The sequence below is a fragment of the Tachyglossus aculeatus genome, chromosome 21 (assembly GCF_015852505.1).
Source record: "Tachyglossus aculeatus isolate mTacAcu1 chromosome 21, mTacAcu1.pri, whole genome shotgun sequence".
Taxonomy (NCBI): Eukaryota; Metazoa; Chordata; class Mammalia; order Monotremata; family Tachyglossidae; genus Tachyglossus; species Tachyglossus aculeatus.
The window spans coordinates 350,708-421,980 of NC_052086.1; the positions used below are offsets into that span (position 1 = coordinate 350,708).

At 53.5% G+C, this 71,273-nt stretch overlaps 1 protein-coding gene across 2 annotated transcripts; it reads right to left on the reverse strand.

Moving 5' to 3' along the window:
* Positions 1-3,048: 3,048 nt before the first annotated feature.
* Positions 3,049-28,548, reverse strand: PRODH (proline dehydrogenase 1). Of its 2 annotated transcripts, XM_038763686.1 has the most exons (14): positions 28,384-28,548; positions 20,686-20,894; positions 13,170-13,204; positions 12,605-12,754; positions 11,973-12,037; positions 11,501-11,617; positions 10,940-11,019; positions 9,334-9,415; positions 8,365-8,457; positions 7,078-7,224; positions 6,037-6,212; positions 5,282-5,380; positions 4,564-4,652; positions 3,049-4,185 (listed from the first exon to the last, which is right to left on the reverse strand). In XM_038763686.1, exons 2-14 carry the CDS (start codon positions 20,889-20,891, stop codon positions 3,995-3,997), a joined length of 1,530 nt encoding a protein of 509 aa, XP_038619614.1. In that variant the 5' UTR covers positions 20,892-20,894; positions 28,384-28,548; the 3' UTR covers positions 3,049-3,994. The 2 variants fall into 2 exon arrangements, with proteins under 2 accessions (XP_038619614.1, XP_038619613.1); XM_038763685.1 differs by lacking the exons at positions 11,973-12,037; positions 28,384-28,548 and having other exon boundaries at positions 20,686-20,743.
* Between the last annotated feature and the right edge of the window lie 42,725 nt (positions 28,549-71,273).

Consider the following 71,273-nt stretch of genomic DNA (forward strand, 5'->3'; position numbering starts at 1 on the left):
CCTGTTCCACAATGGGCTCGCAGCCTAAGAGGGAGTACAGACATTGAATCTCCATTATGCAGGGGATGAAACTGAGGCATGGAGACCCTAAGTGAGTAGCTCAAGGACCCACGGCAGGCAGGTGGCCAAGTCAACACTAGAATCCAGGTCCTCTGAATCCTCTTTCCACAAGATCACTCAGACACTTGGGAACCTACAACAGAAAGGTGAGAATCGCTTCCCGCCTTTGTGGAGCTTACCTTCTCACAGTGGTTGGCCAATAGAAAAATATTTTAAAATGAGGTCATCAGAATAAATCAACTGTCTGTAAAATTGAGTATATACATATATGTACACATACACATATATACATCTATGTGTGTGCATATATAGTATGTGTATATTATATATATATATATACACTCAATTGTATATAATAATAATAATTGTGGTATTTGTTAAGCGTTTCTATGTGCCAGGCACTGATTGGGGTATTGGGGTACTAAGCATTGGGGTAGAGACAAGCAAATTGGGTTGGAAAGAGGCTCACAATCTTAATCCTGATGCACAAAGAAGTGAAATGACTTGCCCAAGGTCATACGGCAGACAAGTGGTGGAGCTAGTATTAGAACCCAGGTCCCTCTCACTCCCAGGCCTGGGCTCTATCCACTAGACCATGCTAATTAATAATAAAAATGTTGGTATTTGTTAAGTGCTTACTATGTGCCAAGTACTATTCTAAGCCCTGGGGGAGATACGAGGTAATCAAGGTTGTCCCGCATGGGGCTCACAGTCTTAATTCCCACTTTACAGATGAGGTAACTGAGGCCCAGAGTAGTTAAATGATTTGCCCAAAGTTACACAGATGACAAGTGGCGGACTCGGTATTAGAAGCCCGGGCTCTTTCCACTGAGCCACAATGCTTCTGGCAAGGGGGTGGGAGGTGAGGCATAAATCTATAAGTCAGCGGTAGATGTGGCTAGTGATGATGATGATGATGATGGTTAATGTGATGGAGGTTGGGAGCTCATGGGGAAGTCTGGGTGGAGGCAGTAGGATTCTAGGAGGGATGAGAAGGTGGGGAGAGCTGGGGTGGAAGGGAACTCCCGGCCAGGGCGGGAGAGGCCAGAGTGCGGGAAGGCTACTTTGGCTTGGGAGAGAAGGGATCTGATGTGGAAGTGAGCACCTGTCTGGTTGTTGACACCCGGCCCACATCCCACCTCTGGTCTGGAAGGCCCTCTCTCCTCAAATCCGCCAAATAATCACATTTCCGCCCTTCAAAACTCCACTGAAGACTCACCTCCTCCAAGAGGCCTTCCCAGATTAAGACCCCTTTTCCTCAGATCTCCCTCCCCTCCCCATCGCCCCGACTCGCTCCCTTTGCTCTACTACTACTACTAGTGGCATTTGTTAAGCGCTTACTATGAGCCAAGCACTGTTCTAAGCACTCGAGGGGATACAAGGTAATCAGGTTGTCCCACATGGGGCTCACAGTCTTAACCCCCCTTTTACAGATGAGGTCACTGAGACCCAGAGAAGTGACTTGCCCAAAGTCACCCAGCTAAGTGGAGGAGCAGGATGAGAACCCACGACCTACCTCTTTCCACTGAGCCACTCTGCTTCTCGCTACTCCTCCTCCCACCCCACAGCACCTGTGTGTGTATGTACATATCTTTAATTCTATTTAGATTGGTGCACTTCTCTGGGCCTCAGTGACCTTATCTGTCAAAAGGGGATGGAGACTGTGAGCCCCCCGTGGGCCAGCCTGATCACCTTGTAAACTCCCCAGCGCTTAGGACGGTGCTTTGCACATAGTAAGCGCTTGATATATGGTATCATTATTATTAAGTACCAAACCAGGCCGCTTCCACGTCCTTAATAGGCAGAGTTGAAGGCGCCTGGAGAGTCACGGTCCGGAAGAAAGAAGGGGCAGCGGCCACTGACCCGGTGGAGCCCCCTGGCGGCTCAGAGCCAGGCCTGCAGCCTCTGCTACTCCCACAAGGTTGGCCACCTTGGCCTCCCATCCACTAGCCACCGGGGACCACCTGGCTTGCTGAGTGTCCGGGAGGGCTGGAGAGGAAGAAGGTTGAAGGCTCCCCGCCCCAACCCCCTAACCCAACCCCTGGGATGTCTCTGCTAGCTTAAGGGCTGAGGAAGGGGCCCGAGATGGGAAGGCTGATGGCCGGACAGAGATGGCCGAACGGAGGGTCCTCATCAGGCCACCACCTCCCCCCGGGGGGCCACCCACCACTTCCACTGAGTGTGTGAAAGGCCCAGCTTGAGCTGGTCACAGGGTCAACAGTCCTGGTCTCAAAAAGCAGAGGGGCTCACTGGAAAGAGCCCGGGCTTCCGAGTCAGAGGTCGTGGGTTCAAATTGTCAGCTGTGTGTGACTTTGGGCAAGTCGCTTCACTTCTCTGGGCCTCGGTGACCTCACCTGGAAAATGGGGATGAAGACCGTGAGTCCCCCGTGGGGCAGTCTGATCACCTTGTAACCTCCCCAGAGCTTAGAACAGTGCTTTGCACATAGTAAGCGCTTAACAAATGCCATCGTTATTATAAGGGGCAAGTCACCGGGAGGGGGAGGAGGACGAGGAGATGTGGTCAAGATCATGGCCACCCCCGCTCCCCCTCCTCCCCCCCACCCCCCATCTCCAGAGGCTGGGAGCAATTCAGCTTCAGCCCCTGGGCCTGGGAGGAGTGTTGGGTGTTGGGTGTTGGGGGGGGGAGTGCAGGGGTGGGAACAGGGACTTCCCAAATGCTTAGTACAGTGCTCTGCACACAGTAAGCGCTCAATAAATACGATTGAATGAATCCTCCCCCTTGGTCTCCCATCACGACCCCCACGGCTGCTGAGCTCCACCTGAGTACCATCATTATCCTTGTCGTGAGGAACCCCTGGGGTCCCTTGTTGGCCTTCCCCAGGCTCCACTCTCACCTGCCCGGGTAACAGTACCAGGAGGGGCAGACGTGGCAGTGCGGAGGCAGAAATCGGCGTGAGGCCGTGACTCCCAACGTGGGAATGAGACCCCTGCCCTGCTAGTCAACACAGAGGGGCACGGGAGGGGGGCTTCAGTTCTAAGACCAACTCTTTATTGGGTCTCCTGGACGTAGCTACCTCAGGACCAGTTCTCCTCCCTCCCTCACGTCCCTGTGGTAGGTGGGGGCCCAATTCCCCTATTTCCCTGACAGGGAGGGCCAAGGCACTGAAGCAGCGGCAAAGCAGAGGCGTAGGGCTGACTGGGGTCTCAACAGCAGTGAGAGGAGGGCGTAGACACTTTCACTCCTGTCCCCACTCACCTGCTCAGGCCAGTTCTTCCCAAAGGCCAGCCCTGGGAACTGGACCGCCCCCGGACCTCGGCCTCCCACCCTGAGGTCAGAACCAGGCCTGTCCTTGCCCAGGGCTGGAGAGGCAGGGGCAGGCTAAGCCTATCCTGCGAACCGTCTGCCCGACCCAGGCACCAACGGGTTCTTTGCCAGCCCCCGGGGTAGCGGGGTAGGAGGAGGAGGAAGAAGAGGAGGAGGACAAGATGCAGAAATTAAACTTGGCGGCCTGGGCCGACCCAGGCCTGAAACACCGTGCCAGGCTGAGTCCGGGTCCCGGCCGAAGGGACAAGTGAGGGGCAGGGGCTGGGGGCTAGGGCTAGCTAATCCTGGGCCCCCGGATTAGGGGAGGGGGCACAGGGGGCCTGGGTGATGGGTAGAGGCTGGTAGGGGCTGGAAGCTAGGACTGGGACAGTCTTGGCCCCCAGGATCCAGATATCAGGGGAGGGAGCGTGGTGATGGGCCGGGACCAGGGGCTGGGACCAGGGCAGCCTAGACCCCTGGAAGGGGAGAGTGGATACTGGTCCAGGCTATGTTAGTAGGCTTGGCTAGGCCTGGGCAGCCGCCCTCCCGAACACTGATGTGAGGAGGACGGAGTTAGGGACGGGATCACCACTTTCAGGGAAGATTCAGTGTTAGGAGCCATGGGTTCCCAGTGTCCCCGTGCCCCCTGTCTCGGCAAGGGGGAAGCGCTCAGGGAATAGGGCGGTAAAAGAGTTCTCCGGCCAGCAAGCGCCTCTTGAGCTCCTCCCAGAGCAGGCGGCGTTCCAGCTGGGCCCCCTGCATGATGCCACGGTTCTCCAGCGCGCGCCGGGATAGGTAAGGCAGCACCTCGTTCACGGGGCCGTAGGGAACGTACTTGAATACCGGGAAGCCGGCCTGGCCTGTCGAAAGGACCGGCATCCGTCGCTTAGCTTATGGGGGGGCAGCGGTCGCCACGCTCCCAGCCCCACCTCCCCGCCCCGGGCAGCTCACTTGTGTGACCTCCACGCTGCCCTGGAGAGGGGACGGGGGTGGGGGTGGAGATGGGAAGAGGAAGAAAGGGGGCGAGGATGGGGAGGAGGAAATTGTGCCACCTCCTGCTCCAGGGGCACAAGCAGGGTTGCCAGGCCGACCAGGGTTTGGTGAGGGTGGTCAGACGCCACTAAGCCTTTGCAGACCCCGGAAACTGCTGCCCCTGGGAGGGAGTGGACCTGTCCCAGCGAGGAGTAGCAGTAGTGGCACAGGCTTGTGGCCCGTGGCCAGTTCAGGTAAGGACTCACCCAGCGGGAAGCTGATCTGGTCACACATGCCCAGCAGCTGTCCAAAATAGACCTTCTGCTCCGAGGGGTGCAGCCTGAGCTCCTCCATCCTGTGACCAGAGTCCAGGCCGAGGGCTCAGCCTGTCGGCTTACCCCCTGGCTCCCGGACCCCGGGGAAGGCCCCCACTGATCACCCACCCACTGTTGTGTGGCTGCCAGACCTCAGGGAGGGCCCACGGATCACCCACCCACTGCCTCGTGGCTCCCGGACCCTGGGGAAAGCCCACGCTGACCACCCACCCACTGTCCTGCGGCTCCAAGACCCCAGGGAGGGCCCCCGGACCACTGCCATACTGCCCCATGGCACTCAGACCCTGGGGAGGGCCCACCGACAGCTCAGCCCAACTACCCCGCCTTCCAGATTCCAAGGAGGGTCCGCTGACTGCCCCCGCCGACCCACGGTTCTCAGACCCTGACAAAGGGCCCAACAATGGCTCAGTCTGACTGCCCCATGGCTCCCAGAACCCAGGGAGGCCCCACGGATCACCTCCTGCTGCCCCACAGCTCCCAGACCCCAGGGAGGCCCCGTCGAGCCACTGCCCACTGGGGATGCTCCACCGATGACTCGGTCCACCTCCCCGAAGGCTTCTGGACCCTGGATACGGCCCACTTTACAACCACTGGGGTCAAGGGTCCATGGGGATGAGGACAGAGGGCCCACGGGGGCAGGATCGGTTACCGTTGCAGTGCAAAACGCACGGTGTCCTCATTGTGTGATGCCACCATCACATTGGCCTTCCGGTTCTGCTTGATCTCCTCCAGGACAAAGTCCAGGCACCTGTGTGGGGGCAGCGGGCATAGAAGGGAAGGGAAGGGCGCGGTGGGAATGAGGGACGTGGAGGGGATACAATTAACTTGAATGACAAGTGCGGAGTGCAGAGTCCAGTGATCTGAACACCACTGACCCGAGACCACCAGTACTGACCACCAGTAAATACCACTGATCGATCACTGTCTTCTGAGATGACTCTCTCCTCCCCTCATCCCCGCGACACAGTTGGCTACGTCCCAGGGTAGAGGGCCCAACGGCCTGGCCGAACAAATCCTCACTTCAGCCTCCTCTGGGAGGCCTTCCCCGATGAACTACCCCCTCGAATACGTTCAGTGTGTCCGGATAAACGGGCTTGGGATTTACTCAGGGCCAGTATCCCCCAACCTTCTCGGCTAAACCCACCGCCTGCTGTCACCCCTTCCCAGATATGCTCCCCGCCCTCCCGCCAAGCTCCCATCTGGCCAGCACCACCCCTGTGCTAAGGAATACATGCCACCCCCGTCCATCCTTCCATCACCACTGCCCAGCTCCTTTGGCCGATGGCCACACCCTGTCAGTTCCGTGGCTTCTGACCACTTCTCACCAGAAGCCTCCCTTCTGTTCCCCTTCCCCGACTAGCCCCCCACTCCCAGCCCCGTCTGGGGAGGGTGCATGGGTCCCACCTGTGGTACATGGCATTGGTAGCCTCATAGTTGGGGTTGATGGGGTCCTCGTAGCCCACCTGGGCAGCCCGGGTGCGCTCCTGCTCCATGTAGGCTCCCCGCACCAGCTTGGCCCCAAAGAACCAGCCCTCTCGGCGGGCCAGCTCCACATCCAGGGAGACGTTGTCGTAAGCATCCTGTGGACATCGTGCCCTGTGAGTGCTAGCCGGGGCTGGGGGGCCCATGTTCCCTCAGGACTGGACACCGTCAGTCCCCCTCCCTCCACCTCCCTTGAGAGCTGTCAGGTCCTTGAGGGCAGGGGGCAATCAGCACCCTGAGAGTCAGGGCTGGAGGACCGTCAGTCACCTGAGAGTCAGGGCTGGGGGACCGTCAGTCCCCTAAGAGTCAGGGCTGGGCCTGTTACTGCTACTGTACTCCTCCTTGGAGAACAGTGCTGAGCACACAGCAAGCTCCCACTAAACGGTGCTCAATGCAGGCCGGGCCTCAGCGACTCGAGTGGGCCCTTCAGGGGACAGGCGATGCCAGGCTCCCCTCGGCCACAGACCCTGCTGTCCCCCAAGTGGTCCGTGCCACCCGTAGGACGTGAAGGGGATGGGGTGGCCGGCTGTCACTGTGAATGCAGGGTAAATGGGAGAAAGGAGAGGAAGGCAAGCCAGAAACCCCCGCCACCATTCTGGGCCTGTGCCATTCTGGCGAGGCCCTCTCGGGTGCGATCAGTGGCCTGAGCCAAGCGGGACTGTGGTACCGCGGGGCCAGGGACCTCTCGCCCCCACGGCCCGGGTGGCTGCCGGTTAAAAAGGGGCTGGAAGGCAGTGAGAGAGACGAGGGCCTGTGAGTATGTGCAAGAACCAGCCCCATCTGAGAGAAAGAGCCTCCCCCTCCCAGTCAGCAGGCTCAGTTTGTGATGGGTGGTCCAATAACCCAGGCTGGAGCCCAGGCCAGCAGGATCCAAGGGAGACGGTGGGGACACGGGGCGACATGGATGGATGGATGGATGGACACCCCCCCACCCCTCTCCCCTAGGAGAGGCGGCAGGCCCACCTTGAGGTAGCACTGGAAGGTATTGAAGATGACGGGCTTCTCCGTGTTGAACTTGCGCTGCATTTCTCGGGTCAGCCGGCTTATGGCCGGCTGGAAATACGTCTGCTCGGCGTCTATCATCAGCCGGACACCCACCTCTTCGGCTTTCTGCAAGGAGGGCGGGCAGGAGAGGAACGAGGGGGCAGGGAGGACAAAGGCCAAGGAGGGAAAGGAGGACAGAGGGCGAGGTCACAGATCCAGAGGGGAGAGGTGAAAAGTCACGAAGGGCAGACATCAAAGAGGGTGGAGGACAAGGAGGGAAAGGAGGGCAGAGGCCAAAGGAGGGCAGAGGTTGAGGAGGGTAAGAAGGAAGCAAGTGCAGGATGGAGCGAGGGGATGGGAAAGGGGAAATGAGGCCAAGGAGCAACTGGGCTTCCGACCATGTGAGTTCTGAGCCGGGGGCCCGACCCTTGGATCCCACCAGCCCGGGTCCCAGCCTGGGTGATTGGACCACCCATCACAGACTGAGGCCATGGGGCTCCTTCTTGCCATGTCCCTGCTCCTCCCACTTGTTCCAAGTGGGGTTGGTTTGCTAACAGACACACACCCGGGACAGTACAACCAAGTTGGTAGACAGGATTCTTGCCCACTTAAGAGTCTGTTTCTTCACTCAAGCACTCAGTACGTGTATCATTGATTGACCCCTCCAACATCTTCTGAGGCCCTGTAGTTTATCTACCTATCTAGCATTTATTAAGTGCTTATTGTGTGCAAAGCACTGTTCTAAGCGCTGGGGAGGTTACAAGGTGATCAGGTTGTCCCATGGGGGGCTCACAGTCTTAATCCCAATTTTACAGATGAGGGAACTGAGGCCCAGAGAAGTTAAGTGACTTGACCAAAGTCGCACAGCTGACAAGCAGCGGAGCTGGATTTGAACCCATGACCTCTGACTCCAAAGCCCGTGCTCCTCCCACTGAGCACGCTGCTTCTCTTAGTTCCCACCCCCACCCCTTCTTCCCCTTCCGAGGGCCCTGCCGTTCCCGTGGGCCTCCTCCTAGGGCCCCACCACCCTCACCCGCTTAAGAGAGCTGCAGCCCCCACCCCTGAATGCCACTGGTCTGCTGTGTGACCTTGGGCAAGTTGCTTGCCTTCCCGCATCCGTAAAATGGGGATTAAGCCTGAGAGTCCCATGTGGGACACGGACTCTGTCCAACCCGATTAACTTCTATCTACTCCGGTGCTCAGATCACATAGGGAGCGCTTCACAAATGCCATTAAAAAAGAAAAAAAACAACCGTGCCCCCCAACCTTGGCCAGGGTGTTCATGCGCTGGAGCAGCCTCTTCATCTGCAGGTCCTCCTCCTCAGTGAAGCGAGACAGAAGGGGCTCCAGCTGCCCAGTCTGAAACAGGACCAGCCCTGCTCAGCCCTGCCCGCCCCGCTCAGTGGGTTCCCGGGGGGTGGAGGGTGAGCGGGGAATTGGCGAAATGCCGAGAGGCAGGGGCTGCAGGGACTAGGGGCCGGGGGGGAGCCCAGGGGGAGAGTTCTCTAGCTAGAAAAACCAAGGGGATTTGTTTTAGGGGTCCAGCAGAGGTGGTGGGCCCGTAGCCTGAGGCACCCACTTCGGAGAGTCCAGCCCCCATCTCAGAGTAGGGGACGGAAGTGGAATGGGGAGGCGGGAGGTTGGGGAGGGCAGAGGCGAAACGGAAGGCGGGATGGGAGGGATGGAGGAAGGACGGTGGGGGAGGTCAGATGGAAAGGGCAGAAGCGGGATGACGGAGGGGGTGGAATAATAGTAATAATGATGGCATTTGTTAAGCGCTTACTATGTGCAAAGCACTGTTCTAAGCGCTGGGGAGGATACAAGGTGATCAGGTTGTCCCCTGTGGGGCTCACAGTCTTCATCCCCATTTTATAGATGAGGTAACTGAAGCATGGAGAATAATAATAATAATAATGATGGCATTTGTTAAGTGCTTACTATGTGCAAAGCACTGTTCTAAGCTCTGGGGAGGACACAAGGTGATCAGGTTGTCCCCCGTGGGGCTCACAGTCTTCATCCCCATTTTACAGATGAGGCAACTGAGGCACAGAGCAGTTAAGTGACTTGCCCCAAGTCACACAGCTGACAATTGGAAGTGGGATGAGGGGGTGAAGCGGAGGAGGGACGGGAAGGATGGAGGGGGGAGGGGAAGGACAGAGGTGGGACAGGGAGGATGGAGGCGGGACACTGTGAGGTGGAGGCAGGAGTCCCGGGAGCAACAGGGCCACCTTTCACCTGCTCATTTGGGACCAGCAGCAGTTTGGAGATCTTGGTTCTGCTGTCAATCAGGCTGTTCCAGTCTAGCAGGTCCACTGTGCTAAAAGGGAGAGAAGCCAGTTTGCCCTGAGAGGCTAAATCTTGTTATCGTCTTACAGGTCAAAAAAACCTGAGACCCAGAGGGTAAAGCTAAATCTTGTTACCGTCTTACAGGTAAAAAAACCCTGAGACCCAGAGGGTAAAGGAACCTCCCCAGGGCCGCACGGCAGGCCGGGCCAGAGCGGAGACTCCAACTCGGGGCTGCTGACTCCCAGCCTTGCAAACTGCCAGCAGGCCAAGCCGCCCTATTGGTGGCAGTGGGCGCTTAGTACAGTGCTCCGCACAGAGTAAGCACTCAATAAATACGATTGAGTGAATGATGGGAATGGGAGGGGCCGCCCCACCAACGGGTGGAGGTCCAAGTTCAGCCCATAATGGGTCAGACCTGGCCCCCCTCACTGGGAGTGTGGGGGGCACGGGGGAGAGTTCTCCGGGGGGGACACTGCAGGGAAAGCTAGATGGAGTTGCTTCAGCAGGGGGGCTCTGTGGTGGGGGTGATTCAGGGGGCCCTCGGCAGCGGGGCCTCTACAAGGTACGAATGGGCAGGAGAGACGCTTCGGGCACGAGCTTCTATCAGTCATGTTTTCCCCTCCCGTCCAGTCCCGTCCCACTGCTTAGGATGGGGGGGTGAGCCAGAGACTGAACCCTGGCAAACGAATAGATAGAAACACGGCACTCAGAAGCCCAGGAAGAGCCCAGCCCTGGAGACCGCCAACCCCATCCGCTCCCCTGGGGAGGAGATGGGGCAGGGCCCACCATCATCATCATCATCAATCACATTTATTGAGCGCTTACTGTGTGCAGAGCACTGTACTAAGCACTTGGGAAGTATACGTTGGCAACATATAGAGACAGTCCCTACCCAACAGTGGGCTCACAGTCTAAAAGACTACTAGACTATGAGCTCTGTGGAGGCAGGAACCGTATTTTCTTCTTGGACCCTCCCAATCACCCAGTGGTGCCCAGTTGAGCCGTCTGCCCTCTAGCATTGGCAACCCAATCCCCTCCCACCGGGGCACCCAATCCATCCCCTAGGGGTGCCAGGACACCTAGTCCAGCACTCCACACTCAACGATCCCCTCGAATCCACAAACAGCCTTGGGCTTAGTCTACTTAGTCCTTTCAACTGCACCGGGCCACTGCATCTGCTCCGTCCCTCCCCCAGGAGTCCCTGTCACTGGTAGGGAGGCGGGCCGGGGGAGGGCTTTGGTACCGTAACTGCCGGCTTGCTCCCTCCTCCTGCAGTGCCTCGTGGGGGTACAGACACTGGAGTGGGGGTGCACAGCCTCCGGCCTCATCTCCTGCACTGCAGTACCTTGTGAGGGGATGGACACTGGGGCAGTGCAGGGGGGGCTGTAACCAGCCTGTTCCCGTGCACTGCAGGGCCTTGTAGGGGAGTCCCTAACACTGCTAGGGAGATGGACACCTCAGCGGGAAGGGGATGGTAGTCCCCAGCCTCCTCCCTCCTCCTGCTGGGCTTCACACGAAACTCCCCGGCGCTCGGAGCGGGGACGCCTTCTCTCACCCCGAAACCCCCAGCTGCTCTCCGGTGAACCAGTGCTGGATCTCGGCTTTGGTCGCGCCGCCCATCTCGGCCAGCATTTCCTGTTGGTGAAGGGAGGGGCGGGGGGGGGAATTGGAGGCAGGAGACAGGGATGGAAAGTAGGGGACAACAGTCGGGTGTGGGATGGTCGGTGCTGGGTCACCGGGGGAGATTCAGGGATGGAGAAGGACGAGGCGGGGTGCTGAATGACCACAGAGGTGAGTGTCCAACAGGGCTCCCGGTACACGGTTCCTCCCAGAGTCCTGGGCTGGGAGGGGCGACCGGGGGCAAGCTGACAGTCTCTGCTCTAGGACGGCCGTTGGAGCCCTATCTCCGCCATGCCCACTCCACCCCTGGTTGGGCGCCCGCTGTTGTGCAGACATAACCGAGGACACGGGCCCTGCGGGAAAACTCACCTCTGCGGCGCAGGAGAAACGGGGGCATTTCTTGGACCCCACTGACCCACCCACATTGCCCATCGGGGGGACCGCTCTTGGCCGAGCACCGGGGCTGGCCCCCGCTGGGCAGAGCCCCCCTCCCCACCTGCAGTTTCTTCAGGTCCAGCCTGGTGTCCATGGCCGTCAGTCCGCCCTGGCCCTGCGCAATGGCCATCTGCTGGAAGAACCTTCTCCACCTCATCAGCACCTCAGAGAACTGCAGCTGGGAACCAAAACCAGTTGGGTCTCAGCAGCCAGCCAACCGGATTCAACTGGATCCCACGGTAGCCAACAGAAGTCAGCCCGAGCCAAGCAGAACCAGCTTTTTCCAGCCCAAGTAAGGTTAAATCAAGCAGAGCCAGCCGAAACTAAATGGAATAAACCAGGGCCAGCTGGAGCCAGCAAAAACACCTGCCCGGGGGCTTGGCCACCCCAGCACAGCTCCGCTTCAGGGCTGACAGGCCACAGGCCCATATACTGGGAACTGAGGGGAAGCTGTGGGGACCTGAGAGAGAACAGAGAGGGAGCTGAGAGGGAACAGTAGGGGGTTAGAGAAAGCAGCAGGGACTGCCCCTTACCAGAAACTGGGGTCTCCCCAGAGCAGTCAGCTTAATGGCAGAGAAGCCGTTTTCGGAGCAGTGACCTGCGGATGCCGGGGAGGGAGAGCTTGGATTCAGACAGCTAGGGGCAAGGGTGGGGAGCAGAGGCAGCCTAGACCCGAGGAATGGAGGGAGCACGGGCAATGTGGACAGAGGGATTTATTTATATTGATGCTACTGATGCCCGTCTACTTTTTTTGTTGTCTCTCGCCCCGCTTCTGGACTGTGAGCCCGTTGCTGGGTAGGGATTGTCTCTATTTGTTGCCAAATTGTACTTTCCAAGCTCTTAGTACAGTGCTCTGCACACAGCAAGCGCTCGATAAATACGATCGAATGAATGGCTGAATGAATGATACCGGCAGTCCGGACAGGGGGACGGAAGGGGAACGGGGGGACGAGGGCCATGGAGTTGGTGCAGTGCCAGGCTCTACCCGGGACTCTGCAGCGGGGGTCAGCCAGGACAGGGTCCTCAGACCACCAAGGTCAGGGATGGCGACCTCGGGCTCGGCCTCCCCAATCATTTCACTCTGGAGGCAGCAAGTGGGGGCTCCCGGGGGCTCGGTGCGGGGAGAGGACCCTCCCAAGGTTCGAGCCCGGGCCCCGATCCGTACCAGCTGTCTCGATGCACTGCAGGAAGGTCTCCATGTGCTGGTCGCACTTGGCCTCATTGGCGTAGAAGTAGGTGCGGGCGCTAATGACGCCATCGCGGCGGTCCCCGAAGGCCCGGTGGGCCTGGTACTGCTTCTCCCTCTGGGCCGATCCTGTGGCGACCACAGGCATTCTTGGGAGGGCTGGAGGGGGGAATGGCCCCTGCCCAGCCCATCCCCTGCCCCAATGGGCGTGCCTTCAGCCGAAGCCCATGGACACAAGAAACCAGACCAGTGGCTCCACATTCACACTCCAAAGGGTCGCCAACACTGGCCAGCAGCGGCTCTTCTTTGTGCTCTTCCTGGTTCTGTGGCGGGGAACCTGCTCATCTCACAGCTCATCTCATCCGGCCTCTCCCTGCCCACTCTGACGGCTGACTTCTTGCTCCCCCCAGGGCACCCGATGGGGGTCTCAGGCCTCGTCGGCCTCCCTCCGCTCCTGGTCCCCGGGGCCCGTCCGGTGACTGCTCCCCTCGTATCCTACCCGCGACGGGGCCCTGGCGATGGGCACCCTCCCCCCAGTACTTACCGCTGCCATCCTTCTCGGCTTCAGCGGTACAGGAGCTGTGGAGGGAAGACAGACCTTACGCCTTAGAGAGCTCCCCCCTCATCCCACATCCCTCATCGCCCCCGGCATCCCACAGCCCACTGCGGGGTCTGTGCCTCCCACCTCCGCGAAGCCTGGGAAAAGGAAGTAGGGTGAGGGAGAGGCAGCCCCCTCCCTGTCCCCAAGGAAACCGCCAAGGGGAAGGAAACCTGAGGACACATCCTGTTTCGGGCGAGACCACTTCCATTTTGAGGGGGCCACCGCCTAGCTCAGACCATCCAGTGTGCTGCCAGAAGCAGTCGTGGGACAAAAGGCCCCCTCTGTTCCCAGGGAACCGGTGGAGGTCGAATGTGTCACCTGAAGCTATGCCCACTGCCACCGCTCCCAGCGTAGGGCCTGGCCGGCCCGGGGCACGTCTCACCTCCCTGCCAGGCGGCGAGTGGCCGAGGCCTGGGCGGAATCAGGGAGGCCCTCCTTCCCTCCCCCTCCACGCCGCTCGCCTGGGCCCCTGTCATCCGGGGCCCAGACCTCTGGGAGGTGGGGAGGGGGTAGGGGCAGCAGCAGGGAGCCCCTGGATGACCCCAATGCTCTCCATCATCTCTATCGCCCCTGCCCACTCCCCGGGCCATCGGGCTCTGCCCCAGCCTCCGCAGTAATAATGAGGCCAGGTATAATCATAATAATAGTACTTGTTGAGCACTTACTATATGCCAAGCACTGTTCTAAGCACTGGGATAGATACAAGTTAATCAGGTTGGCCACAGTCCCTGTCCCACGTGGGGCTCACACCCATCCCCATTTTACAGGTGAAGTTACTGAGGCACAGAGAAGTGAAGTGACTTACCCAAGCTCACATGGCAGACGTGTGGCGGAGCCGGGATTAGAATCCAGGTCCTTCTGATTCCCAGGCCCATGTTCTATCCACTAAGCCACGCAACTTCTCATCGTGACGCACTCATTACACGCCCAGCGCCGGGCTGAGCGCGGCGGTATGTTCGGGATAACCAGACTGGATCCAGTCCCTGTCTCGCGTAGTGCTAACAGTCTAAGAGGGACGGGGGAGCAGGGACCTTGTCCTCATCATTCAGACGAGGAAACCGAGGGCCTGAGAATAAGACAGAACTCCTCATCTTCGTCCGAACCCACCCACCCCTTAATTTTCCCGTGTCAACACCACCCCCACAGCCCGGAAGCCAGCTGAGCAGAAGCTGAACTGAGCCCCAAGACCCCTCCTGGGTAGGCCCGCACATCCGGTCTACCAACAGATCCTGTTGTTTTTTTCTTGATCGGCCCTTCCCGCTCCCCCCAAACGGCCTCTACCAGCCCGGTCTGAATGCTGGTCGTATCACGGCTGGATTTTTACGTCGGCCTCCAAATTGGTCTCCCTGTCTCCAGCCTCTTCCACTGTGGGGGAGGTGTTCCTGGATACCCTCTGCTGGTCCTGCAGCCCCAGGCCAGGAGCCAGGGGAATTCCCACCCTGTAAAGGCGGAATGGCCGTGGGTGGGGGGCCACAGGAAGGGGCACCCATGCCCACCTCTGTGCACCTCTTTGGGGGCTCGACCTCAGCGACGGGCTCTCGGCCCGGACCACTGATCTTGGGCCGGGGAAGGGTGGGAAAGGAGCGTACTGGAGCCGCCGGGTCCGGCCATTCCTTCGGGTGACCGCTGCCCTGTTGGGGAAGACCCGCCCTGGCCCAGTTTGCAGCAGCCCACGTTCGGGGCCGGAGAGGCCCTGGGGACAGGCCCTCGGCCGCTGGGGCCGCGGTGATGGGCTCCTCCTCCGGCAGGACCAATCATCTGCCGGGGGTAGGGCCCCGGGGCCCAATCAGCACACCAGATGTCCGGCTTTCCGGGTAACCGAGGGCCGGATCTCGGCCGGCCGGGACATTCCATCCCCGGGAGCTGGGTCACTAGGGGTCACCGCTGCCGGGCAACGGCCAATCCCGCTCCCGGAGGTCGAGAGCCCCTGCGGGCCGCACAGGGACCATCCACGGGGGCCCTCGGAGCGGCCCCAGGAATGGGGACGGGGGTCAGGGGCCGTGGCTCCGTCCACCTCCACTAGCTCTGCCCGTGGCCCGGCTTTTCCCAGGCTCGAGGTCACCCCTGCCTGTCTCCCCAACGCAGTCAATCAGCCGTATTTATCGAGCGCACACTGCACCTGGTGCTTGGGAGAGTACAACAGTCGATAGGAACATTCTCTACCCACAGCAGGTTTAGAGGGGGAAACAGACACTATAAATAATAATAATAATAATTGTGGTATTAAGTGCTTACTATGCGCCTGGCACTTAGCAGCACGGGGTAATAATAATGGTATTGGTTAAGCGCTTACTATGTGCAGAGCACTGTTGATTCATTCAATCGTATTTATTGAGCACTTACTGTGTGCAGAGCACTGTACTAAGCACTGTTCTAAGCACTGGGGGGATACAAGGTGATTAGGGTGTCCCACATGGGGGTCACAGTCTTCATCCCCATTTTACAGATGAGATAACTGAGGCCCAGAGAAGTTAACTGACTTGCCCAAAGTCACAAAGCTGACAAGTGGCGGAGCGGGGATTTGAACCCATGACCTTTGACTCCAAAGCCGGGGCTCTTTCCACTGAGCCAAGCTGCTTCCCTAATGGATAGAGCACAGGCGTGGGAGTCAGAAGGTCATGGGTTCTAATCCCAGCTCCACCACTTGATTACTGTGTGCTCTCGGGCAAGTCACTTCACTTCTCAGTGTCTCAGTTACCTCATCTGTAAAATGGGGATTGAGTCTGTGAGCTCCACAAGGGATGGCGACTGTGTCCAGCCTGATTTGCTAGTATCCACCCTGGCATTTAGTACAGTGCCTGGCACATAGTAAGCACGTAATTATTATTATTATTTTTATTATTACTAAGTGCTGGGGTAGATGCAAGCAAATCAGGTTGGTCACAGTCCCTGTCCTGTGTGGGGCTCACAGTCTCAATCCCCATTTTACAAACGAGGTAACTGAGGCATAGAAAAGTGAAGCGACTTACCCAAGACCACACAGCAGACAAGTGGCAGAGCCACAATCAGAACCCACGACCTCTGATTCCCAGGCCCGTGCTCTAACCGCTATGGCATAAATAAATTATGGATATGTACCTAAGTGCTGTGGGGCTGGGCGACGGATGAATAACAGGTGAAAATCCAAGTGCAAGGGCGAAGCAGAAGGAAATACGAGAGAAGAGGAAATGAGAGCTTAGTCAGGTAAGGCCTCTTGGAAGAAATGTGCCTTCAGTACGGCTTTGAACGGGGGAGAGTAATTGTCCGCTGGATATGAAGGGGGAGGGCATTTCAGGCTATTTACAGGAGGTCAGCGAGATGGAGGTACCGGGAGAGATTGGAATTAGAGGAATGAAGTTTATGGGTGGGCAAGAACTTAAGACACTGCTCTGCATATAGTAAGTGTTCAATAAATGTGATTGATTGGAGGGAACAAGCTGATTGAATGCTTTAAAGCCAACGGTATGGAGTTTCTGTTTGGTGTGGAGGTAGATGAGCAACCACCAGAAGTTCTTGAGGACTGGGGAAGCGTAAACTCATCCTCTAGACTGTAAGCTCATTTTGGGCAGGGAATTGGCTGTTGATCGTTATAGGATACTCTCCCAAGCCCTTAGTACAGTGCTCTGCACCCAGTAAGCACTCAATAAATATTGTTGAATGAATGAATGGACTGAAAAATGATGGGACGCTCCACGAGGGCAGGAATTCTACCTCTCTTGTACTCTCAAGTGATCGCTACGGTGCTCAGCCCACAGGAAGCGCTCGGTCAATATTATTGCTAGAGCGAGTGACGGAGATCGACGCAGTCGGGAAGGGTCTTAGAACCCAAACGTCACTGGCCCCACACCCAGCACTGCATCCCTCAAAGCTGTACAATCTCCAGAGTGCTCATCCCCACATCTGTGAGGCAGGGGCTACTCTCCCACTCCTACAGATGGGGAAATTGAGGCCAAGAAAAGGCTGCTCAAAGTCCCACAGTGGGCCAGGTCTCCTGACGCCGGCCTTGTGATCTTTTCACGAGGTGCCACTGTGTACGACCCCCATTTTACAGATGAGGAAAATGAGTCCCAGAGAGGGTAAATCATCTGTCCGAGGCCGCACGGCGGGCCCGGGCCAGAGCTGGGACTAGAATTAGCCAGGGTCTCCCAGCTCCTAATCCCAGACTCCTTCCACTAGTCCAAGAACACGTGAAGACTAGCTGGAACCCGTTAGGGCACCACACTAAATGCATAGAAACGACAGACTAACAGGGGGACACGATCCCTGCCCTCAAGAAGCTTCTATTCTAATGGGGGGAGGCCAACATATGTACAGGAGACGTTGTCAAAATCAATGCTTGAGCACACATATGGAATTTGAATATTCCTTCCGCCGGTCTTTTTCAAGAAGGTTTGCCGGACTAAGTTCTCATTTCCCCACCCTATTGGTCTACTCTTTGCGTCATCTGGTCACTTGGGTCATGTATACCTTAGGCACTTTGCTAATCACTCCTTCCCCACCCCAGCAGAAGTTACGCACACTGTACTGTACTCACCCAAGCACTCTGCACACAGTGAGTGCTCAATAAATACCTCTGATCGATTAATGACGACAGTGGAAATAAGTTCCCCGGGGCTGGAGGTGGCTGAAGGGATGACAGTGCTTTGCACACAGTATGCGCTCCGTAAATACAACTGAATGAATGAATGACCTGGCCCAGGGGACTGGGAAATTTACCGGGGAAGGCTTGTTGGAGGAAGTGGGATTTAAGGAGGAATTGAAGGTGGGAAAGGCTGGGGTTTGTCCGAGTTGGGGAGGGAGGGGCTTCCAGGTTGAGGAAACAAGAGTAAGAGGACAGAGACAGGAGAGTCGAGGGCGGAGGGCAAGTAGAAGTTTGGCTTGGAAGAATCCGAGGCAGTGAATTCAAACAATGGATCAATCGATCGATCCAAGGTATTGCCTGAGCACTTACTGTTTACAGAGTACTGTACTAAACGCTTGGGAGAGGACAATACAATAGTGGTGACAGACACAATCCCTACCCCCAAGAAGCTTAAGAGTGCAGCTGAAGAGAGCAGATAGGTAAGGTGGGGCCAGGTAATAATAATAATGATGGCATTTGTTAAGCACTTACTATGTGCAAAGCACTGTTCTAAGTGCTGGGGGAGATATTCATTCATTCATTCAATCGTATTTACTGAGCGCTTACTGTGCGCAGAGCACTGTAATATAAGGTGATCAGGTTGTCCCACATGAGGCTCACAGTCTTAATCCCCATTTTACAGGTGAGGGAACTGAGGCCCAGAGAAGTTAAGGAACTTGCCCAAAGTCACACAGCTGACAAGTGGCGGAGCAGGGATTGGAACCCGTGACCTCTGGCTCCCAAGTCCAGGCTCTTTCCATTGAGCCACGCTGCTTCTCTGTGTCCACAGGTAGTGGACAGCCTCAAAGCCACAGGTGAGAAGCTTTTGTTGGATGAAGAGAGACACGGGAACCTGCTAGAGGACTTGGAGGAGAGGCGAGACGGGACGCCTCAGGAACACGATCCGTGCAGAGTATAGAATGAAACGGGCTGAGGCTGGAGGCAGGGAGACCAGAGTGGAGGCTGATCCAAATGGTCTAGTAGAGACAAGCCCAGAACTCGTTCCAAGGTGGGAGAGGTTTGGATGGAGAGGGAAGGGTGGATCAGGAAAAGCCCGCGGGATCTGGCTGCGGTCCCGATGTGGGAGCTGACTGAGAGGGAAGGTGCTGGCTTCTGGGACGGTGGTGGGGTGGGAACGGCCCGGGGTGCAGAGGGCAGCCAAAGGGGTCCCTCAGCACCAGATGTCCTCACTGGCCAGACCTGACCAGGAGAGGAGACCCGGGCGTTCTAACCCACCCGGGTTGCCCCCAAGAGCACGCTGCCCCTTCCACCCCAGCTCTCTGTGCCCCCACCCCACATAAATAAAGCTTATCCTGTTCCTCATCTGCCCACCCGCCCTCTCTGAGACTCCCCACTTCCTTCCCCCTGCTCCAGAGGGATAGCCCCTGGGGGGACGTCCCGGAGCCGGCCTCTATCCCGCCCGCCTGACCTGGTCACCCGTGGAGATGTCCTGCTCGCCTGGCGAGTTGGGAGAGAGCACAGGGGTTGGGGGAAGAGCGAGACACACACACACACACACACACACACACACACGATTCCCTCCCGCTGTAACTTGTCAGCCCTGTGTCAGCACCCACAGGGCCCCGCCCTGGAGTCCGGCCAAGGGGAGCGATCCGATCCGGCAGTGGGGCCGGCGAAGGGGAGCACAGGGAGCACTGGAAGAGGGGCTGGCCGAGGCGGGCAGAGCTCCCGAGTGGGGGAAGAGAGTGTGGAATGTGGCGGGGGGGAGGAGCTGGGAGCAAAGAGGAAGACAAGGGGAGGCAGAGCCAGGGAGGTGGGATGGGAGCAGGGAGGGGAGGAGGTGCCCAAGTTCCGCCCCAACTCCCCAACTCCCGGGCGGGGGAATGGAAAGAGGGGTCCCAGGTGGCCAGGGGGAAGGGCAGGCTGAGGGCTCACCGGCCAGCCCAGGAGGCAATATTAGTGAACGCCACTCGTCAGCTGTGTGACCTTGGGCGAGTCACTTAACTTCTCTGGGCCTCAATTCCCTCATCTGTAAAATGGGGACTGAGACTGTGAGCCCCACGTGGGACAATCTGATTACCGTGTATTTACCCCAGCACTTACAACAGTGCTTGGCACATAGTAAGCGCTTAACAAATACCATAATTATATCAACTTGTACTTCCCCAGCGCTGAGTCCAGTGCTCTGCACACAGTAAGCGCTCAATAAATACGAATGAATGAATGAACACCACCTGCACCTTGGCTTGTGAAGCGCCGCCACACGCCCAGTCTCCCTTCATCTTCGCCACCTCACGGGAGGCAAGGGGGTCTCAGTCCCATCCTCCTCCCCCCACGGGGGCTCAGCTGACTACTGATTCACGGGCAGGGGGCTGGAACCGGCTGCCCATGGCCGCTGGGGAAGAGAGCCCCGGGGGCTACAAGGGGGCGCGATCTCGAGGGACATGGCGATGCTGAGGACTCCGGCAGGCCCCTCTCCCCAGCCTGGGTCGCTCCCACATGGGGGTCCCCAGCCCAGACAGGGCTGCCGGTAGCCCCCCAGTGAGAGCCCGGCAGCTGCGGACGACAGGCAGAGGAGTTGGGTCCGCAGGCGGGCTGAGGCCCGTGAAGGGCGGGGGGCGGGATTCAGCATCAGAGGCAGCGGGAAAGAGTCCGGGCTTTGGAGTCAGAGGTCTTGAGTTCAAACCCCGGCTCTGCCGATTAGCTATGTGACTTTGGGCAAGTCACTTAACTTCTCTGTGCCTCAGTGACCTCATCTGGAAAATGGGGATTAAGACCGTGAGCCCGCTGTGGGACAGCCTGATCACCTTGTAGCCTCCCCAGCGCTTAGAACGGTGCTGTGCACATAGTAAGAGCTTAATAAATGCCATCATTATTATTATTATTATTATTACTTACTCCATTTCTTGCCTCTCAGCCTGCTCTTGGCTCAGATCCTCCTCCACGCCAAAGTCCAGGACGGAGCCGACGCCGAAGGCCAGGTTGTGCTGGATGAGGGGCAGGATGGACGCCTGGTCCTCCCCGGCCACAAACTGCCCGTAGAACGTCAGCTTCATTAACCGCTCGAACAGCGTCTGCCCCAGGATCCTCCGGCACAGGCGCATCAGCTGCCGGACACAGCAGGTCCGCCCCGGGTCAGCACCGCCTGGTCCCCCGGATGCAGGGGACGGGCTCGGAGGCGACTCGGTGTGTGGGGGTGGGTGGGCGGAGAGGGGAAGGGGGGACATGCCATCCTCAAGGGGAGCAGGGGGCCGGAAGGGGACCAATTGGAGGAGAGAGGACCCATCTGGAAAATGATGGGAGACCCGGGTTTGAGGCTCACCCCTGCCTGGGGCACGCTATCTGACCCCGCAAGGCCACGCAACCTCTCCGGGCCTCTCTTTCTTCATCTGGTAAATGGGAATTATAACATCAGTCCTGCCCTCTGGCCCGCTGTGTGACCCCGGACCAGGCATTCAACCTCTCTAGACGGTATACTCCTGGTGTCTACCAACTCTGCTATATTTATTTTATTTGTACATATCTATTCTATTTATTTTGTTAGTATGTTTGGTTTTGTTCTCTGTCTCCCCCCTTTTAGACTGTGAGCCCACTGTTGGGTAGGGACTGTCTCTATATGTTGCCAATTTGTACTTCCCAAGCACTTAGTACAGTGCTCTGCACATAGTAAGCGCTCAATAAATACGATTGATGATGATGATGATGATGAACCCTCCCAAGCGTTTAGTACAGTGCTCTGCACACTGTAGCAACCCACTCTGCAGCCCCAAACTCTTCCCCGCTGACTGCCCTCACGTCTCCAGGACATCTCCATGGGGACGTATCACGGGAACCTCCCACTGGCCGGGTCCCAGACTGACCCCGTTCCCATCAGCTGCACCAAGCCCGCCACCCGGGGAGGGGCTGTGGCTCCTCACTGCCCCTCCGTCCGCTGCTCAACCCCGCCAGTTTCTCCGCTGTTCAAACGTCGGGAGGCCCGGGCCCTTTCTCATCACCACCGGGGCCCCGGACCCTGCCCTATCACCACTGGCCTCCTTGCCCATCTTTCCACCTCCAGACTCCCCTTGTGGAATGCAGTTTCACCCTGCTGTCTGCATCGCATTCCGGCTGCCCGCATCTCCCCTTAAGCGAAACCCTCCACTGGCTGCCCATCTCCCTCTGCACCCCTATAGACTGGAACCCCCTCTTACTACCCCCCACTCCCACCACCCAGCCAAGTCGGCTAAACCTCAACCTTCCCCACCTTCAGAGCTCTTCTAAAACCCCACCTCCTCATCACCCAGTCCATCATCCATTTCCCAATTCTCAGTAGTCCTCTGGAACTTGTGCAGCCAGGCAGCGCCCAATACGGCACCCAAGTCCCCAGCGGGCAGCACTTAGTCCAGGCTCCTGCCCTCACCTGGGTTCCCCTCCCCCAGAGCGGTGAGCCTGCTGGCCCTGGGAAACACCGCAAACCCGGTCAAACCTGTATTTGGCAGCGGCTTACATGTGACAACTTTGTTCTTGCCGTTTTCAGAAGCTGCATTGAAGGGGGTCGGGGTCCCCAGCCCGTTTCCCCCCCAGGCCTCTCCAACCAAGCTTCATCTTCCCTACTTGCTGGGTGGGCCCAAACTGCCAAATTGAGGGCAGCCAGGACTGGCTGGGAATGAATGTCACGCCCTGAGGTCCCCAAAACAGCCCCTGTGTGTGCCAGATCCCCGGGGCCGGGGGCTGCAAACTCCTCAGGGTCACCAAAAGCAATCGCCACTTTCTCTTGCAAACACAGAGCGGATGGTGCCGGGGCCAGGCTCGCGGCCCCGCCAACTGACCGGACTTGGCCTTTGGCCTGGATCCCACTGACCGGCCCACGAGCCTTCTCCCGCTCCGCCTCACCCCACCTCCCGCCTGGAGCCCGGGCCAACTCCGTGCCGCTTACGTCTGTGAACCAGCCCTGTAAAGGGCAGTGACAGCAGCTGGGGGAAGGGGAAAGGTCCAGGGTCACTGGGCCTTGGATACGCTCACCACCGTCCGGGAGACCTGGTCACCGGGGGCCCAGCCCTCCTCCCTCTCCGGCAGCACGGCCCCCACCCTCTGACTGCACACCGGGGCTCCACGGTGTCCTCACTTTTATGCCCAATCTGTACCCTCTCTGGCACCTCTGGACAAAAGGCCTGGGGCCTCCAAAAGTCTACCTGTTGGGGTGGGGAGGTGCGTGTGTGCTTTCACGGGGACAAACCTAATAACAAATACCGTAATTATTGTCCTTGTTATGGGCTGACTGTATGCCAAGCGCCCTGAGGTACACGCAGCCCAGGTAGTTATGGGACACCGTCTCTTTCCCACCCGGGGCTCTTGGTCTCAGGTTATTTCAGCCCCACTTCACAGAAGAGGAAACTGAGGCTCGGTCAGGTGACGTGACCCGCCCCGGGTCACAGAAACCTGAGATTGGAACCTTGCTCTACCGACTCCCGACTCTACGCTAATATTAACGATGGTATTTGTTAAGCGCTTACTATGTGCAAAGCACTGTTCTAAGCGCTAGGGGGATACAAGGTGATCAGGTTGTCCCACGTGGGGCTCACAATCATGATCCCTGTGCTGTTCCTAGCTCTTACCGTGGTATTTACCATGGTGTCCGTTAAGCGCTCATTACGTGCCAGGCACTGTACTAAGCACTGGCGTGGATACAAGTACATCGGGTTGGATGCAGTCCCTGCCCCACGTGGGGCTCATAGTCTCAATCTCCACTTTGAGAGAAGCAGCGTGGCTCGGTGGCAAGAGCCTGGGCTTTGGAGTGAGAGGTCATGGGTTCAAATCCCAGCTCTGCCAGTTGCCAGTTGTGTGACTTTGGGCAAGTCACTTCACTTCAGTGGGCCTCAGTTCCCTCATCTGTAAAATGGGGATTAAGACTGTGAGCCCCCCGTGGGACAACCTGATCACCATGTAACCTCCCCAGCACTTAGAACAGTGCTTTGCACATGGTAAGCGCTTAACAAATACCGTCATTATTATTAATCCCTGTGCTCTTCCTAGCTCTTACCGCGGTATTTACCATGGTATCCGTTAAGCACTCATTACGTGCCAGGCACTGTACTAAGCACTGGGGTGTGGATACAAGTACATCGGGTTGGACGCAGTCCCTGTCCCACAGTTTCAATTTCCATCTTACAAAGGAGGGAACTAAGGCATGGGGAAGTGAAGCAACTTGCCCAAGGTCACAGGGCAGAGTCAGGGTTAGGGCACATGACCTTCTGACTCCCGGGGCGCTGCTCCATCCGCTAAGCCGTGCCCCCGAGAAATGGATGCCGGAACCCACCCCAGCTGTGGCTGACCACGGTGGCAATAGTAATAATGGCATTTATTAAGCGCTTACTATGTGCAAAGCACTGTTCTAAGTGCTGGGGAGGTTACAAGGTGTCTAGGTTGTCCCACGTGGGGCTCATAGTCTCAATTTCCATTTTACAAAGAAGGGAACTAAGGCACGGGGAAGTGAAGCAACTTGCCCAAGGTCACGGGGCAGAGTCAGGGTTAGGGCGCACAACCTTCTGACTCCCGGGGCGGTGCTCCATCCGCTAAGCCGTGCCCCCGAGAAATGGATGCCGGAACCCACCCCCGCTGTGGCTGACCATGGTGGCCGTCCTGGGGGTAATAGTAATAATGGCATTTATTAAGCGCTTACTATGTGCAAAGCACTGTTCTAAGCGCTGAGGAGGTTACAAGGTATCTAGGTTGTCCCACGGAGGGCTCACAGTATTAATCCCCATTCTACAGTTGAGGTAACTGAGGCCCAGAGAATAATAATACTAATAATGATGGCATTTGTTTAGCGCTTACTATGTGCAAAGCACTGTTCTAAGCACTGGTGGGGATACAAGGCGATCAGGTTGTCCCGCGTGGGGCTCACAGTCATCATCCCCATTTTCCAGATGAGGTAACCGAGGCTCCGAGAAGTTAAGTGACTTGCCCAAGGTCACACAGCAGACATGTGGCGGAGTTGGGATTCGAACCCACGACCTCTGACTCCAAAGCCCGTGCTCTTTCCATTAAGCCACGCTGCCTGAAGTGCCATGAGAGCCCACTGTTGGGTAGGAACCGTCTCTATATGTTGCCAACTTGCACTTCCCAAGCGCTTAGTACAGTGTTCTGCACACAGCAAGCACTCAATAAAGACTGTGAGCCCCACGGCGGACAGCCTGATCACCTTGTGTCCTCCCCAGAGCTTAGAACAGTGCTTTGCACATAGTAAGCACTTATTTATTTTACTTGTACACATCCTATTTCTTTTATTTTGTTAATATGTTTTGTTTTGTTCTCTGTCTCCCCCTTCTAGACTGTGAGCCCACTGTTGGGCAGGGACCGTCTCTCTATGTTGCCAAACTTGTACTTCCCAAGCGCTTAGTACAGTGCTCTGCACACAGTAAGCGCTCAATAAATATGAATGAATGAATGAACACATGCCATCATTATTATTATTCTCTGTGCCTCAGTTACCTCGTCTGTAAAACGGGGATGAAGACTGTGAGCCCCACGGGGGACAACCTGATCACCTTGTATCCTCCCCGGCGCTTAGAACAGTGCTTTGCACATAGTAAGCGCTTAACAAATGCCATCATTATTATTATTATTATTATTATTATTATTATTTTCTAGACTGTGAGCCCACTGTTGGGTAGGGACTGTCTCTATATGTTGCCAACTTGTACTTCCCAAGCGCTTAGTACAGTGCTCTGCACACAGTAAGTGCTCAATAAATACGATTGATTGATTATTACTATTGTTAAATACGATTGAATGAATGAATGAGAAGCAGAGTGGCTCTTCTAGACTGTGAGCCCACTGTTGGGTAGGGACCGTCTCTATATGTTGCCAGCTTGTACTTCTCAAGCGCTTAGTACAGTGCTCTGCACACAGTAAGCGCTCAATAAATACGATTGATTGATTATTACTATTGTTAAATACGACAGTGAATGAATGAGAAGCAGGGTGGCTCTTCTAGACTGTGAGCCCACTGTTGGGTAGGGACCGTCTCTATATGTTGCCAACTTGTACTTCCCAAGCGCTTAGTACAGTGCTCTGCACACGGTAAGCGCTCAATAAATACGACTGATTGATAGTACGCGCTTAATAAATGCCATCATTACTATTATTGAGAAGCAGCGTGGCTCAGTGGCAAGAGCCCAGGCTTTGGAGTCAGAGGTCATGGGTTCAAATCCCGGCTCCACCAATAGTCAGCCGTGTGACTTTGGGCAAGCCACTTCACTTCTCTGGGCCTCAGTTCCCTCATCTGCAAAATGGGGATTAAGACTGTGAGCCCCCCGTGGGACAACCTGATCACCTTGTATCCCATGGGACAACCTGATCACCTTGTATCCCCCCAGCGCTTTAGAACGGTGCTTTGCACATAGTAAGCGCTTAATAAATGCCGTCATTATTATTACTGTATCCCCCCAGTGTTTAGAACAGTGCTTTGCACATCAATCAATCATATTTATTGAGCGCTTACTGTGTGCAGAGCACTGTACTAAGCGCTTGGGAAGGACAAGCTGGCAACATACAGAGACAGTCCCTACCCAACAGTGGGCCCACAGTCTAGAAGGGGGAGACAGAGAACAAAACCAAACATACTAACAAAATAAAATAAATAGAATAGATAGGTACAGGTAAAATAAATAAATAAATAAAGTAATAAATATGTACAAACATATATACAGGTGCTGCGGGGAAGGGAAGGAGGTAAGATGCGGGGGATGGAGAGGGGGACGAGGGGGAGAGGAAGGAAGGGGCTCAGTCAGCTTTGCACATAGTAGGCACTTAATAAATGCCATTATTATTATTGTTAAATACGATTGAATTTAATCATCATCATCAATCGTATTTATTGAGCGCTTACTGCGTGCAGAGCACTGTACTAAGCGCTTGGGAAGTACAAGCTGGCAACATACAGAGACAGTCCCTACCCAACAGTGGGCCCACAGTCTAGAAGGGGGAGACAGAGAACAAAACCAAACATACTAACAAAATAAAATAAATAGAATAGATAGGTACAGGTAAAATAAATAAATAAATAGAGTAATAAATATGTACAAACATATATACAGGTGCTGCGGGGAAGGGAAGGAGGTAAGATGCGGGGGATGGAGAGGGGGACGAGGGGGAGAGGAAGGAAGGGGCTCAGTCAGCTTTGCACATAGTAGGCACTTAATAAATGCCATTATTATTATTATTATTAAATACGATTGAATTTAATCATCATCATCAATCGTATTTACTGAGCGCTTACTGCGTGCAGAGCACTGTACTAAGCGCTTGGGAAGTACAAATTGGCAACATCTAGAGACGGTCCCTGCCCAACAGCGGGCCCACAGTCTAGAAGGGGGAGACAGAGAACAAAACCAAACATACTAACAAAATAAAATAAATAGAATAGATAGGTACAGGTAAAATAAATAGAGTAATAAATATGTACAAACATATATACAGGTGCTGCGGGGAAGGGAAGGAGGTAAGATGCGGGGGATGGAGAGGGGGACGAGGGGGAGAGGAAGGAAGGGGCTCAGTCAGCTTTGCACATAGTAGGCACTTAATAAATGCCATTATTATTATTGTTAAATACGATTGAATTTAATCATCATCATCAATCGTATTTATTGAGCGCTTACTGCGTGCAGAAAGCACTGTACTAAGCGCTTGGGAAGTACAAATTGGCAACATCTAGAGGCGGTCCCTGCCCAACAGCGGGCTCACAGTCTAAAAGGGGGAGACCATACTAGGAATAACAACACTGGCTCTAGAAGTTGCCAACTTGGACTTCCCAAGCTCTCAGTCCAGCGCTCTGCGCACAGTAAGCGCTCAATAAAGACGATTGATGGAGGGATTGAGTGAATGAATGAATGAATGAATCAATCAATCGTCTTTATTGAGCGCTTACTATGTGCAGAGCACTGTACTAAGCGCTTGGGAAGTACAAATTGGCATCACATAGAGACAGTCCCTACCCAACAGTGGGCTCACAGTCTAAAAGGGGGAGACAGAGAACAGAACCAAACATACCAACAAAATAAAATAAGTAGGATAGAAATGTACAAGTAAAATAAATAAATAAATAAATAGAGCAATAAATATGTACAACCATATATACATATATACAGGTGCTGTGGGGAAGGGAAGGAGGTAAGACGGGGGGATGGAGAGGGGGACGAGGGGGAGAGGAAAGAAGGGGCTCAGTCTGGGAAGGCCTCCTGGAGGAGGTGAGCTCTCAGCAGGGCCTTGAAGGGAGGAAGAGAGCGAGCTTGGCGGATGGGCAGAGGGATTGGGGGCATTCCAGGCCCGGGGGATGACGTGGGCCGGGGGTCGATGGCGGGACAGGCGAGAGCGAGGTACAGTGAGGAGATTAGTGGTGGAGGAGCGGAGGGTGCGGGCTGGGCAGTAGAAGGAGAGAAGGGAGGTGAGGTAGGAGGGGGCGAGGGGATGGATGGACAGCCTTGAAGCCCAGGGTGAGGAGTTTCTGCCTGATGCGCAGATTGATTGGTAGCCACTGGAGAAGCAAGGTGGCTTAGTGGAAAGACAGTCGGAGGTGGCGGGGCCTAATAATGATAATAATGGGGGGGGGGGGGGCACCTGCTCGTTGTGCTCCACGAGGCGGTCGAAGGCGCAGAGGCGCAGGACGAGCAGGCTCCGGGCCAGCTGGGCGGTGGTGCGGCTGCGGTACGCCTCGCGCGGGTTGCGGAAGTCCACGGGCGGTGCGGGGCCGGGGCTGGGGCCGGGGCCGGGCCGGGGGGCGTCCCCGGGGGGCGCGGCCGGCTGGGCGCGGGGGACCGCGGCGGCGCGCAGCACAGGCACGAACCGCCTCAGGGCCATCACGCCCACCGACTGCCGCTACCCCCCCGGCCGCCGCCTTATATAGGCGCACAGGCCCCGCCCACTCCTAGCCCCCGCCCCGATTGGTCCCGCCCTTCAGACGTCACACAGGGGGCGTGGCCTCCGCCCACGTGCCTCTGTTTATCCCCCCCCGGCGCGCGCCACAGCGCCCCTGCCGGCAACAGGAGGGGGCCGCGCCCCGGGACACCGGGTCGCCTTGAATCAATCAATCAATCGTATTTATTGAGCGCTTACTATGTGCAGAGCACTGTACTAAGCGCTTGGGAAGTACAAATTGGCAACACATAGAGACAGTCCCTACCCAATTGAATGAGAATAATGATCAATCAATCAATCAATCGTATTTATTGAGCGCTTACTGTGTGCAGAGCACTGTACTAAGCGCTTGGGAAGTACAAATTGGCAACACATAGAGACAGTCCCTACCCAACGGTGGGCTCACGGTCTAAAAGGGGGAGACAGAGCACAGAACCAAACATACCAACAAGATAAAATAAATAGGATAGAAATGTACAAGTGAAATAAATGAATAAATAAATAAATAGAGTAATAAATATGTGATGGCATTTGTTATAATTAATAATAATAACAACAGCGGCATTTATTAAGCGCTTACTACTACTAGTATTTATTAAGCGCTTACTATGTGAAAAGCACTGTTCTAAGCTCTGAGGAAGTTACATGGTGATCAGGGTGTCCCTTGGGGGGCTCACAATCTTAATAATAATAATAATAGTGGCATTTATTAAGCGCTTACTACTATTACTGCTACTACTACTAATAGTAGTAATCTAATCTCCTCACCGTGCCTCGTTCTCGCCTGTCCCGCCATCGACCCTCGGCCCACGTCCTCCCCCGGGGCCTGGAGTCATCATCAGTCGTATTTATTGAGCGCTTACTGTGTGCAGAGCACTGTACTAAGCGCTTGGGAAGTACAAGTTGGCAACATCTAGAGACAGTCCCTACCCAACAGTGGGCTCACAGTCTAAAAGGGGGAGACAGAGAACAAAACCAAACATACTAACAAAATAAAATAAATCATCATCATCAATCGTATTTATTGAGCGCTTACTGGGTGCAGAGCACTGGACTAAACGCTTGGGAAGTGCAAGTTGGCAACATGTAGAGACAGTCCCTACCCAACAGTGGGCTCACAGTCTAAAAGGGGGAGACGGAGTACAAAACCAAACATACTAACAAAATAAAATAAATAGAATAGATATGTACAAGTAAAATAAATAGAGTAATAAATCTGTACAAACATATATACATATATACAGGTGCTGTGGGGAAGGGAAGGAGGTAAGATGGGGGGGAAGGAGGTAAGATGGGGGTAAGATTCTCCTGCTTGTCTGCCACGGGCCCAAAGTACAGTGCTCTACCCCCGGTACAGTAACCTCCTCAGCGCTTAGAACAGTGCTTTGCACATAGTAAGCGCTTAATAAATGCCATCATTATTATTATTATTATTATTATTATTATCACTCACAGCCCATGCTCTACTCACAGTGCAATGTTCGGCCCCCAGGACGGTGTTCTGCTCCCCGAACGGGGCTCTGCTCCCAGGAATACCCCAGCATAGAGAAGCAGCGCGGCTCAGTGGAAAGAGCCCGGGGTCGGGAGTCAGGGGTCGTGGGTTCTACTCCCGGCTCCGCCGCTCCTGTGCTGTGTGACCTTGGGCAAGCCACTTAACTTCTCTGGGCCCTCATCTGTAAAACGGGGATGAATGCCCTCCCTCTGCCAATTCGCCAAGCTAGCTCTCTTCCTCCCTTCAAGGCCCTACTGAGAGCTCACCTCCTCCAGGAGGCCTTCCCAGACTGAGCCCCTTCCTTCCTCTCCCCCTCGTCCCCCTCTCCATCTCTCCCATCTTTCCTCCTTCCCTTCCCCACAGCACCTGTATATACGTATATGTTTGTACATATTTATTACTCCATTTATTTTACTTGTACATATCTATTCTATTTATCTTATTTTGTTAGTATGTTTGGTTTTGTTCTCTGTCTCCGCCTTCTAGACTGTGAGCCCGCTGTTGGGTAGGGACTGTCTCTATGTGTTGCCGACTTGTACTTCCCAAGTGCTTAGTACAGTCCTCTGCACACAGTAAGCGCTCAATGAATACGGTTGATTGATTGATTAATAATAATAATAGCGTTTATTAAGCGCTTGCTATGTGCAAAGCACTGTTCTAAGCGCTGGGGAGGTTACAAGGTGATCAGGTTGTCCCATGGGGGTCTCACTGTCTTAATCCCCATTTTACAGATGAGGGAACTGAGGCCCAGAGAAGTGAAGTTACCTCCTTCCTTTCCCCACAGCACCTGTATATATATGTATATATGTTTGTACATATTTATTGCTCTGTTTATTTATTTTACTTGTACATATCTATTCTATTTATTTTATTTTGTTAGTATGTTTGGTTTTGTTCTCTGGCTCCCCCTTCTAGACTGTGAGCCCACTGCTGGGTAGGGACTGTCTCTATATGTTGCCAACTTGTACTTCCCAAGCGCTTAGTACAGTGCTCTGCACACAGTAAGCGCTCAATAAATACGATTGATTGATTGATTGATTGATTGATTGATGTGACTTGCCCAAAGTCACACAGCTGACAATTGGCAGGGCCGGGGTTTGAACCCATGACCTCTGACTCCAAAGCCCCTGCTCTTTCCACTGAGCCATGCTGCTTCTCATGATGGTATTTGTTATTAATAATAATAATAATAATAGCGGCATTTATTAAGCACTTCTACTACTACTACTAATAATAGTATTTATTAAGCGCTTACTATGTGCAAAGCACTGTTCTAAGCGCTGAGGAAGTTACAAGGTGATCAGGTTGTCCCATGGGGGACTCACAATCTTAATAATAATAGCAGCAATTATTAAGCGCTTACTACTACTACTACTACTACTACTACTAATAGCATTTATTAAGCCCTTACTATGTGCAAAGCACTGTTCTAAGCACTGGGGAAGTTACAAGGTGATCAGGTTGTCCCATGGGGGGCTCACAATCTTAATCCCCGTTTTGCAGATGAGGTAACTGAGGCCCAGAGAAGTCAAGTGACTTGCCCAAAGTCACACAGCTGACAAGTGGCGGAGCCGGGATTTGAACCCATGACCTCTGACTCCAAAGCCCGGGCTCTTTCCACTGAGCCACGCTGCTTCTTAATGATGATGGTATTTGTTAATAATAATAATAATAATAATAATGTCATTTATTAAGCACTTACTATGTGCAAAGCACTGGGGAGGTTACAAGGTGATCCGGTTGGCCCACGGAGGGCTCACAGTCTTCATCCCCATTTTACAGATGGCATTGATTAAGCGCTTACTATGTGCAAAGCGCTGTTCTAAGCGCTGGGGAGGTTACAAGGCGATCTGGTTGGGCCATGGGGGGGCTAACAGTCTTCATCCCCATTTTACAGTTGAGGGAACTGAGGCACAGAGAAGTCACTTGCCCAAAGTCACACAGCTGACAGTTGGCAGACCTGGGATTTGAACCCATGACCAATAATAATAATGACATTTATTAAGTGCTTACTATGTGCAAAGCGCTGTTCTAAGCGCTGGGGACATTACAAGGTGATCAGGTTGTCCCACGGGGGGCTCACAGTCTTCATCCCCATTTGACAGATGAGGGAACTGAGGCCCAGAGAAGTGACTTGCCTAAAGTCACACAGCTGACAAATGTTAAGTGCTTACTGTGTGCAAAGCACTGTCCTAAACCCTGGGGAGGTTACAAGGTGATCAGTTTGTCCCACGGGGGAGCTCACAGTTTTAATCCCCATTTTACAGATGAGGGAACTGAGGCACAGAGAAGTGAAGTGACTTATTATTGAAGCAGCATGGCATACTGGAAGGAGCACCAGCCTAGGAATTAGAGGACCTGGGTTCTAATCCAGAGAATCTCTAATCTAGAGAAGCAGCGTGGCCCAGTGGAAAGAGCCCGGGCTTTGGAGTCGGAGGTCATGGGTTCCAATCCCGGCTCCACCAATTGTCAGCTGTGTGACTTTGGGCAAGTCACAACTTCTCTGTGCCTCAGTTACCTTAACTGTAAAATGGGGATTCAGCCATTCATTCATTCAATCGTATTTATTGAGCGCTTACTGTGTGCAGAGCACTGGACTAAGCGCTTGGGGAGTACAAGTTGGCAACATATAGAGGCGGATTAAGACTGTGAGCCGCCTGTGGGACAACCTGATCACCTTGTAACCTCCCCAGTGCTTAGAACAGTGTTTTGCACATAGTAAGTGCTTAATCAATGCCATTATTATTATTATTATTATTATTATCCAAAGCCAAAAATAGTATTGATAACGATCATAAGGGCAGTCAATACTCTTCAAGGTTTAGGATGGACCCTCCAACACACCTGTCTACTTGTTTTGTGTTGTTGCCTGCCTGTGAGCCCGGTGTTGGGTAGGGACTGTCTCTATGTTGCCAATTTGTACTTCCCAAGCGCTTAGTCCAGTGCTCTGCACACAATAATAATAATAATAATAATAATAATAATGGAATTTGTTAAGCGCTTACTATGTGCAAAGTACTGTTCTAAGCCCTGGGGAGGATATATGGTGATTAAATTGTCCCACGTATGACTCACAGTCTTAATCCCGATTTTACAGATGAGGTCACTGAGGCTCAGAGAAGTTACGTGACTTGCCCAAGGCCACACAGCAAACATGTGGCAGAGCCGGGATTCGAACCCATGACCTCTGACTCCGAAATAATAATAATAATATGACGGCACTTATTAAGCGCTTACTATGTGCAAAGCACTGTTCTAAGCGCTGGGGAGGATACAAGGTGATCAGGTTGTCCCACGTGGGGCTCACAGTCTCCATCCCCATTTTCCAGATGAGGTCACTGAGGCTCAGGGAAGTTACGTGACTTGCCCAAGGTCACACAGCTCACAAGTGTCAGTCTCTCCTCCTCGTCCCCCTCTCCATCCCCCTATCTTACCTTCTTCCCTTCCCCACAGCACCTGTATATATGTATATATGTTTGTACATATTTATTACTCTATTTATTTATTTTACTTGTACATATCTGTTCTATTTATCTTATTTTGTTAGTATGTTTGGTTTTGTTCTCCGTCTCCCCCTTTTAGACTGTGAGCCCACTGTTGGGTAGGGACTGTCTCTATATGTTGCCAACTTGTACTCCCCAAGCGCTTAGTACAGTGCTCTGCACACAGTAAGCGCTCAATAAATACGATTGATTGATTGATTGAAGTGGCGGAGCCGGAATTCGAACCCCTGACCTCTGACTCCAAAAGCCCGGGCTCTTTCCCCTGAGCCACGCTGCTTCTCTAAGCGCTCAATAAATACGACTGAATGAATGAAGGGATGAATGAACCTGACTCTATCCCAAGCGCTTAGTACAGTGCTCTGCAAACAATAAGCGCTCAATAAATACGATTGACTGAATCACCCCTATTCGTTCGGATAATCGACCGCCCCGGGGCCCGCGGATTGCAGGGCGCTGGTGCGGCCGCTAGATGGCGGTGCGCGGCCGCTAGATGGCGGTGCGCGGCCGCTAGATGGCGCTGGAGCCGCCGCTAGATGGCAGTGGGTGGCCGCTAGATGGCGCTGGCGCGGCCGCTAGATGGGGCCGGCGCGGCCGCTAGATGGCGCCAGAGCGGCCGCTAGATGGCAGTGCGCGGCCGCTAGATGGCAGTGCGCGGCCGCTAGATGGCAGTGCGCGGCCGCTAGATGGCGCTGGCGCGGCCGCTAGATGGCGCCGGAGCGGCCGCTAGATGGCGGTGCGCGGCCGCTAGATGGGGCCGGCGCGGCCGCTAGATGGCGCTGGAGAGGCCGCTAGATGGCGGTGCGCGGCCGCTAGATGGCGCCAGAGCGGCCGCTAGATGGCAGTGCGCGGCCGCTAGATGGCGGTGCGCGGCCGCTAGATGGCGGTGCGCGGCCGCTAGATGGCGGTTCGTGGCCGCTAGATGGCGTTGGCGCGGCCGCTAGATGGCGCCGGAGCGGCCGCTAGATGGCGCTGGAGCGGCCGCTAGATGGCAGTGCGTGGCCGCTAGATGGCATTGGCGAGGCCGCTAGATGGCGCTGGAGCGGCCGCTAGATGGCGCTGGAGCGGCCGCTAGATGGCAGTGCGTGGCCGCTAGATGGCGTTGGCGCGGCCGCTAGATGGAGCCAGAGCGGCCGCTAGATGGCGCTGGAGCGGCCGCTAGATGGCGGTGCGCGGCCGCTAGATGGCGCCAGCGCGGCCCCTAGATGGCGGTGCGCGGCCGCTAGATGGCAATGCTGAACGCGCCGGGCCCGGGGCCTTCTGGGACCCCCGACACCATTCATTCATTCATTCATTCATTCAATCGTATTTATTGAGCGCTTACTGTGTGCAGAGCACTGTACTAAGCGCTTGGGAAGTACAAATAGTTAACATATAGGGACGGTCCCTACCCAACAGTGGGCTCACAGTCTAGAAGGGGAAACCACGGGCCAAGGGGAGGAGACACGTGGTATCATTTGCGCGACGACACATCCCATCTCTAAGAATCAATCATCTCAATCAATCAACCAATCATCAATAAATGCTATTTATTGAGCGCTTACTATTTACCGGGGAAGCAGCGGGGCTGCAGTGGAAAGAGCCCGGGCTTTGGAGTCAGAGGTCAGGGGTTCAAATCCCAGCTCCGCCAACTGTCAGGTGTGGGACTTTGGGTAAGCCACTTCACTTCTCTGGGCCTCAGTTACCTCGTCTGGAAAATGGGGATGAAGACTGTGAGCCCCTCGTGCGACAACCTGATCACCTTGTAACCTCCCCAGCACTTATAACAATGCTTTGCACACGGTAAGCACTTAATTAATGCCATTATTATTACTATTATTATTACTGAGTGCAGAACTCTGTACTAGGCTCTCGGAGGGGTCCAATACAAGAGTCGGTAGCCACATTCCCTGCCCACAAAGTGTTTACGGTGCAAACACCTGACTAACCTCTCATAATAACAGTAATAATAATGGTATTTGTTAAGCGCTTACTATGTGCCGAGCACTGTTCTAAGCGCTGGGATAGATACAAGGTTATCAGGTTGTCCCACGTGGGGCTCACATTCTTAATCCCCCTTTGCCAGATGAGGTAACTGAGGCCCAGAAAAGTTACGTGATTTGCCCAAAGTCACCCAACTGACAAGTGGCAGAGCCGGGATTTGAACCCACGACCTCTGACTCCCAAGCCCGGGCTCTTTCCACTGAGCCACGCTGCTTCTCTCATCTCACCTCCCTATTCAACCTCGCTTCTGCATCCCTTAAGCACTTGGGGCTGTGTGACCTAGTGGAAAGAGCTCAGCCCTGGGGGTCAGAGGACCTGGGTTCTAATTCCTGCTCCGCCACTTGCCCGCTGTGTGACCCTTGGCCAAGTCACATCACTTCTTTGCGCCTCGGTTCCTTTTTCCGCAAAATGGGGATTCGGTACCTGTTCTTCCTCCTACTTGGACTGCGAGCCCCACGTGGGACCTGATTATCTAGCACTTAGTAAAGTGTTTCCACATAATAATAATAATAATAATTATAGACTGTGAGCCCACTGTTGGGTAGGGACCGTCTCTATATGTTGCCAACTTGTACTTCCCAAGCGCTTAGTACAGTGCTCTGCACACAGTAAGCGCTCAATAAATACGATTGATTGATTGATTGAATAATGGCGCTTACTATGAGCAAAGCACTGTTCTAAGCACTGGGGAGGTACAAGGTGATCAGGTTGTCCCATGGGGGGCTCACAGTCTTAATCCCCATTTTACAGATGAGGGAACTGAGGCACAGAGAAGTGAAGTGACTTGCCCAAAGTCACACAGCTGACAATTGGCGGAGCCAGAATTTGAACCCATGACCGCTGACTCCAAAGCCCGTGCTCTTTCCACTGAGCCACACTGCACATCAATCAATTGTATTTATTGAGCGCTTACTGTGTGCAGAGCACTGTACTAAGCGCTTGGGAAGTCCAAGTTGGCAACATATAGAGACGGTCCCTACCCAACAGTGGGCTCACAGTCTAGAAGTGCACATAGAAAGTGTCTAACAAATACCACTATTATTCATTATTATTTTATGAGTTTATATGTTGGTTTATTATTTTATGTGAGCCCCCCCAAAGGGATATCGACCGTGTCTAGTTCCCGCGCTATGCAGTCTCTCCCAGCGCTTAGTACAGCGCTCTGGCTACAGTAAGTGCTTAATAAATACTACCACCACTACCGTTACTAGACAAGTAAGAGGGTTTCTTCTACTTCGGCTTTACACTCCTCCTTTGGATTGGAGCTCCTCGAGGGCAGGGACCGTGACTTTTCCTTCTTTCGTATGGTCCGCAAGTGACCGGTCCAGCGCTCTGCACCCAGCAGGTGTCCAGTACAGTGCTCTGTACTCAAAAGACTCCCAGAACAGCACTCGCCACACTGCAGGCGCCCGGCACAAATGTTTTGTTGTCTGTCTCCCCCTTCTAGACTGTAAGCCCGTTGTTGGGTAGGGAACCGTCTCTATGTTGCCGCTTGGACTTCCCAAGCGCTTAATACAGTGCTTTGCACACAGTAAGCACTCAATAAATATGACTGAATGAATGAATCTGAATACAGCCAGTGCCCAGCACATCTATGCAACTACTGAAGGTGCTCAGCACAGCGCTTTACACACAGCAGACACCTAGCACAGCCCTCTGCACATAGTAGATGCCCAGCACAGCACTCTGCACACTGCTGGCCAGAGTTCTGCGTACAGCAGGCGCTCAGCACATAGCTCTACAAACTTCCAGGCATTCAACGCCCTCTCCATACCGGATGAGGGGCGGACCAAGTGAAAACTGAACAGGATAATAATAATGATGGTAGTTGTTAAGCGCTTACTATGTGCAAGGCACTGTTCTAAGTGCTGGGGAGGTTACGAGGTGATCAGGTCGTCTCGGGGGGGGCTCGCCGTTTTAATCCCCATTTTACAGATGAGGGAACTGAGGCTCTAACATCGGCTCTGTTCAGAGCACTGCGCTGAGCTCATTCCTCTCTCACCTCTGACCACACCTCGCCAACTCCTCCCTTGGTAAAACTAAAATAATAATAAATAATAATAAAATAATAGTACAGTGCTCTGCACATAGTAAGCGCTCAATAAATACGATTGATGAATAATGATGGTATTTGTTAAGCGCTTATTATGCGCAAAGCACTGTTCTAAGCGCTGGGGGGATACAAGGCGATCAAGTTGTCCCACGTGGGGCTCACAGTCTTAATCCCCATTTTCCAGATGAGGTCACTGAGGCCCAGAGAGGTTAAGTGACTTGCCCAAAGTCACCCAGCGGAGCCGGGATTTGAACCCCTGACCTCTGACTCCAAAGCCCGGGCTCTTTCCACTGAGCCACGCTGCTTCTCTAAAAAATCCCCCGCGGTGACCTTCCACAGTGTCTGCGTCCCCTCTTCCTCTTGGATTTTTTTTTCAGGTCTCCGGCCGCTTCTCCAGAGGGGCCCACTTGCCTGCTCTCCCCTCCCCCCAGCACCTGTATATATATTTGTACAGATTTATTACTCTATTTATTTTACTTGTCCATATTTACTACTCTATTTATTTTGTTAATGACGCGCCTATAGCTTGAAGTCTATTTGTTCCGACGATTTGGACATCCGTCGGCATGTTCTAGACTGTGAGCCCGTTGTTGGGTAGGGGCCGTCTCGATCTGAGCCCCTTCCTTCCTCTCCCCCTCGTCCCCCTCTCCATCCCCCCATCTTACCTCCTTCCCTTCCCCACAGCACCTGTATATATGTATATGTGTTTGTACATATTTATTACTCTATTTATTTATTTATTTTACTTGTACATATCTATTCTATTTATTTTATTTTGTTAGTATGTTTGGTTTTGTTCTCTGTCTCCCCCTTTTAGACTGTGAGCCCACTGTTGGGTAGGGACTGTCTCTAGATGTTGCCAATTTGTACTTCCCAAGCGCTTAGTACAGTGCTCTGCACATAGTAAGCACTCAATACGATTGATGATGATGATGATGATGATGATGATCTGTTGCCAACTTGGACTTCCCAAGCGCTTAGTACAGTGCTCTGCACACCGTAAGCGCTCAATACGATTGAATGTTTTGTTCTGTTGTCTGTCTCCCCCTTCTAGACTGTGAGCCCGTTGTCGGGTGGGGACCGTCTATCTGTTGCCGACTTGGACTTCCCAAGCGCTTAGTACAGTGCTCTGCACACCGTAAGTGCTCAATAAATACGACCGAATGAACGCTTCTCTCTAGAGAAGCAGCGTGGCGCAGTGGAAAGAGCCCGGGCTTGGGAGTCAGAGGTCACGGGTTCAAATTCCAGTTGGGCAAGTCGCTTAACTTCTCTGGGCCTCAGTTCCCTCATCTGTAAAATGGGGGTTCTCTGTCTCCCCCTTTTAGACTGTGAGCCCACTGTTGGGTAGGGACTGTCTCTATATGTTGCCAATTTGTCCTTCCCAAGCGCTTAGTCCAGTGCTCTGCACGCAGTAAGCGCTCAATAAATACGATTGATGGTGATGTTGATGATGATTAAGACTGGGAGCCCCACGTGGGACAACCTGATCACCTTGTATCCTCCCCCGCGCTTAGAACAGTGCTTTGCACATAGTAAGCGCTTAACAAATGCTGTCATTATTATTATTATTATTACTGTGTGCAGAGCACTGGACTAAGCGCTTAGGAAGTGCAAATTGGCAACATAGAGACGGTCCCTACCCAACACCGGGCTCACAGTCTAGAAGGGGGAGACAGACAACAAGTAGACAGGTGTGTTGGAGGGTCCATCCTAAACCATGAAGAGTATTGACATGTCATTATTATTATTATTATTATTCCCACCCTTCAGCCTGTACCTCTGAATCCGCCCCGCTCCTAGAAACTGTCATGGCCCGTGTACTGTTTCCGTACCCCCCGGCCCCGGACTGCCCTTTCCAACCTCCCAGCCTCTGACGGCTGTTCTCCCCCGTCCGCCTTCCAGCCCACCCAAGTCTCCCCTGTCTGGCTGAATTCGCATCCTGTTCCCATCTCCCTGCTCTCGGTCCCGCCCGCGGTCCCGAAGCCGGATGCAATCATCATCATCAATCGTATTTATTGAGCGCTTACTGTGTGCAGAGCACCGTACTAAGCGCTTGGGAAGTCCAAGTTGGCAACATCTAGAGACGGTCCCGACCCAACAGTGGGCTCACCGTCTAAAAGGGGGAGACAGAGAACAAAACCAAACATACTAACAAAATAAAATAAATAGAATAGATATGGACAAGCAAAATAAGAGTAATAAACATGTACAAGCATATATACATATATACAGGTGCATATACTTGTATATATATATTCAATCGTCGCCGCCGGCCGGACCCCGACTCGAAGGATGCTCCCCTCCAACCTCAGCAGCCTGGCCGGCCACCCCTCCGGTCACCGGCGGCCTCCCCAAACCTAACCACCTCGGACTCCACTGCCTCGACCTCCCCCGGCCACTCTCTCCCCGTCCAAATCCCGTCAGGCCTCGGTTTTGCCGGCCCAGCACTAAGCCACCGTTTCTCCTCCGGCCTCTCCTTCTCGGTTTCGTTTCCCGCATCCTTCTCCGCCTCGCGCCCCTGATGTGTGGCCGCTCTGGGTGTCCTGCCCTGTGAGCCCACTGTTGGGTCGGGACTGTCTCTATATGCTGCCAACTTGTACTTCCCAAGCGCTTAGTACAGTGCTCTGCACACAGTAAGCGCTCAATAAATACGATTGATGAGGATGATGATGTTGGCTGTTCCCCCGCCAGCTCTGGGTGGGTTTCCCCACCCTCCTAGCTTCATCTGCGGCCTCTGTACCTCCAATTTCAAAATCCACCTTCCCCGCCCCACTCTTGCAATTCCACATCGCCTGCCTCCTGAACATCTCCTTATGTTGCCAATTTGTACTTCCCAAGCGCTTAGTACAGTGCTCTGCACATAGTAAGCGCTCAATAAATGCGATTGATGATGATGATCTCCTATCAACCTCTTGACTGGAACCTCCTCCTTTAGACTGGAAGCTCCTCTGTGGGCAGGAAATATGTCTACCAACTCTGGTATATTGTGCTCTTCCAAGTACTCAGTACAGTGCTCTGCACACAGCGAGCGCTCAATAATTACCACTGCCTGACTGATAATCAATCAATCAATCAATCGTATTTATTGAGTGCTTACTGTGTGCAGAGCACTGTACTAAGCGCTTGGGAAGTACAAGTGGGCAACATATAGAGACAGTCCCTACCCAACAGTGGGCTCACAGTCTAAAAGGGGGAGACAGAGAACAAAACCAAACATACTAACAAAATAAAATAAATAGAATAGATATGTACAGGTAAAATAAATAGAGTAATAAATATGTACAAACATATATACATATATACAGGTGCTGTGGGGAAGGGAAGGAGGTAAGGTGCTTTGCACATAGTAAGCGCTTAACAAATGCCATCATCATTATTATTATTATAACAAATGTGCTATGTGAACAGTGTTTTGCAATCAATCGTATTTATTGAGCGCTTACTGTGTGCAGAGCACTGTACTAAGCGCTTGGGAAGTACAAGTGGGCAACATATAGAGACAGTCCCTACCCAACAGTGGGCTCACAGTCTAAAAGGGGGAGACAGAGAACAAAACCAAACATACTAACAAAATAAAATAAATAGAATAGATATGTACAGGTAAAATAAATAAATAGAGTAATAAATATGTACAAACATATATACAGGTGCTGTGGGGAAGGGAAGGAGGTAAGGTGCTTTGCACATAGTAAGCGCTTAACAAATGCCATCATCATTATTATTATTATAACAAATGCGCTTACCATGTGAACAGTGTTTTGCAATCAATCGTATTTATTGAGTGCTTACTGTGTGCAGAGCACTGTACTAAGCGCTTGGGAAGTACAAGTGGGCAACATATAGAGACAGTCCCTACCCAACAGTGGGCTCACAGTCTAAAAGGGGGAGACAGAGAACAAAACCAAACATTCTAACAAAATAAAATAAATAGAATAGATATGTACAGGTAAAATAAATAGAGTAATAAATACGTACAAACATATATACATATATACAGGTGCTGTGGGGAAGGGAAGGAGGTAAGGTGCTTTGCACATAGTAAGCGCTTAACAAATGCCATTATCATTATTATTATTATAACAAATGCGCTTACCATGTGAACAGTGTTTTGCAATCAATCGTATTTATTGAGCGCTTACTGTGTGCAGAGCACTGTACTAAGCGCTTGGGAAGTACAACTTGGCAACATATAGAGACAGTCCCTACCCAACAGTGGGCTCACAGTCTAAAAATAATAATGGCAATAATGATAATAATGGTGATGTTTGTTAAGGACTTACTTTGTGCCAAATCGGGTCCGTCCTGATTTTTTTCTATCTCCTCCTGCTATTGTTTCTAACCCAACACATAATACAGCATCTGGCACATATTAATTGCTTAACAAATATCATTAAAAAAAAAAAGCAATGACACAGACACAAGAAAATCAGGTCGGACATAGTCCCTGCCCCACACAATAATAATAATGGCATTTATTAAGCGCTTACTATGTGCAAAGCTCTGTCCTGAGCGCTGGGGAGGTTACAAGGTGATCAGGTTCTCCCACGGGGGGCTCCCAGTCTTAAGCCCCATTTTACAGATAACTGAGGCACAGAGAAGTTAAGTGACTTGCCCAAAGTCACACAGCTGACAGTTGGCGGAGCCGGGATTTGAACCCGTGACCTCTGACCCCAAAGCCCGGGCTCTTTCCACTGAGCCACGCTGCTTCTCTATAGGGTTTATGATGTTAATTCCCACTTTTAAAATGAGGAAATTGAGGGTCGGAAAAGTGAAGTGACTTCAACAAAATGTCACACAGCAGGCAAGTGGCAGATCTGGATTAGCACCCAGGTCTTCGGACTCCCGGGCCCAAGCTTGTCCCATCAGGCCACGCTGCTTCTTGACCGTCCTGCCAGCACCACCGGCTAAATAATAAAAATAATAGTAATAATGACGATTATTTGTATTTCCCAAGCGCTTCGTACAGTGCTCTGCACAGAGTAAGCGCTCAATAAATACGATTGATGATGATGATGATATTTGTTAAGCGCTTACTATGTGCCAAGCACTGTTCTAAGCACCAGGGGAGATACAAGGTAATCAGGTTGTCCCACGTGGGGCTCACAGTCTTCACCCCCCATTTTACGGATGAGGTAACTGAGGCACAGGGAAGTGAAGCGACTTGCCCAAAGTCACTCAGCAGACAAGTGGCGGAGGTGGGATTAGAACCCACGACCTCTGACTCCCAGTCGCATGCTCTTTCCACTGAGCCACACTGCTTCTCTAGATTCCTGGAAAATTCCTAGAAAATCCATAGAAAACTCTACGGCTACATTACCAGAAAGACTGCAGACGGAGGTGGGGCGTTCTGGGAGAGACGTGTCAACGAGAAGCAGCATGGCTCAGTGGAAAGAGCCCGGGCTTTAGAGTCAGAGGTCATGGGTTCAAATCCCGGCTCTGCCAATTGTCAGCTGTGTGACTCTGGGCAAGTCACTTCACTTCTCTGGGCCTCAGTTACCTCATCTGGAAAAATGGGAATTTAGCTTCTGAAAATTCCAGTTCATGCCTCAAACTGACCTCCTCATCTTCCCTCCTGAACCCTCACCTGCCCCCACCCTTTCCGTTCTTGCAGACAAAGCTTCATCCCAGACATTCAATCCTGGTCTCCCCTTCCTCTCCCAAGGATCTCCCATCTCTAATGTCCAACCGGCGGTTAAAACCTGGGCTTCTCCCAAGGCACTGCCCAGATCCGCGCCTTCCTCTCTGGCCAAACTCCTGCCACCATGATCCACCCTCAATAAATATCATTCCCCCTCCTTCTCTTCTTCTTGCTGCGACTAACACCGCTACTAGACTGTAAACTTCTTGATACCGACTCTGTTGTACTGTCCTCTCCCAGGCGTTTAGACCCTTCTCGGGATCGCAGATAGAGTTCCCGGTACTCTACAAGTCTTGGCTACAGGAAGGAGAGTCCAGCAGAGGCATCCCCATCCCATTCCCATTCCGGAAGGCAATCGGCTGCAAGTCAAAACTCACCTGTGCTGGACGGCAGCGGCACGGAAGAGAGTCGAGGGAGGAGACGCGAGTCTATGGCGCGGAAGGCGACAATGGGAAACCATTTCTGTATTTTATCCAAGAAAACCCTATGGCTACATTACCAGAACGATTGCAGATGGAGGTGGGGCGTTCTGGGAGAGATGTGTCGACGAGAAGCAGTGTGGCTCAGTGGAAAGAGCCCGGGCTTTAGAGTCAGAGGTCATGGGTTCCAATCCCGGCTCCGCCAATTGTCAGCTGGGTGACTTTGGGCAAGTCACTTCACTTCTCTGGGCCTCAGTTCCCTCATCTGTAAAAATGGGGATGAAGACTGTGAGCCCCCCGTGGGACAACCCGATCACCTTGTAACCTCCCCAGTGCTTAGAACAGTGCTTTGCACATAGTAAGCGCTTAATAAATGCCATTATTATTATTATTATTATTATTATTCTCTGGGCCTCAGTTACCTCACCTGTAAAAATGGGGATTAAGACTGTGAGCCCCCCGTGGGACAACCCGATCACCTTGTAACCTCCCCAGTGCTTAGAACAGTGCTTTGCACATAGTAAGCGCTTAATAAATGCCATTATTATTATTATTCTTCTCTGGGCCTCAGTTACCTCACCTGTAAAAATGGGGATTAAGACTGTGAGTCCCCCGTGGGACAACCTGATCACCTTGTAACCTCCCCAGTGCTTAGAACAGTGCTTTGCACATAGTAAGTGCTTCATAAATGCCATTATTATTATTATTATCTGGGCCTCAGTTACCTCACCTGTAAAAATGGGGATTAAGACTGTGAGCCCCCCGTGGGACAACCCGATCACCTTGTAACCTCCCCAGTGCTTAGAACAGTGCTTTGCACATGGTAAGCGCTTCATAAATGCCATCATTATTATTATTACGGGTCCATGGAGCCGTTACGGGTCAGAGGCGACTCGACAGCATAGGACAAGAAGCGTTTAGTACAGCGCTCTGCAACACAGTGAGCACTCAATAAATGCCACTGACGGACGGATTGATTGATTGCTACCACTACTGTGTACGGCGGACAATCCTAGGCTCCAGCTGCCCGCCGGACACTCTCCGAGAAATAGGAAAAACGCAGCTAAGGCAAACACAGACTTACCGGCATCCAAGTCCGCCCCACCGGAGCGAGGGGCCGGAGCTGGGCTGAGTAGGATGAACAGCAGAAAAGAGAAGGTCCCGCAGGGCTGGGAGAACTCAGAGCTCCACCCCACAGGGAGCCGTGTGGCTGGGGACCACCACCAGATCCACAGGGAGTTGGACAGATCAATCAATCGTATTTATTGAGCACTTACTGTGTGCAGAGCACTGTACTAAGCGCTTGGGAAGTACAAGTTGGCAACATATAGAGACAGTCCCTACCCAACAGTGGGCTCACAGTCTAAAAGGATCCATGGATGCCCATCCTCGCTGGGTCGCCGAGGGAGAGGCCGAGATGGACGGGAGAGTCAGGGGTCAGGGATGGTCCGTTGGGGGTCAGCAGAGTAGAGGCCGGGATCGACAGGGGAGACTGTCCCCCTCTAGACTATAAGCTCGCTGTGGGCTGGGAATCCATCTCTTTATCCATTCATTCATTCAATGGTATTTATTGAGCGCTTACTGTGTACAGAGCACTGTACTAAGCGCTTGGGAAGTACAAGTCGGCAACAGATAGAGACAGTCCCTACCCGACAACGGGCTCACAGTCTAGAAGGGAGAGACAGACAACAAAACAAAACACAGAGACAGGTGTCAAAATGGTCAGAACAAATAGCATTAAAGCTATATAATGATAATGATGGCATTTATTAAGCGCTTACTATGTGCAAAGCACTGTTCTGAGCACTGGGGAGGTTACAAGGTGATCAGGTTGTCCCACAGGAGGCTCACAGTCTTCACCCCCATTTTACAGATGAGGGAGCTGAGGCACAGAGAAGCGAAGTGACTCGCCCAAAGTCACACAGCTGACAATTGGCGGAGCCGGGATTTGAGCCCCTGATCTCTGACTCCAAAGCCCGGGCTCTTTCTGCTGAGCCACGCTGCTTCCCCAGTATACGCACATCATTAACAAAATAAATAGAATAGTAAATATGTACCAGTAAAATAGAGTAATAAATCTGTACAAATATATATACAGGTGCTGTGGGGAGGGGAAGGAGGTGGGGCAGGGGGATTGGGAGGAGGAGAGGGAAAAGGGGGCTCAGTCTGGGAAGGCCTCTTGGAGGAGGGGAGCTCTCAGTAGGGCTTTGAAGGGAGGAAGAGGGCTAGTTTGGCGGATGTGGGGAGGGAGGGCATTCCGGGCCAGGGGGAGGACGTGGGCCGGGGGTCGATGACGGGACAGGCGAGAACGATTCGTAAGGTGACAGGCAGCCACTGGAGATTTTTGAGGAGGGGAGTAACATGCCCAGAGCATTTCTGCACAAAGATGTTATATAATATTGTTATATTGTACTTCCCAAGCGCTTAGTACAGTGCTGTGCACACAGTAAGCACTCAATAAATACGAATGAATGAATGAATGAATGAATGAATGAGAGGGAGGGTTGTGGGGGGGGTGGTCCATGATGGGTCACCAGGGGAGAGTCAGGGATGGAGAGGGGAGAGTCAGGGGGGTGAGGTGGTCCTTGCTGGGTCACTGGGGAGAGTCAGAGATCAAAATGGGAATGTCAGGGGTGTGGGATCATCCGTGTGGAGTCACTGAAGGATAATAATAATAATGATGATGGCATTTATTAAGCACTTACTATGTGCCAAGCACTGTTCCAAGCTCTGGGGAGGTTATAAGGTGATCAGGTTGTCCCTCAGGGGGCTCACAGTCTTCACCCCCATTTTACACATGAGGGAACGGCGGCCCAGAGAAGTGAAGTGACTTGCCCAAAGTCACCCAGCTGACAACTGGAGGAGCCGGGGTTTGAACCCATGACCTCTGACTCCAAAGCCCGGGCTCTTTCCACCGAGCCATGCTGCTTCTCTAATAATCAGGAGTGGAGAGGAGAGAGTCAAGGGGGTGGGAGGGTCCACGCTAGGTCACGGGGAAGAGTCAGAGATGGAGAGGGGAGAATCGGGGTGCGGGATGGTCTCTGCTGGATCACAAGGGACAGTCGGGGTGGAGAGGGGGTAGGCGGGTGCCTGCGGGGCTCAGCGGAAAGAGCCCGGGCTTTGGAGTCAGAGGTCAAGGGTTCAAATCCCGGCTCCGCCAATTGTCAGCTGGGTGACTTTGGGCAAGTCACTTCACTTCTCTGGGCCTCAGTTACCTCATCTGTAAAATGGGGATGAAGACTGTGAGCCCCCCGTGGGACAACCTGATCAGCTTGTATCCCCCCCAGCGCTTAGAACAGTGCTTTGCACATAGTAAGCGCTCAGTAAATGCCATTATTACTATTATTGTTATTATTAAGTGTAACCAGGGGGGCAGTGAGCGCACATTCTCTCTCGGTGTCCTGGGGCACAGCTGGGGGCGGGGCCCTGGGCTGGTGCCTGTGGGCCGACCATGGCGGGTGCTCAGAGTGAACAGGGGTTCATCATTGTCCCCCAGTCCTCCCCCCGCCCCACCATCCAAAAATAATAATAATAATGATGACATTTATTAAGCACTTACTATGTGCAAAGCACTGTTCTAAGCGCTCAGGAGGTTACAAGGTGATCAGGTTGTCCCACGGGGGGGCTCACAGTCTTAATCCCCATTTGACAGATGAGGGAACTGAGGCACAGTGAAGTGACTTGCCCCAAGTCACATAGCTGACAACTGGTGGAGTCGGGATTTGAACCCACGACCTCTGACTCCGAAGCCCGGGCTCTTTCCACTGACGAGGGACACCAGCTCCTCTGCCTGCCGGCCCCGATCTGGGGCGAGGCTCAGATGAGGGGCGGCCGGGATGGCAGGGCATCATCCCCCAAGATGGATGGAGGGACGGAGGGAGGTGAGGGTCCCTCGGGGGCCCACCGGACGGACCGTGGCCATTACCAGTTCATTAATCAGAGCCATCGACCCACAGGGCGCCGCCGCGTGTGGCGGGGACGGGCCCCAAGGTCACCTCGCTTTCCAGGCGAGGGCCGACCAGCCCGAGGGCCCGCTGCGCCGGGGTTGGCATGTCCAAGGGAGAGAAGAGAGAAGCAGCGTGGCTCAGTGGAAAGAGCCCGGCCTTGGGAGTCAGAGGTCAAGGGTTCGAATTCCGCCTCCCCCCACATGTCTGCTGTGTGACCTTGGGCAAGTCACTTCACTTCTCTGGGCCTCAGTTCCCTCACCTGGAAAATGGGGATTAAGACTGTGAGCCCCCCACGGGACAACCTCATCTCTTTGAATTCCCCCCAGCGCTTAGAACAGTGCTTTGCACATAGTAAGAGCCTAATAAATGTCGTTATCATTGCTGCTGCAGACTGATCCATTCACGTCTGCTTGTTCATTCATTCATTCAATTGGTTGGCATTCATTCATTCAATTGGTTCGCATGTCCAAGGGAGAGAAGAGAGAAGCAGCGTGGCTCAGTGGAAAGAGCCCAGCCTTGGGAGTCAGAGGTCAAGGGTTCAAATCCCGCCTCCCCCACATGTCTGCTGTGTGACCTTGGGCAAGTCACTTCACTTCTCTGGGCCTCAGTTCCCTCATCCAGAAAATGGGGATTAAGACTGTGAGCTCCCCGTGGGACAACCTCATCTCTTTGAATTCCCCCCAGTGCTTAGAACAGTGCTTTGCACATGGTAAGAGCCTAATAAATGTAGTTATTATTGCTGCTGCAGACTGATCCATTCACATCTGCTTGTTCATTCATTCCTTCAATTGGTTGGCATTCATTCATTCAATTGGTTGGCATGGCCAAGGGAGAGAAGAGAGAAGCAGCGTGGCTCAGTGGAAAGAGCCCGGCCTTGGTAGTCAGAGGTCATGGGTTCGAATCCCGCCTCCCCACACATGTCTGCTGTGTGACCTTGGGCAAGTCACTTCACTTCTCTGGGCCTCAGTTCCCTCATCCGGAAAATGGGGATTAAGACTGTGAGCCCCCCATGGAACAACCTCATCTCTTTGAATTCCCCCCAGTGCTTAGAATAGTGCTTTGCACATAGTAAGAGCCTAATAAATGTCATTATTATTATGATGATTATTATTACCCCCTCTCTCAGGCTCTTTCCGCTGCTGCAGACTGATCCATTCACGTCTGCTTGTTCATTCATTCATTCATTCAAGTGTATTTATTGAGCGCTTACTGTGTGCAAAGCACTGTACTAAGTGCTTGGAAAGTACAAATCGGCAACATATAGAAGCGGTCCCTACCCAACAGCAGGCTCACAGTCTAGAAGGGGGAGACAGACAACAAAACAAAACAAGTAGACAGGTGTCAATACCATCAGAATGAATAGAACTATAGCTATATACACGTCATTAATTGAGAAGCAGCGTGGCTCAGTGGAAAGAGCACGGGCTTTGGAGTCAGAGGTCATGGGTTCGAATCCCGGCTCCACCACATGTCTGCTGTGTGACCTTGGGCAAGTCACTTAACTTCTCAGAGCCTCAGTTACCTCATCTGTAAAAAATGGGGATGATGACTGTGAGCCCCACGTGGGACAACCTGATCACCTTGTATCACCCCCCCCCCCCAGTGCTTAGAACAGTGCTTTGCACATAGTCAGCGCTTAATAAATGCCATCATTATTATTATTATTATTATTATCACTCACAGCCCATGCTCTACTCACAGTGCAATGTTCGGCCCCCGGGACGGTGTTCTGCTCCCCGAACGGGGCTCTGCTCCCAGGAATACCCCAGCATAGAGAAGCAGCGCGGCTCAGTGGAAAGAGCCCGGGCTCGGGAGTCAGGGGTCGTGGGTTCTATTCCCGGCTCCGCCGCTCGTGTGCTGTGTGACCTTGGGCAAGCCACTTAACGTCTCTGGGCCCTCATCTGTAAAACGGGGATGAAGACGGTGAGCCCCAGGTGGGACCACCTGTTTACCTTGTATCTACCCCAGTGCTTAGAACAGTGCTTGGCACATAGTAAGCGCTTAGTAAATACCCCGTTGGTGATGGTGGTGACAACAGAGGAAGGCAAGCAGAGAGAAACACAGAGAAGCAGGGACCCAATGGACAAAGTGAGAGATAGATGGACAGGGGGAGGTTGAGGCCTAGGACCCTGGGGTCAATTCCGCTGACCTCGGCGATCCAGAGGGGAGCCGTCGCCCCGACGCTTGCCGGTAGGGCCACTGCGGGCGGCCCGCCTGTGCTCTGCTCAAGCGCACCGGGGTGGGATGATGACGACGGTGATGGTATTTGTTAAGCGCTTACTATGTGCAAAGCACTGTTCTAAGCACTGGGGAGGTCACAAGGTGATCAGGTTGTCCCACGAGGGGCTCACAGTTCTAATCCCCATTTTACGGATGAGGTCACTGAGGCCCAGAGAAGTGAAGGGACTTGCCCCTAGTCACACAGCTGACAGTTGGCGGAGCCGGGATTTGAACCCGTTCATTCATTCAATCGCATTGATTGAGCGCTTACTGCGTGCAGAGCACTGTACTAAGCGCTTGGGAAGTCCAAGTTGGCAACATATAGAGACGGTCCCAACAGTGGGCTCACAGTCTAGACGCCATGACCTCTGGGATGGAGCCTGCGGCCTCCGCCGCCCACCACCCGTGACCAAGGGGGGGACACCCCAGGGGTCGCGACCACGGAAGCCCCCTCGCACCGAGCCGGGATTTGAACCCGTTCATTCATTCAATCGTATTGATTGAGCACTTACTGCGTGCAGAGCACTGTACTAAGCGCTTGGGAAGTCCAAGTTGGCAACATATAGAGACGGTCCCTACCCGACAGTGGGCTCACAGTCTAGACGCCGTGACCTCTGGGATGGAGCCTGCGGCCTCCGACGCCCACCAGCCGTGACCAAGGGGGGACACCCGTGGGGTCGCGACCACGGAAGCCCCCTCGCACCCGGGGGGGTGGGATTGGGCTCACCTCTGAAGCGGTGAGGGGGCTCTCCACGGAGGCAACCGCCTTCACACGCCGACCCTGCCACCCACGAGGCTCCAGGGCAGCAAACTGGCCACCGCCGCCCCAAATCGCTCTGCGAACACGTGCACATCGACACGCACGCACACGTACGCACCTGCTCCCGGGTGAGCCGCCCGCGGGTGACGGCGGCACTAAATGTCTCCGGGATTTATGCCCTTCATTTGTTGCGGGCGGCGCGCTGCGGAAAGCGGGGAAGGGGCGTCGTAAACATGCGTAATTGCTGGGGGACCCCCCCCCCCCCGCCTCCTCAGCCCCCCAGCCCTCCGCCCCCGCTTGGCATGAGTGCATCTTTCTGGAGAGGGGCCTGAGGAAGGCACTGAGACCCTGAATCCCGCAGGGAACTGGCAGCTGCCCTGGAGCCCCATTACTGCAACGTGCAGAGCGCTCTCCCGGGCTCCTGCTGTATGCAGGGCGTTGTGCCGGGCACCCACTGTGCGCTGAGCACTGTGCTGGGCGCCTGCTGGGCGCTGAGTGCAGCATCAGGCACCTGTTGTGTGCAGGGAACTGCGCCGGATGCCCGTTGCGTATGCAGGGCACTGTGCCTGGCACCTGCCGTGTGCAGAGCATTGTGTCGGGCGCCCACTGTGCGCAGAGCGCTGTGCTGGGAGCCTGCCGCGTGCAGAGTGCCAGGCAGACAATAATAGGTTCACAATAATAATAATTACATAATGAATAATAATAATAATTACAGTATTCGCTAAGCACTTACTATGTGCCAAGTACGCCAACAGCTCGCCCCCTCCGAGGGTACCTCCCTGCAGCGGAAAGAGGCCGGGCTTCGGAGTCAGAGGTCACGGGTTCAAATCCCGGCTCCGCCAACTGTCAGCTGGGTGACTTTGGGCAAGTCACTCCACTTCTCTGGGCCTCAGTTCCCTCACCTGGACAATGGGGATTAAGACTGTGAGCCCCCCGTGGGACAACCTGATCACCGTGTAACCTCCCCAGCGCTCAGAACAGTGCCTTGCACATAGTAAGCGCTTAACAAATACCATTATTGTTATCATTATCACCACCCAGCCCACATACGTCGCTCCTCTAAGTTGTGTTGCCGACTTGTACTTCCCAAGCGCTTAGTACAGTGCTCTGCACACAGTAGGCGCTCAATAAATACGATTGATTGATTAATGCCAATCTCCTCACTGTCCCTCCGGCTCGTCTATCTCCCTGCAGACCTCTGGCCCGCATCCTGCCTCTGGCCTGTAAATGCCCTCCCCCTTCCATATCTGATGGCCCAATCAATCGTTCGATACAACAATGTTACGGAGTTGGTGGGCACCTTCCCTGTCCACAACAAGCTTCCAGTCTAGAGGGGGAGGTAGACGTGAATATAAATGAAAAGATGACCAATCTGTACATCGGTGTTGTAGTGCCGAGGGAGGAGATGAATAAAGGAGGCAAACTGGGGGGATACAGAAGGGAGTGGGTCTGTACATCAGTGTTCATCATCAATCGTATTTATTGAGCGCTTACTGTGTGCACAGCACTGTACTAAGCGCTTGGGAAGTACAAGTTGGCAACATATAGAGACAGTCCCTAACCCAACAGTGGGCTCACAGTCTAAAAGTGTGTTGTAGTGCCGAGGGAGGAGATGAATAAAGGAAGCAATTTGGGGGGATACAGAAGGGAGTGGGAGAAGAGGAAATGAGAAGACCACCTCTTGGAGAAGATGTGCCTCTAATAAGGGTCTGAAAGCAGGGAGGGTTGGATATGAATCAATCAATCATTTGTATTTATTGATTGCTGCGTGCAGAGCACTGTACTAAGCACTTGGGAGAGTGCAATGCAACAAAATAACAGAAACATTCCCTGACCAGACTGTGAGCCCACTGTTGGGTAGGGACTGTCTCTATATGTTGCCAACTTGTACTTCCCAAGCGCTTAGTTACAGTGCTGTGCACACAGTAAGCACTCAATAAATACGACTGATTGACTGATTGACCACAACAAGCTTGCGGTACAGAGGGGGAGACAGACATTAATATAAATTCATTCATTCATTCCATCATATTTATCGAGCGCTTACTGTGGGCAGAGCACCGTGCTAAGCGCTTGGGAAGTACAAATCGGCAACAGATAGAGACGGTCCATGACAGATAGGAAGGTAAGTGCTGGGGGACTGAGCGGGGCGATGAAAAGAGGGAGTGAGTCAGGGCAACGCGGAAGAGGGTGGAAGAAAAGGGAAGGAGGGCTGAGTCAGGGAAGGCCTCCTGGAGGAGATGTGCCTTCAGCGAGACTTTAAAGGGAGGGACGGCAATTAATTGTCTGTTGGATATGAAGAGGAAGCGTGTTCCTGGACGTGGGCTGTGATGAGATAGACGAGATGGAAGGACGGTGAGCGGATTGGCATTAGAGGGGCATAGTGCGGGGGCTGGGATGTAACAGGAGAGCAGCGACGTAAGGTAGGAGGGGGCCAGGTGATTTACTGCTTTAAAAACTCTAACGATAAGGAGTTTCTGTTGGATGCGGAGGTGGATGGGCGACCACTGGAGGTTCTTGAGAAGTGGGGAGACGTGGCCTGAACGTTTCTGTAGAAAAATGATCCGGGCAGCAGAGTGAAGTATGGCCTGGGGTGGGGAAAGATAGGAGGCAGGGAGGTCAGCAAAGAGGCTGATACGGTAATAATAATAATGAGGATGGCATTTATTAAGCGCTTACTATGTGCAAGCACTGTTCTAAGCGGTGGGGAGGTTACAAAGTGATCGGGTTGTCCCATGGGGGGTTCACAGTCTTAATCCCCGTTTTTTCTTACAGATGAGGTAACTGAGGCACAGAGAAGTTGTGACTCGCCCAAAGTCACGCAGCTGACAATTTACAGATCTGGGCAATCAAGGCGGGAGAGTGCCCTGCACACAGTAAGCGCTCAATAAATCGGAATGTTTGATGGACTGATTGACAGGACAGGTGCTTGGATTAACCTGGTAGCAATTTGGATGGAGAGGGAAGGGTGGATTTGTCAAGGGTGTGACCTTGACAAATCAGTGCTAGGAAAATGATCCGAGCCTATAGTCTGCATTTGCTTTGAAATTATACCTTGGATTTCTGACCTTCACCGTCTCATGCCACAGTACCACATTTCATCATCATCATCAATCGTATTTATTGAGTGCTTACTATGTGCAGAGCACTGTACTAAGCGCTTGGGAAGTACAAATTGGCAACATACAGACCCAACAGTGGGCTCACAGTCTAAAATTTCTCCTGAAGGAAGAGGAGAGAAAGTCTTTTTTTGGATGGTATTTCTTAAGCACTTACTATTCTATTTATTTTATTTTGTTAATATGTTTTGTTGTCTGTCTCCCCCTTCTAGACTGTGAGCCCGCTGTTGGGTAGGGATCATCTCTATATGCTGCCAACTTGTACTTCCCAAGTGCTTAGTACAGTGCTCTGCACACAGTAAGCGCTCAATAAATACGATTGAATGAATGAATGAATGAATTTGAGTGACATAGTGACGGTTGAACTGACAGGTTTTGGCGAGAGATGGAATATGAGCGCCGACAGACCCGGCCCACCGAGCCACTCTCCTCCGTCCCCTGCTCTCCCCCAGGCCACAGTTCCTTATACTTCCTAAGCCGTCCCAGAAAACTCGCTGGCCTTCTTCCACCCACGTGGCCATTCCGTCGCCCCATGGGGGCCAGACCTTCGTCCCCCCATCATAACTCACGGACAGGCCCGCGTGACCCACAGGTGAAATGCCAGAGCAGCTTGCAAAATCCATCTCTAAACCGTACGCTCGTTGTGGACAGGGTGGCATCTGGGGATTGTTACAGTGCACTCTCCCAAGTGCTCAGTACAGTGCTCTGCACACAGTAAGCGCTCAATAAATATGACTGAATGAATGAATCAGAAATCTCGCCAGTTCCATGAAACTGTTCCTACCTCACTTCCCTTCTCTCCTTCTCCAGCCCGAACCCTCCGCTCCTCTGCCGCTCACCTCCTCAATGGGCCTCGTTCTCGCCCGTCCCGCCATCGGCCCCCAGCCCACGTCCTCCCCCTGGCCCGGAATGCCCTCCCTCCGCACATCTGCCAAGCTAGCTCTCTTCCTCCCTTCAAAGCCCTACTGAGAGCTCACCTCCTCCAAGAGGCCTTCCCAGACTGAGCCCCCTTTTTCCTCTCCTCCTCCCCATCCCCCCAGCCCTACCTCCTTCCCCTCCCCACAGCACCTATATATATGTTTGTAATGATTGAATGAATGAATGGGAGGTTCCAATGAGCCCGCAGGGGTGGCCTTGACCTCACCCCCTATGGACCTGGTCTTTGGAAGTTTCCAAATGCACCCGGAGTGGAGGGGTCCTGACCCCACTACTCCCACCCCATATACTGGGACCTCATAAGGTGCCGTTGTACTCAGGGAGATGGCCCTAACCTCGTCCCCAGACATGATCCCTGGAGGTTTCCAACGCACCCAAGTGGGGTGGCTTTGACCTTGCCCCCCGTGGACCAGGTCTCTGGAAGTTTCCACCACCTTGCAACCTCCCCAGCGCTTAGAACAGTGCTTTACACATAGTAAGCACTTAATAAATGCCATCATTATTATTATTATCATCACACCGATGGGAGTGGCTCTGACCTTGTCTCCCAGGGACCGGGTCCCTGGTTTCCACTGCACCCAGGGGACTGGACCTGACATTGCCCCTCGGGGGGTCAGGTCCTCGAGGAGTTCCCTTGCACCTGGGAGTGGCCCAATCTCACCTCCCCGCCACCGACGCGGGTGGAGGGCGGGAATGGGGACCAGATCTGTGAACAGAAGCTCCCATGCTCCACAAGGCACGGGAATTCCTTCCAAACAGCCATCACGCTGATCCAAGAATTTCTCGCATCTCGCCTCAACTACTGCATCTGCCTCCTCGCTGATCTCCCTGCCTCCTCTCTCCCCACTCCACTCCATACCCCACTTGGCTGCCTGAAGCGTTTCTCTGCAAAACCACTCAGTCCACATCTCCCCTCTCCTCCAAATTCTCCAGTGGTCGCCTCATCCACCTCTGCAACAAACAGAAACTCCTTACCGTCGGCTTTAAGGCACTCCTACCTCACCTCGTTGATTTTCTACTACAGCCGAGCCTACGTACTTCGTTCTTCCGATGCCAAACTATTCACAGTCCCTCAATCACACCTAACGAGCTGATGACCTCTCGCCCACATCCTCCTTCTGGCCAGGCACTCCCTACTCACTGTACCTCGATCTCATCTGTCTCACCGCCGACAACTCGCCCACGTCCTGCTTCTGTCCTGGCGCGTCCTCATTCAATCGTATTTATTGAGCGCTTACTGTGTGCAGGGTAACACAGTTCCCTCCTCATATCTAACAGAAAATCACTCTCCCTACTTTCAAAGCCTTACTGAAGGTACATCTCCTCTGGGATGCCTTCCCTGACTAAACCCTCACTTAATAATAATAATGGCATTTATTAAGCGCTGTCTATGTGCAAAGCACTGTTCTAAGCACTGGGGAGGTTACAAGGTGATAAGGTTGTCTCACAGGGGACTCACAGTCTTAATCCTCATTTTTCAGATGAGGTAACTGAGGCCCAGAGAAGTTACGTGACTTGCCCAAAGTCACACAGCTGACAATTGGCAGAGCAGAGATTTGAAGCCGTGACCTCTGGCTCCAAAGCCCGTGCTCTTTTTCACTGAGCCACGCTGCTTCTCACTTGTATAGCTATCGTTATACTATGCCATTTCCCCCATCTATAATTTTAATGTCTTCCGCCCCCGCTAAATTGTAAGCTCCTTGTAGGAAGGGATCACGTCTGCCTATTTAATTGTACCACTCCACAGTAAGCACTCAATAAATGCCACTGATCGGCGGATCGATTGAGGGAGCGGCCCTGAAAATGGAAGGGAGGGAGTGCTTGCCGGCCTCGTTAATACACTCCCCGCGGCCACTGCTGCCGCGGTCGCCACTACGGCTACTGCCGCGGCCGCCTGCCCCCGAGAGGGGCTGCTCACAAAGCCACTGAGACGGTGCCCTTGCCTAATCGCAGGCTTCACTCTAATTAACCCAAGCCGTTGTAGTCAATGATAATTACTTTTCATAGAATCGTTTAGTCCCGTGGACTCAAAGTCAAAAGAACAGACCTCCGGGGGCCACGACAATCCCTCCCGCCTGGGCACAGGCGCAGAGCTCGGCCCAGCACACCAGTGCCAGCTCACAGCTGGGGAGGCATATGGGGCCGGCTGCGGGGGCGATGGGGCTGGTGTCCCCAAATACCTGCTGTGGATGTGATGGGGCCGACGTCCCCGGGTCCCGGCTGCGGGGCCGATGGGGCTGGCGTTCCCGAGTCCAGGCCGTGGGGGCAGTGGGATCGGTGTCCCCCAATCCCGGCTGTGGGATCGATGGGACTGGTGTCCCCAGGTTCCGGTTGCTGGGGCGACGGGGCCGGTGTCCCCAGGTTCCAGCTGTGGGGGCGATGGGCCGATCTCCCCAGGTCCAGGCCGCGGGGGCAATGGGGTCGGTGGCCCCCAATCCCAGCTGTGGGATTGATGGGGCCGGTGTCCCCAGGCTCTCCCGGGCTCCTGCTGTATGCAGGGCGTTGTGCCGGGCACCCACTGTGCGCTGAGCACTGTGCTGGGCGCCTGCTGGGCGCTGAGTGCAGCATCAGGCACCTGTTGTGTGCAGGGAACTGCGCCGGATGCCCGTTGCGTATGCAGGGCACTGTGCCTGGCACCTGCCGTGTGCAGAGCATTGTGTCGGGCGCCCACTGTGCGCAGAGCGCTGTGCTGGGAGCCTGCCGCGTGCAGAGTGCCAGGCAGACAATAATAGGTTCACAATAATAATAATTACATAATGAATAATAATAATAATTACAGTATTCGCTAAGCACTTACTATGTGCCAAGTACGCCAACAGCTCGCCCCCTCCGAGGGTACCTCCCTGCAGCGGAAAGAGGCCGGGCTTCGGAGTCAGAGGTCACGGGTTCAAATCCCGGCTCCGCCAACTGTCAGCTGGGTGACTTTGGGCAAGTCACTCCACTTCTCTGGGCCTCAGTTCCCTCACCTGGACAATGGGGATTAAGACTGTGAGCCCCCCGTGGGACAACCTGATCACCGTGTAACCTCCCCAGCGCTCAGAACAGTGCCTTGCACATAGTAAGCGCTTAACAAATACCATTATTGTTATCATTATCACCACCCAGCCCACATACGTCGCTCCTCTAAGTTGTGTTGCCGACTTGTACTTCCCAAGCGCTTAGTACAGTGCTCTGCACACAGTAGGCGCTCAATAAATACGATTGATTGATTAATGCCAATCTCCTCACTGTCCCTCCGGCTCGTCTATCTCCCTGCAGACCTCTGGCCCGCATCCTGCCTCTGGCCTGTAAATGCCCTCCCCCTTCCATATCTGATGGCCCAATCAATCGTTCGATACAACAATGTTACGGAGTTGGTGGGCACCTTCCCTGTCCACAACAAGCTTCCAGTCTAGAGGGGGAGGTAGACGTGAATATAAATGAAAAGATGACCAATCTGTACATCGGTGTTGTAGTGCCGAGGGAGGAGATGAATAAAGGAGGCAAACTGGGGGGATACAGAAGGGAGTGGGTCTGTACATCAGTGTTCATCATCAATCGTATTTATTGAGCGCTTACTGTGTGCACAGCACTGTACTAAGCGCTTGGGAAGTACAAGTTGGCAACATATAGAGACAGTCCCTAACCCAACAGTGGGCTCACAGTCTAAAAGTGTGTTGTAGTGCCGAGGGAGGAGATGAATAAAGGAAGCAATTTGGGGGGATACAGAAGGGAGTGGGAGAAGAGGAAATGAGAAGACCACCTCTTGGAGAAGATGTGCCTCTAATAAGGGTCTGAAAGCAGGGAGGGTTGGATATGAATCAATCAATCATTTGTATTTATTGATTGCTGCGTGCAGAGCACTGTACTAAGCACTTGGGAGAGTGCAATGCAACAAAATAACAGAAACATTCCCTGACCAGACTGTGAGCCCACTGTTGGGTAGGGACTGTCTCTATATGTTGCCAACTTGTACTTCCCAAGCGCTTAGTTACAGTGCTGTGCACACAGTAAGCACTCAATAAATACGACTGATTGACTGATTGACCACAACAAGCTTGCGGTACAGAGGGGGAGACAGACATTAATATAAATTCATTCATTCATTCCATCATATTTATCGAGCGCTTACTGTGGGCAGAGCACCGTGCTAAGCGCTTGGGAAGTACAAATCGGCAACAGATAGAGACGGTCCATGACAGATAGGAAGGTAAGTGCTGGGGGACTGAGCGGGGCGATGAAAAGAGGGAGTGAGTCAGGGCAACGCGGAAGAGGGTGGAAGAAAAGGGAAGGAGGGCTGAGTCAGGGAAGGCCTCCTGGAGGAGATGTGCCTTCAGCGAGACTTTAAAGGGAGGGACGGCAATTAATTGTCTGTTGGATATGAAGAGGAAGCGTGTTCCTGGACGTGGGCTGTGATGAGATAGACGAGATGGAAGGACGGTGAGCGGATTGGCATTAGAGGGGCATAGTGCGGGGGCTGGGATGTAACAGGAGAGCAGCGACGTAAGGTAGGAGGGGGCCAGGTGATTTACTGCTTTAAAAACTCTAACGATAAGGAGTTTCTGTTGGATGCGGAGGTGGATGGGCGACCACTGGAGGTTCTTGAGAAGTGGGGAGACGTGGCCTGAACGTTTCTGTAGAAAAATGATCCGGGCAGCAGAGTGAAGTATGGCCTGGGGTGGGGAAAGATAGGAGGCAGGGAGGTCAGCAAAGAGGCTGATACGGTAATAATAATAATGAGGATGGCATTTATTAAGCGCTTACTATGTGCAAGCACTGTTCTAAGCGGTGGGGAGGTTACAAAGTGATCGGGTTGTCCCATGGGGGGTTCACAGTCTTAATCCCCGTTTTTTCTTACAGATGAGGTAACTGAGGCACAGAGAAGTTGTGACTCGCCCAAAGTCACGCAGCTGACAATTTACAGATCTGGGCAATCAAGGCGGGAGAGTGCCCTGCACACAGTAAGCGCTCAATAAATCGGAATGTTTGATGGACTGATTGACAGGACAGGTGCTTGGATTAACCTGGTAGCAATTTGGATGGAGAGGGAAGGGTGGATTTGTCAAGGGTGTGACCTTGACAAATCAGTGCTAGGAAAATGATCCGAGCCTATAGTCTGCATTTGCTTTGAAATTATACCTTGGATTTCTGACCTTCACCGTCTCATGCCACAGTACCACATTTCATCATCATCATCAATCGTATTTATTGAGTGCTTACTATGTGCAGAGCACTGTACTAAGCGCTTGGGAAGTACAAATTGGCAACATACAGACCCAACAGTGGGCTCACAGTCTAAAATTTCTCCTGAAGGAAGAGGAGAGAAAGTCTTTTTTTGGATGGTATTTCTTAAGCACTTACTATTCTATTTATTTTATTTTGTTAATATGTTTTGTTGTCTGTCTCCCCCTTCTAGACTGTGAGCCCGCTGTTGGGTAGGGATCATCTCTATATGCTGCCAACTTGTACTTCCCAAGTGCTTAGTACAGTGCTCTGCACACAGTAAGCGCTCAATAAATACGATTGAATGAATGAATGAATGAATTTGAGTGACATAGTGACGGTTGAACTGACAGGTTTTGGCGAGAGATGGAATATGAGCGCCGACAGACCCGGCCCACCGAGCCACTCTCCTCCGTCCCCTGCTCTCCCCCAGGCCACAGTTCCTTATACTTCCTAAGCCGTCCCAGAAAACTCGCTGGCCTTCTTCCACCCACGTGGCCATTCCGTCGCCCCATGGGGGCCAGACCTTCGTCCCCCCATCATAACTCACGGACAGGCCCGCGTGACCCACAGGTGAAATGCCAGAGCAGCTTGCAAAATCCATCTCTAAACCGTACGCTCGTTGTGGACAGGGTGGCATCTGGGGATTGTTACAGTGCACTCTCCCAAGTGCTCAGTACAGTGCTCTGCACACAGTAAGCGCTCAATAAATATGACTGAATGAATGAATCAGAAATCTCGCCAGTTCCATGAAACTGTTCCTACCTCACTTCCCTTCTCTCCTTCTCCAGCCCGAACCCTCCGCTCCTCTGCCGCTCACCTCCTCAATGGGCCTCGTTCTCGCCCGTCCCGCCATCGGCCCCCAGCCCACGTCCTCCCCCTGGCCCGGAATGCCCTCCCTCCGCACATCTGCCAAGCTAGCTCTCTTCCTCCCTTCAAAGCCCTACTGAGAGCTCACCTCCTCCAAGAGGCCTTCCCAGACTGAGCCCCCTTTTTCCTCTCCTCCTCCCCATCCCCCCAGCCCTACCTCCTTCCCCTCCCCACAGCACCTATATATATGTTTGTAATGATTGAATGAATGAATGGGAGGTTCCAATGAGCCCGCAGGGGTGGCCTTGACCTCACCCCCTATGGACCTGGTCTTTGGAAGTTTCCAAATGCACCCGGAGTGGAGGGGTCCTGACCCCACTACTCCCACCCCATATACTGGGACCTCATAAGGTGCCGTTGTACTCAGGGAGATGGCCCTAACCTCGTCCCCAGACATGATCCCTGGAGGTTTCCAACGCACCCAAGTGGGGTGGCTTTGACCTTGCCCCCCGTGGACCAGGTCTCTGGAAGTTTCCACCACCTTGCAACCTCCCCAGCGCTTAGAACAGTGCTTTACACATAGTAAGCACTTAATAAATGCCATCATTATTATTATTATCATCACACCGATGGGAGTGGCTCTGACCTTGTCTCCCAGGGACCGGGTCCCTGGTTTCCACTGCACCCAGGGGACTGGACCTGACATTGCCCCTCGGGGGGTCAGGTCCTCGAGGAGTTCCCTTGCACCTGGGAGTGGCCCAATCTCACCTCCCCGCCACCGACGCGGGTGGAGGGCGGGAATGGGGACCAGATCTGTGAACAGAAGCTCCCATGCTCCACAAGGCACGGGAATTCCTTCCAAACAGCCATCACGCTGATCCAAGAATTTCTCGCATCTCGCCTCAACTACTGCATCTGCCTCCTCGCTGATCTCCCTGCCTCCTCTCTCCCCACTCCACTCCATACCCCACTTGGCTGCCTGAAGCGTTTCTCTGCAAAACCACTCAGTCCACATCTCCCCTCTCCTCCAAATTCTCCAGTGGTCGCCTCATCCACCTCTGCAACAAACAGAAACTCCTTACCGTCGGCTTTAAGGCACTCCTACCTCACCTCGTTGATTTTCTACTACAGCCGAGCCTACGTACTTCGTTCTTCCGATGCCAAACTATTCACAGTCCCTCAATCACACCTAACGAGCTGATGACCTCTCGCCCACATCCTCCTTCTGGCCAGGCACTCCCTACTCACTGTACCTCGATCTCATCTGTCTCACCGCCGACAACTCGCCCACGTCCTGCTTCTGTCCTGGCGCGTCCTCATTCAATCGTATTTATTGAGCGCTTACTGTGTGCAGGGTAACACAGTTCCCTCCTCATATCTAACAGAAAATCACTCTCCCTACTTTCAAAGCCTTACTGAAGGTACATCTCCTCTGGGATGCCTTCCCTGACTAAACCCTCACTTAATAATAATAATGGCATTTATTAAGCGCTGTCTATGTGCAAAGCACTGTTCTAAGCACTGGGGAGGTTACAAGGTGATAAGGTTGTCTCACAGGGGACTCACAGTCTTAATCCTCATTTTTCAGATGAGGTAACTGAGGCCCAGAGAAGTTACGTGACTTGCCCAAAGTCACACAGCTGACAATTGGCAGAGCAGAGATTTGAAGCCGTGACCTCTGGCTCCAAAGCCCGTGCTCTTTTTCACTGAGCCACGCTGCTTCTCACTTGTATAGCTATCGTTATACTATGCCATTTCCCCCATCTATAATTTTAATGTCTTCCGCCCCCGCTAAATTGTAAGCTCCTTGTAGGAAGGGATCACGTCTGCCTATTTAATTGTACCACTCCACAGTAAGCACTCAATAAATGCCACTGATCGGCGGATCGATTGAGGGAGCGGCCCTGAAAATGGAAGGGAGGGAGTGCTTGCCGGCCTCGTTAATACACTCCCCGCGGCCACTGCTGCCGCGGTCGCCACTACGGCTACTGCCGCGGCCGCCTGCCCCCGAGAGGGGCTGCTCACAAAGCCACTGAGACGGTGCCCTTGCCTAATCGCAGGCTTCACTCTAATTAACCCAAGCCGTTGTAGTCAATGATAATTACTTTTCATAGAATCGTTTAGTCCCGTGGACTCAAAGTCAAAAGAACAGACCTCCGGGGCCACGACAATCCCTCCCGCCTGGGCACAGGCGCAGAGCTCGGCCCAGCACACCAGTGCCAGCTCACAGCTGGGGAGGCATATGGGGCCGGCTGCGGGGGCGATGGGGCTGGTGTCCCCAAATACCTGCTGTGGATGTGATGGGGCCGACGTCCCCGGGTCCCGGCTGCGGGGCCGATGGGGCTGGCGTTCCCGAGTCCAGGCCGTGGGGGCAGTGGGATCGGTGTCCCCCAATCCCGGCTGTGGGATCGATGGGACTGGTGTCCCCAGGTTCCGGTTGCTGGGGCGACGGGGCCGGTGTCCCCAGGTTCCAGCTGTGGGGGCGATGGGCCGATCTCCCCAGGTCCAGGCCGCGGGGGCAATGGGGTCGGTGGCCCCCAATCCCAGCTGTGGGATTGATGGGGCCGGTGTCCCCAGGCTGTGGGGGCAATTCATTCATTCATTCAATCGTATCTACTGAGCGCTTACTGTGTGCAGAGCACTGTACTAAGTGCTTGGGAAGTACAAGTTGGCAACATATAGAGACGGTCCCTACCCAACAACGGGCTCACAGTCAAGAAGGCAATGGGGTCGGTGTCCCCCAATCCCAGCTACGGGGGCGAGGGGACCAGTGTCCCCAGGTTCCGGCTGTGAGGGCGACAGGGACGGGTCTCCAGGGTTGGACTGTGGAAGCAACGGGCCCAGTGGCACCCAGTCCTGGCTATGGGAGCGATGGGGCCAGTGTCCCCAGGTTCTGGCTGTTAGGGCGACAGGGCTGGTGTCTCCAAGGTTGGACTGTGGAAGCAACGGGCCCAGTGTCACCCAGTCCTGGCTATGGGAGCGATGGGGCCGGTGTCCCCGGGTTCCCGCTGCGAGGACGATGGGGCTGGTGTCCCCAGGTTCCCGCAGCGAAGGCGACTTTGTGGGGGTGAAGGGGCCGGAGTACCCGGGGAACCAGCTGTGGGGGCAATGGGGCCGGTGACGCAATGTTTCCTCTATAAAGCAGCGTGGCTCAGTGGCAAGAGCCTGGGCTTGGAAGTCAGGGGTTGTGAGTTCTAATCCTGACTCTCCCACTTGTCTGCTGTGCGACCTTGGGCAAGTCGCTTAACTTCTCTGAGCCTCAGTTACCTCATCTGTAGAATGGGGATGAAGACTGTGGGCCCCACGGGGGGCAACCTGATTACCTTGTATCTACCCCAGCGCTTAGAACAGTGCTTGGCACATAGTAAGCGCATAACAAACACCAACATCATTATTATTATTATAAAGGAGATGGGACAGGTGACCCCAGGTTCTGGCTGAGGGGTGATGGGTCTGGTGTCAAGCGCTTAGTCCAGTGCTCTGCACACTGTAAGCGCTCAATAAATACGACTGAATGAATGACTGAATAGTGTCCCTGGGTCAAGGGCCGGGCCAACGGGAGCAAACCCAGAGTCACTGAAATCACCGCAAGGAAGGGCCGGGCCTGTACGGGGTGGCTCATCATCATCAATCGTATTTATTGAGCGCTTACTATGTGCAGAGCACTGTACTAAGCGCTTGGGAAGTACAAATTGGCAACATATAGAGACAGTCCCTACCCAACAGTGGGCTCACAGTCTAAAAGGGGGAGACAGAGAACCCCCATTTTACAGATGAGGGAACTGAGGCCCAGAGAAGTTAAGCGACTTGCCCAACTGGGATTTGAACCCGTGACCTCTGACTCCGCGGGGGCCCGGTCGGGGAGAATCCTCGATGCCCATTGGCCGGCAGAGCCGTCAATCAGGGAGGAAACGCCCCACTCACCGACGCAGCCCAGAGGGCTCTGCCCGTCCGCCGGCAGGGGGCGTGGCCAACCTTCCCGGCCCTCGGCCGGCGGAGCTGTCAGTTACGGCGACTCCTCATGGCTATTGGCCGGCGGGGCTGTCAGTTACGGCGGCTCCGCCCTGGCGATTGGCCGGCGGGGCTGTGGGCGTGGTCCGGGGGGGCCGCAGCCCCCGGGCAGGGTGCAGAGAAGAGGGCGGCGCATGCGCAGTGGGGTCTCCCCGCGGCCCGGCCTTTCGTGCGGCTGCAGAGGCCTGAGGCCTGGGGCCTGGGGAGGGTGGGCGGCCAAACGCCCCCGCCCCTCCTGGCCTCCCGCTGGGTGGAAAGGGACACAAATCACACATTTGCCCACGTTTTAGAAATGGGTTTGGCAAACACTCCTCAGCAGCCCCGATATGGCAGCTCCTCAGCTATTTCTAGACTGTGAGCCTGCTGTTGGGTAGGGACCGTCTCTCTATGTTGCCAACTTGGACTTCCCAAGCGCTTAGTACAGTGCTCTAAATAATAATCATAATAATGATGGTATTTGTTAAGCGCTTACTATGTGCAAAGCACCGTTCTAAGCGCTGGGGAGGTTACAAGGGGATCAGGTGGTCCCATGGGGGGGCTCACAGTTTTAATCCCCATTTTACAGATGAGGGAACTGAGGCCCAGAGAAGTGACTTGCCCAAAGTCACACAGCTGACAGTTGGCGGAGCTGGGATTAGCACCCATGACTCCAAAGCCCGGGCTCTTTCCACTGAGCCACGCTGCTTCTCTCTAAACAGAGTAAGCGCTCAATAAATACGATTGAATGAATGAATTTATGTCCCCACTCCGGGCCTGGCTGCCCCTCCATTCCAACCCATCCTGCCCCCTGTTCCCAGCCTGCCCTCCTGAAAGCAAGTTCCATAATAATAATAATAATGGCATTTATTAAGCTCTTACTATGTGCTGTGAGCCCGCTGTCGGGTAGGGACTGTCTGTATATGTTGCCAACTTGGACTTCCCAAAGCGCTTGGTACAGTGCTCTGCACACAGTAAGCTCTCAATAAATATGATTGAATGAATGAATGAATGCAAAGCACTGTTCTAAGCGCTGGAGAGGTTACAAGGTGATCAGGTTGTCCCACAGGGGTCTTACACTTTTTATCCCCATTTTACAGATGAGGTAACAGGCCCGGAGAAGTGAAATGACTTGCCCAAAGTCACACAGCTGGCAATTGGCAGGGCAGGGACTGAACCCATGACCTCTGACTCCAAAGCCCGGGCTCTTTCCACTGAGCCACGCTGCTTCTCTACTCAACTGTGGGGACCGGGGCTTTGACAGTTTTTTTTTTTTAATGGTATTTGTTAAGTGCTTCTTATATGCCAGGCCCTGTCCTAAGCACCGAGGTAGATACAAGACAATTAGGTTGGACACAGTCTCCGTCCCACATGGGGCTCACAATCTTCATCCCCATTTTACAGACGAGATAACTGAGGCACACAGAAGGGAAGTGACTTGCCCAAGGTCACAGAGCAGATAAGTAGAGGAGCTGGGATTAGAACTCAGGTCCTGATTCCCAGGCCTGTGCTCTATCCATTAGGCTAAGCTGCTTCTCAGCTTCTTCGGGGCTTTCCCCAAGGGCTCGGCAGAATACTCTGCAGACAGGAGGTACTCAGCACAGTGCTCTGCATGTAAGCACTCAAAATATCATTGATTGACTGATTGGTTATTAGGCACTGCAAGCCAAGATCTGTTCAAAGCACTTGGGAGAGTAATCACAGAGTTAGCAGATCCCTGCTCTCAAGGAACTTACAGGCCGTCAATCAATGGTATTTCTTAAGCTCATACTCTGTGCAGAGCACTGTGCTAAGCACTTGGGAGAGTTCAATACAACAGAGGTGCTAGACATGTTCGCTGCCCACAAGGAGCTTACAATCTAACAGGGAAGGAAGGCATTAATATAAATGAATTGCAGATATGTATATAAGCACTGGTTCAATCTCTCATCCTATCCCGACTGGATTACTGCATCAGCCTCCTCTCTGATCTCCCATCCTCCTGTCTCTCCCCACTTCAGTCTATACTTCAGGCTGCTGCCCGGATCATCTTTGTGCAGAAACTCTCTGGGCATGTTACTCCCCTCCTCAAAAATCTCCAGTGGCTACCAGACAACCTACGCATCAGGCAAAAACTCTTCACTCTCGGCTTCAAGGCTGTCCATCACCTCGCCCCCTCCTACCTCACCTCCCTTCTCTCCTTCTCCAGCCCAGCCCGCATCCTCCGCTCCTCTGCCGCTCACCTCCTCACTGTGCCTCATTCTCGCCCGTCCCGCCGTCGACCCCCGGCCCACGTCCTCCCCCTGGCCCGGAATGCCCTCCCTCCGCACATCCACCAAGCTGGCTCTCTTCCTCCCTTCAAAGCCCTACTGAGAGCTCACCTCCTCCAGGAAGCCTTCCCAGACTGAGCCCCCTTTTTCCTCTCCCCCTCCCCATCCCCCCTGCCCTACCTCCTTCCCCTCCCCACAGCACCTGTATATACGTTTGTACAGATTTATTACTCTATTTATTTTACTTGTACATATTTACTATTGTATTTATTTTGTCAATGATATGCACCTAGCTTTACTTCTATTTATTCTGATGACTTGACACCTGACCACATGTTTTGTTCTGTTGTCTGTCTCCCCCTTCTAGACTGTGAGCCCGCTGTTGGGTAGGGACCGTCTCTATATGTTGCCAACTTGTACACCTACGTGCTTAGTACAGTGCTCTGCACACAGTAAGCGCTCAATAAATACGATTGAATGAATGAATGAAGTGCTGTGGGGCCATGGGTGGGGTGAATAAAAGAGGCAAATCCAAGTGCGAGGGTAACACAGAAAGGTGTGGGAAAAGAAATGAAGGCTTAGTCGGGGAAAGCCTTTTGGAGGAAATGTGATTCTAATAAGGCTTAATAATACAGGATATGTACGTAAGTGCTGTGGGATTGAGGGTGGAGTGGATATCAATTGCTTAAAGGGTACAGACACAAGCGTGCAGTTGATGCAGAAGGGAGCGGGAATAGGGGAAATAGGGGCTTCAATCAATCAACTGTATTTATTGGGCTCTAATGTGTGCACAGCACTGTACTGAGCACTTGGGAGAATACAAAGTAACATAAGAGACACATTCCCTGCCCACAACGAACTCACGGGCTCATGGGGGAGACAGATAATATAAATACATGAATTATGGAGATGTACACAAGTGTTACGGCGCTGAGAGTGAGGTGAATAAAGGGAGCAGATCAGGGCGATGCAGAAGGGAGTGGGAAGAAAGGAAAGGACGGCTTAATCAGGGAAGGCCTCTTGGAAGAGATGTGCCTTCAGTAAGGCTTTGGAGGTGGGGAAGAGTAATTGTCTGTAGGGTCTGAAGAGGGAGGGCATTCCAGGCCAGGGACAGGGCCTGCACGAGAGGTCGGCGGCGAGATAGACGAGAGAGATCAAGGTACAGCAAAGAAATTGGCATTAGAGGGGCCAAGTGTGCAGTCTGGGTTGCGATAAGAGAGTGGCAAGGTGAGGTAGGAGGAGGCAAAGTGATGGAGTGTTTAAAGCCGATGGTCATTCTGTTTGATGCGGAGGTGGATGGGCAGTCACTGGAGCTTCTTGAGGAGTGGGGAAAACATGGGTTGAACGTTTTTCTAGAAAATTGATCTGGGCAGCAGAGTGAAGTATGGACTGAAATGGGGGGAGATATGAGGCGGGGAGAGATATGAGGCAGGGAGGTCAATGAGGAGGCGGATAACGGTAATCCAAGTGGGATAATAACAATAATAATGATGGTATTTGTTAAGAACTTACTATGTGCCAAGTATTGTCAGTGCTTAGATGAATAGGGTAGCAGTTCGGATGGAGCGGGAACAACGGATTTTAGCAATGTTGTGAGGTTGAACTGACAGGATTTAGTGATAGATTGTGGGTTGAATGATATGTGGGTTGAATGAGAGAGAGGAGTGGAGGAGAACGCCGCGGTTTTGGGCTTGTGAGACAGGACGGATGGTGGTGTTGTCTTCAGGGATGAGAAAGGAAGTGGAAGGGTAGGGTTTGGGTGGGCTGATTAGGAGTTCGGTTTCGGATATGTTTAGTTGGAGTGAAGGCAGGACTTCCGAGAAGAGATGTCTTGAAGGCAGGAGGAAATGTGAGACCGCAGGGGGGAAGCGAGAGATCAGGGCTGGAGATGTAGATTTGGGAATCATCCGCACAGAGGTGGTAGTTGAAGCCATGGGAGTGCCAGTTCTCCAAGTGGGTGTAGATGGAGAAGAGAAAAGGGCCCAGAACTGAATCTTGAGGGACACCCACAATTAGAGGGTGGGAGGTGGAGGAGGAGCCCACAAAAGACAGAGTGAGCGTCCAGACAGATAGGAGAATGAGGAGATGACAGTGCCAATGAAACCGGGATGGATAATGCCTCCAGGAGAAGGGGGTGGTGGACAGCGTCGAAGGAAGCTGAGCGGTTGGGGAGGATTAGTTGGGGAAGTCTCCTCTACAGTCCCCCTCCACAGCTTACGGTCCCTTCTAGACTGTTAGCTCACTATGGGCAGGAAACGTGTCTGCTTACTGCTATACTGTATTCTCCCATAGTACAGCGCTCTGCACACAGTAAGTACTCAATAAATGATGACGTTGATGGCATTTGTTAAGTGCTTACTATGTGCCAAGCAGAATACGACTGACTGGCTGGCTGACTGACCCGTGATCCAGCGTGCCCGGCCCTGAGGCCGCAGACTGGCTGAAAGGCCTCTAGTCGAGTGAGGGGAAACACGGCAAAGGGGGAGTTTAAGGAGATGTGTGTGACTGCTGTGAGGGTGGGCAAAGAGCAAAGAGCTTAGCGGTGCCCGGGCCATGCTGGAGGTGAGGAGGGTAAGGTGGCTGGGTTTGAAAGGGGGTCCCTGTCCCCCAGGGCATGTGGCCCGGCCCCCCGAAGCCCCAAGAGGCATCCAGCGTCATGAGGGCCCTCTCTGGGGGCAGCTGGGTGGTGAGCCCCACCCCGCCAAGGCCCAATCTCCCCAGGCCTGGTCCGTGGTTCAATCCAGCAGTCCACCACCTTGCCCCTTCCTAACTCACCTCGCTTCTCTCCTTCTACAATCCAGCCCGCACACTTGGCTCCTCTGGTGCTAACCTTCTCACTGGGCCTTGATCTCACCTGTCTCGCCGACTCCTAGCCCGTGTCAGTGCTTAGAAAAGTGCTTGGCACATAGCAAACGTTTAACAAATACCATTATTATTATGTTCTGCAATGCCCCCCCCCCATCCTACAACTCCCCCCACACAAAGACTTATAGAAGGCCCATCTCCTCCAAGGGGCCTCCCCAGACTAAGTTCACTTTTCCTCATCGCCCACTCCCTTCTGTGTTGCCCTGACTTGCTCCCTTGGCTCTTCTCCCCTCCCAGCCCCACAGCACTTGTGTATATATCTGTAATTGTATTTATTTGTACTGACGTCTGTTTCCCCCACTGTAGACTGCAAGCCTGTTGTGGGCAGGGAATGTGACTACTTATTGCTGTATTGTACTCTCCCAAGCACTTAGTACAGTGTTCTGCACAAAGCTAATGCCCAATAAATGACTGAATGAATGAATCTGCCTCACCTGCCCATCAAGAAGCCCGTGGGTCTCCACTCACCAAGCAGCCCAGGGCCGTTCGCATCTTCTGTCGCATCTGCAGGGAGATCTCGGGGCCTGCGGGGTTCACGGAGATTCCCGAGCTGAGCAGAAAAATCCAATTTCATCTGTGCAAGGTTGCGGGGCAGACCTGAGGGAGAGAGAGACGAGACACTGACCAAGAGATGAGACGGATGGAGGCGTGAAGGGATAGAAAGACAGAGACAGACATGGAGAGATCATGACACAAAGTGGAAAAGGAAAGAAAAAATGGAAAAGGAAAAAATGCTAGAGGCTGGGTGAGGGACAGGCTGAGGGCAGAGATGTGAGAGATGGAGACAGCAGTTCAGATGGACGGGCAGTAGGAGGAAGAACCGATAAATCACCGCTCCTGGACGCAGCTGGGTATGGGCTTTCCTCAGGGCCGGGGCCGAAAGCTTCGTACCGTGCCCCCGTCCAGAGCGCCGGCCTGGCCCGGCCCGGCCCGGAGAGTCCCGCAGAGCAACCTGCCGCAACGGAATCCGTGCCAGCTGTGCGCACGGAACTGTGATGGGTGCCCGCTGTGCCGGGCATCTGCCATTTGCAGAGGGCAGTAGCCGGGGGCCAGCCATGCGCGCCTGCTGCGGGCACGGCACCGTACTGGGCACCTGCAGGGTCCTGGGGGACGGACAGGGATCAATCGATAATATTTTTTGAACTCTTAGAGCACTGTACTAAATGCTTGGGAAAGAGTATAATACCACAGAGTTGATAGATATGCTCCCTGCCCACAACAAGCTTACAATCTAGAGGGTTACTTGCCCTTCCACCTCTGCACCAAAGAGAAACTCCTCACCATTACCTTTATGGCATTCAATTCACTCGCCCCCTCTTACCTTACCGGCTCAACCTGCAAACTCTGCTCCTCCAATTCCAACTTAATAACAATAATAATGATGGCATTTATTAAGCGCTTACTATGTGCAGA

Bases quoted from the DNA above. Each gene is read 5' to 3' on its own strand.
- PRODH (XM_038763686.1), bottom strand. From the start codon at position 20,891: ATGCGCCTGTGCCGGAGGATCCTGGGGCAGACGCTGTTCGAGCGGTTA. The intron at 6,213-7,077 runs GTGGGCCTGCCG...CGATGTCCACAG, and splicing joins CCTTCCAGTGCTACCTCAAG to GATGCTTACGACAACGTCTC. The intron at 5,381-6,036 runs GTGGGACCCATG...GCCCCCACACAG, and splicing joins ACCAATGCCATGTACCACAG to GTGCCTGGACTTTGTCCTGG.